Source organism: Rattus norvegicus, chromosome 1 (genome assembly GCF_036323735.1).
Source record: "Rattus norvegicus strain BN/NHsdMcwi chromosome 1, GRCr8, whole genome shotgun sequence".
NCBI classification, from domain to species: Eukaryota; Metazoa; Chordata; class Mammalia; order Rodentia; family Muridae; genus Rattus; species Rattus norvegicus.
The window spans coordinates 67,578,867-67,650,955 of NC_086019.1; the positions used below are offsets into that span (position 1 = coordinate 67,578,867).

The 72,089-nt window shown below is 39.5% G+C and overlaps 2 pseudogenes; both read left to right on the top strand.

The window, feature by feature from the left end:
• Nucleotides 1–3,134: 3,134 nt before the first annotated feature.
• On the top strand, nt 3,135–51,263 carry Fpr2-ps4 (formyl peptide receptor 2, pseudogene 4; annotated as a pseudogene).
• Vom1r-ps4 (vomeronasal 1 receptor pseudogene 4) lies at nt 42,108–42,966 on the top strand (annotated as a pseudogene).
• Nucleotides 51,264–72,089: the final 20,826 nt, after the last annotated feature.

Consider the following 72,089-nt stretch of genomic DNA (forward strand, 5'->3'; position numbering starts at 1 on the left):
TGTGTGTATGTGTGTGTGTGTTTCTGTGTATGTATGTGTGTGCCCACACATGTGTGTGTGCCCTTTACCCCCTCTATCTCTGCACATGTTTCTTCCCCACATTTTCTTCCCTTTTTTATTATTTTAAATTATAACATAGTCATATAATTTACTACTTTACTTTCCTCTGTTCAAACCATTCCATATACTCCTTGATCTTTTTCAAATCCATGGCCTCTTTTTAAAATTTATTGTTGAAATATATATATATATATGCATATATATATATTTGAAATTTATTGTTGAAAATATATATTTCAATTACTTGCTACTGCAAATACAGCATGAATAAACATGTATGAGTGGGTATGTTTACTAGTCTATGGCATCATTTATTTACATGATCACAAGTGGAATACTTATATATAAGTATTTTAAAAAACATAGGTATGTTAAACATGAGTCCCTTTTCTTTCCTCTTGTTTGGATTCAGACTACTTTAATAAAGAGAATGCATTCATGTGGAAGAAGAAGTTCTCCAGACTTGAATTTAGTAAGATATGGAGGTATCAAACATACAAAACACAGCCTCTGCCATGGCTGGCTCCAGAGTCTTTTAATTTGTTTTGCAATACGGGTTACTATTTGGCCTCTTGTGGTTGTCCTGACACCAAGCAAGAAAATAAGTCAGTCTTGATGCTTAGGTCTATGACTTTATGGAGATATATTAGAAATATTTTTTTCAGCTCTTTCAGTCCTTTCTCTGATTCCTTCAACGGGGGTCCCGTTCTCAGTTCAGTGGTTTGCTGCGGGAATTCGCCTATGTTTTTGCTGTATTCTGGCTGTGTCCCTCAGGGCTTGAGACCCCATATGAACAACAATGCCAACCAACTAGAACTTTCAGGGACTAAGCCACTACCCAAAGATTATACATGGACTGACCCTGGGCTCCAACTGCATAGGTGGCAATGAATAGCCTAGTAAGGACACCAGTGGAAGGGGAAGTCCTTGGTCCTGCCAAGGCTGGACCCCCAGTGAACGGGATTCTTGGGGGGAGGGCAGTAATAGTGGGAGGAGGGGGAGGGGGAATACCGATAGAGAAGGGGAGGGGGAAGGGTTAGGGGATGTTGGCCTGGAAACCTGGAAAGGGAATAACATTTGAAATGTAAATAAGAAATACCCAATTTAATAAAGATGGAAAAAAATAAAAAAATAAATAAAACATTAAAATGGAAAAAAAGAATTTTTTTCTTTAGTGTCCCCTGCTGAACTTCTAAATGCAGCAGTACAATAAAATGCGACTGATATGACCAGTAAACCCTTATCACTTCAGAAGGTAACATTTGGGGTTGGCTTATCATTTCAATCACCCAAAGATAAGCATCAGTCTTTTTAAAGACAAACTGCCCTGGGAACTCATCATCTTGACTTACTACTGGGCTCCTCCTATACACCAAGATCTACTGTTTCTTGAATATCTCCATATTCCACCAAAATTATTGTTTCTCAGTAATTGTGTCCCAAGCTAGGTCTGTCCAACAGCTCTAAGTTCCAAAACTTGATGGCAGAGAGTTGGTCTGCTAGGAGCACTCTTCTTCCAAATCCCATAGCCCCCAGGTAAGACCAACTTTCTCTCTATTGACTGTCCAAGGAGAGACACAGGAAGAGTGTACGGGCACTGGAGTCACAGGACAGCCTAGGACAGGACAATTCAATGCTGTATCTCTGCCCAGAGCTGGGGCTGGCCTCATAACTCTTGGACTCAAAACTTTCCCTCAGAGAGTTGTTCTCCCAGGAGCCTTCTCACTCCTAAGATCACAGATTCACAGGCCCAGAGGAGGGACAAGCTCCACTAAGAGACAGCAAGAACAACTAACATCAGAGATAAACAGATGGTGAGAGGGAAATGCAAGAACCTAAGCATCAGAAACCAAGACTACTTGGCATCTTCAGAACCCAGTTCTCCCACCATAGAAAATGCTGGCTATCCCAATGCACAATAAAAGCAAGATTAGGACTTTAAATCACATCTCATGATGATGATAGAGGACTTTAAAAAGGTCATAAATAACTTCCTTAAAGAAACACAAGATCCGCAGCTCCCTGATCCCAAACCCCATGGGAGAGAGAGCTCACTGCCCAGACAGATGGGCACTCCTGAGACTGCAGGGCAACAGAGACGCCAGTACTGCCCACCCTTGACCACATCCCTGGCCCAAGAGGAAACTGTACAGGGCCTCTGGATACAGGAAGATAAGGGCTCTCAACGCTGAGGTCCAGACACGGCTCGAATCTGAAGGCACCGGTCAAATAGCTCCCTGCACCCAAATCCCATGGGAGCGAGAGCTAGACCTTCAGAAGGGCAGACACACCTGGGAAGCCAGAGGAGACTGGTCTCTGCCCACATTTTTTTTAATCTTTATTAACTTGAGTATTTCTTATTTACATTTCGATTGTTATTCCATTTCCTGCTTTCCGGGCCAACATCCCCCTAGCCCCTCCCCCTTCCCTTCTATATGAGTGTTCCCCTGCCGATCCTCCCCCCATTACCGGCCTCCCCACAACAATCACATTCACTGGGGGTTCAGTCTTGGCAGGACCAAGGGCTTCCCCTTCCACTGGTGATCTTACTAGGCTATTCATTGCTACCTATGAGTTTGGAGCCCAGGGTCAGTTCATGTATAGTCTTTGGGTACTGGCTTAGTCCCTGGAAGCTCTGGTTGCTTGGCATTGTTGTTCATATAGGGTCTCAAGCCCCTTCAAGCTCTTCCAGTTCTTTCTCTGATTCCTTCAATGGGGGTCCTGTTCTCAGTTCAGTGGTTTGCTGCTGGCATTTGTGTGGGGAGCGGGTGTAGCGTCAATCTCAAGATGGTGCCTGGGACTGCTGCTGAGAAAGTAAGCCATGCCCCATAGTGAGTGCTGCGCAGCCACACCATGACGATAGATCAGGTCATGTGACATGGACCTAAGAACGGAGGAGGTTACGAAGTCTGGATGGAGGAGGTGGAGTTGAGGGAGGATATAAGGGAGTGTGCTGGGGGCTGGGAGAAGGAAGGGAAGAAAGAGAGATTGCTGCTTGCATGCAGAAAGAAAGGTTCCTGAATAACCTGCTTTGAGAAGAACATCGTGGTGTCGCTCCTTTCTGTGGGACGGAGATGGAGACACAAGTGGTGGCTCATACGGGGAAATTCGTTCAGAACTCATCGCAGTCACGGTGGCTAGCTGGTAAATTCCCAGGCAAGTGGGACAAGTTAAGTTCTTGGATTGAGACAGTAAGGTTCCCGGTTTTGGGGCAAGTTGCACCAAGCGCAAAAACAGTTAGAAGTGTTGTCAGCCACAGTAGATGATTGGGCTATTGTGAGGTGCAGTTTTCAAGGTAACATTGATAATCATTTTCCCAAGGATCCAATATTGCAATTGATTACAGCTCATCCTGTGATTTTTCCTCATATTACTTCTAAACATCCCTTAACGGACGAACCATACAGATGGTTCCAAGACGGGTTGTGGAGCATATGTAGTTGCAGGAGCAGCACCAGTTACTATACAATTTCCCTCTGCATCACCCCAAATTATTGAGTTACAAATTGTGATTAAGGTGTTTGCATTATTTCCAGGCCCTTTTAATTTGATCTCTGGTAGCCAATATGTTGTTAATATGTTACAATGTTTGGAGGTGGTGGGCAAAGTTAATTTAAAATCTACTATTGGAAAATTGGTTCTATCATTACAAGACTTAATTATGCATAGGTCTTCACCTTTTTTTGCACAACATATCCGTGCTCATACCAGGTTGCTTGGACCCCTAGCTGAGAGGAATGATATTGTAGATAAAGCCTCAAGGGCATGCATGGCCTTTTTCATTGCTTCACCTGTTGCATTGGCTCAAGATTTTCATTCATATTTTCATGTTAATTCAAAGACCCTGTCATCCCGCTTTAATATTTCTCGAGCTGAGATAAGGGATATTGTTAAAATGTGCCAAACATGTGCCCCATTATTGCCTCAGACTGGAGTGGGAGTCAATCCATGCGGGTTGTGCCCTTTACACCTATGGCAAATGGATGTTACCCACTTTCCAGAATTTGGAAAGTTAAAATATCTTCATGTTTCCATTGATACAGCTTCTGGAGTTGTTTTTGCCTCCCTACATACAGGAGAGAAGGCACATCACGTGATTGCACATTGCTTTGAAGCTTGGAGTGCCTGGGGGAAGCCTAAAGAATTGAAAACTGATAATGGGCCGGCTTATACTTCTGCCTCTTTTGTGTCCTTTTGTAAAATGATGGGTGTTCGATTGACCCATGGATTACCCTATAACCCTCAGGGTCAGAGCATTATTGAACGAGCCCATTGCACCCTAAAAGAATGTTTAATTAAACAAAAGGGATGAATTGCCTCCACTGGCTCCACCCCTAGGGAAAGATTAGCCATTGCTTTCTTTACCTTGAATTTTTTAAATGAAGATAAGCAGAGTCGGGTTGCAGCCAAGCGTCACGTCAACCCTGATGTTTCTCCTAAGGGCATGGTGATGTGGAAGGATGCTTTAACTGGTTGTTGGAAGGGCCTTGACCCAGTGTTGGTCTGGGCGAGAGGGTCTGTTTGTGTGTTTCCCCAGGATCATCGACAGCAGCTGTGGGCCCCGGAGAGGCTGACCAGAGTGGTCCAAGATGAACGAAAGGAGGATACTATGGATGTTCCTAGTGTTGCCGATGCTTCCTTTGGTGATGGCTGAAGACCTACGCTGAGGACTTTTATCTGTATTTCTCAAACCCCTGCCATTGACACATTCGGCACAAGTGTTTCCCCAGTTTTTCTCTTCTAATGCTTCGTTACTGTTACCCTTTTTGCCATGGGATGGAGAAATAGTGCCTGTCAATGATTCATTGCAGCTTCAGCTGAAATGATAATCAATCAGCTGCATGGTTTGACATGCTTATCAATAGTTTTACCAAAGCTAATGACACATGGATTTGAGGGGTGTCGTCTGCCAGTATTTCCAAAGGCAATGATACCATGCCTTCCCAACCTAGATGGGCTCCCTTTTGCAAGGGTATCCATGAGTCACTTCTGCCATGGACTGGGTGTCAGGCTAGAAAGGCAACATGAGCTGTAAAGAAGTATTTTACCTTTTCTCCTTATATTAGCACAGCCCATAATGGCTCATTTTCAGGGTATAATTGGACCTATCAGAATCCTGCTAAGGCAGTAGCTAGTAATCCTTTCAATGTGTGGTTGTTATGTGGAGTGAATGGTATTTACACAGATATCTCTCCTCTGAGCATGTTAGTGGGAGGGGGTTGGGGTAATGTAAGCTTTCATTGGAATGGATCTGTAGGGTTTGAAACCTCTGTTTCTCAACTTGCTTATGGGCTTAATGTTTCCTTTAAGGCTACGCCTGTCTGTATGTGGCCTCCTTTTGTGTTTATTGTACTGGTTCAGGAGCTTAGACAATCTATCGCCCATGTCAACTCCACACGTGTGGATGTATCTTTAGCTGGAGGACTGGCCAATTGGATCACCACAGCTGCCTCTCGGCTAAAAGAATGGGCAGGACTCGCTGGACTCGCCCTGTGCCTGATTCTTATGAGTGTCCTGGCCTTGTGGTACATTTGCCATATGTGGTTTCATCAACGCAGAACTCAAGCCTTAATGATTCAGGCTTTTGCAGCAGTGGAGACAGGACAGTCTCCTTGGTATGCTAGAGAAGTAGTCCCTGGGCGTGTAACCAACCTAAGGCAGGGATCAAACCCAAACTGTTTGTCTCCCGATGACGGGTAAGGGCCATTGCTGCAAGGGGCAACCTAAGACAGGCATTCTCTCTGCCAAAAGTATAAAGAAGGGGGAGATGTGGAGAGCAGATGTAGCGGCAATCGCAAGATGATGCCTGGGATTGCTGCCGAGTCTTATGACTAGCACCTGAAAGTAAGCCACGCCCCATCATGAGAGCTGCGCAGGCACACCATGATGATAGATCAGGGCATGTGATGTGGACCTATGAACGGAGGTTACACAGTCTGGACGGAGGAGGCGGAGTTAAGGGAGGATATAAGGGAGTGTGCTCAGGGGCTGGGAAAAGGAAGGGAAGAAAAGAGAGATTGCTGCTTGCATGCAGAAAGAAAGGTTCCAGAATAAACTGCTTTGAGAAGAATGTCGTGGTGTTGCTCCTTTCTGTGGGACGGAGACGGAGACGACACATTCACCTATGTATTTGCTGTATTCTGGGTGTGTCTCTCAGGAGAGATCTACATCTGGTTCCTGTCGGCCTTCACTTCTTTGCTTCACCCATCTTATCTAATTGGGTGGCTGTATATGTATGTTAGCCCACATTTCTGACTCTAGAGGAAAATGCCTAGCACCATCTGGGTCCCCCAGTGCACAGGGTCCCGAGGAAAGCCGGGGTAGGCCCTTCTGGTTGCTGCTCTCACAAAAAGCTGAAACATGGCTCTGAGAAATGACTCCAGGCCTGAGACCAGAGATAAGACCAACTTTTCTGCTTCAAGTGACCTGCCTGGTGGACCCAGGACACACACCCTGAGGAGCAACTGAAGACCAGTAGACAGGAACCACTACACTCCTGAAAGCAGAACACTCTGTTCTCAAAACTGGCTGAAAGAGAACAGGAAAACAGGTCTATAGCACTGCTGGCACACAGGCCTATTGGACGGTCTAAGCACTGCCAGAAATAGCAGAATAAACACCAGAGACAACGTGATGGCAAGAGGCAAGCACAGGAACGCAAGCAACAGAAACCAAGATTACATGGCATCATTGGAGCTCAAATCTCCCACCAAAGCAAACACTGACTATCCAAACACACCAGAAAAACAAGATCTAGACTTAAAATCACATGTGATCATGATGATGGAGGACTTCAAGAAAGACATAAAGAACTCCCTTAGAGAAACGCAGGTAAACGCAAATAAACAAGCAGAAATCTATAGAGAGGAAATGCAAAAATCCCTGAAAGAATTACAAGATAACACAATCAAAAAGGGAAGGAATTAAAAATGGAAATAGAAGCAATAAACAGAGAACAAAGGGAGACAATCCTGGAAATAGAAAACCAAAGGAAGAGACAAGGAGCCATAGATACAAGCATCACCAACAGAATGCAAGAGATAGAAGAGAGAAACTCAGGAGTAGAAGATTCCATAGAAATCATCGAAACAACTGTCAAAGATAATGTCAAATGGAAAAAGCTACTGGTCCAAAACATACAGGAAATCCAGGACTCAATGAGAAGATCAAAGCTAAGGATAATAGGTATAGAAGAGACTGAAGATTCCAACTCAAAAAAACCTGTAAATATCTTCAACAAAATCATAAAAGAAAACTTCCCTAACGTAAAGAAAGAGATACGCATAAAGATACAAGAAGTCTACAGAACTCCAAATAGATTGGACCAGAAAAGAAACTCCTCCCATCACATAATAGTCAAAACACCAAATGCACAAAACAAAGAAAGAATATTAAAAGCAGTAGGGGAAAAAGGTCAAGTAACATATAGAAGCAGACATATCAGATTTGCATCAGACTTCTCACCAGAGACTATGAAAGCCAGAAACACCTGGAAAGATGTCATACAGACCCTAAGAGAACACAGATGCCAGCCCAGGTAATGTATGCAGCAAAACTCTCAATTAACATATATGGAGAAACCAAGATATTCCATGACAAAACCAAATTTACACAATATCTTTCTACAAATACAGCCCTACAAAGGCTAATAAATGGTAAAGCCCACCACAAGTAGGCAAGGTTCACCCTAGACAATGCAAGAAATTAATTGTTTTGCAACAGAAAAGAAGACAAGCACAAACATAATCTCACGTCCAAACACGAATATAACAGGAAACAACAATCACTATTCCTTAATACCTCTCAACATCAATGGACTCAATTCCCCTATAAAAAGACACAGATTAACAAACTGGATATGCAATGAGGACCCAACAGTTTGCTGCCTACAGGAAACATACCTCAGAGACAAAGACAGACACTACCTCAGAGTAAAAGGCTGGAAAACAACGTTCCAAGCAAATTGTCAGAAGAAGCAAGCTGGAGTAGACATTCTAATATGGAATAAAATCGATTTTCAACCAAAAGTCATCCAAAAAGATAAGGAGGGACACTTCATATTCACAATGGAAAAATCCACCAAAATTAACTCTCAGTCCTAAATATCTGTGCTCCAAATACAAGAGCACCTGCATACATAAAAGAAACCTTACTAGAGGTCATAGCACACATTGTAGCTCACACAATAATAGTAGGAGATTTCAACACCCTACGCTCATCAATGGACAGATCATGGAAACAGAAATTAAAGAGACATAGACAGACTAAGAGAAGTCATGAACCAAATGTATTTAACAGATATTTATATAACATTCTATCGTAAAACAAAAGGATATACCTTCTTCTCACCACATTGTACTTTCTCCAAAATTGGCCGTATAATCGGACATAGAACAGGCCTCAACAGATACAGAAAGATAGAAATAATCCTCTGTGTCCTATCAGACAACCACGGGCTAAAGCTGGTTTTCAATAACAATAAGGAAAGAATGCCCACATATAAATGGAAGTTGAATAATGCTCTACTCAATGAAAATCTGGTCAAGGAAGAAATAAAGAAAGAAACTAAAGACTTCTTAGAATCTAATGAAAATGAAGGTACAACATACCCAAACTTATGGGACACAATGAAAGCTGGGCTAAGATGAATACTCATAGCTCTGTGTTCCTGCAGAAAGAAACAAGAGAGAGCATATGTCAGCAGCTTGACAGCACACCTAAAAGCTCTAGAAAAAAAGGAAGCAAATACACACAGGAGGAGTAGAAGGCAGGAAATAAACTCAGAGCTGAAATTAACCAAGTAGAAACAAAAAGGACCATAGAATGAACAGAACCAAAAGTTGGTTCTTTGAGATAATCAACAAGATAGATAAACCCTTAACCAGATTAACCAGAGGACACAGAGAGTGTGACCAAATTAACAAAATCAGAAATGAAAAGGGAGACATAACTACCAAATCAGTGGAAATTCAAAAAAATCAACAGATTTTACTATAAAAGCCTATATTCAACAAAACTTGAAAATCTGGAGGAAATGGACAATTTCTTAGACAGATACCAGTAACAGAAGTTAAATTAGGATTAAATAAACCATTTAACAACCCCATAACTCCTAAAGGAATAGAAGCACTCAATAAAAGTCTCCCAACTAAAAAAGAGACCAGGTCTGGCAGGGTTCAGTGCAGAATTCTATCAGACCTCCATAGAAGACGTCATACCAATACTATTCAAGCTATTTCATGAAATTGAAACAGATGGAGTGCTACCGAATTCCTTCTATGAAGCCACAATTACACTTCTACCTAAACCACACAAAGACCCAACTAAGAAAGAGAACTTCAGAACAATTTCCCTTACGCAAAGATACTCAATAAATTCTGCAAACCGAATCCAAGAGCATATCAAAACAATAATCCATTGTGATCATGTAGGCTTCATTCAAGGGATGCAGGGATGGTTTACTAAATGGAAAACCATCAATGTAATCCACTATATAAACAAACTGAAAGATAAAACCCACATGATCATTTCATTAGATGCTGAGAAAGCTTTTGACAAAATTCAACAGCCCTTCATGATAAAAGTTCTGGAAAGAACAGGAGTTGAAGGCCCAAACATAAATGTAGTATAAGCCATAAGCAGCAAACCTATAGTTAATATTAAACTAAGTGGAGAGAAACTTGAAGCAATCCCACTAAAATCAGGGATTAGAAAAGGCTGCCCACTCTCTTCCTACTTATTCAATATAGTTCTTGAGGTCCTAGCCAGAGCAATCAGACAACGAAAGGAGATCAAAAGGATACAGATTGGAAAAGAAGAAGTAAAACATCACTATTTGCAGAAGATATGATTGTATACTTACGTGATCCCAAAAGTTCCACCAGAAAACTACTAAACCTGATAAACACCTTCAGAAAGTGGCTGCGTATAAAATTAACTCAAATAAATCAGTAGCCTTCTTCTACGCAAAAGAGAAACATTCCGAGAAAGAAATTAGGGAAATGACAACCTTCATAATAGTCCCAAATGATATAAAATACCTTGATGTGACTTTAACAAAGCAAATGAAAGATCTGTATGATAAGAACTTCAAGTCTATGAAGAAAGAAATTGAAGAAGATTTCAGAAGATGGAAAGATCCCCAATGCTCATGGATTGGCAGGATTAATATAGTAAAAATGGCCATTTTACCAAAAGTGATCTTCAGATTCAATGCAATATCTGTCAAAATTACAATCCAATTCTTCAGAGAGTTAGACAGAACAATTTACAAATTCATCTGGAATAACAAAAATTCCAGGATAGCTAAAACTATCCTCAACAATAAAAGGACTTCTGGGGGGAATCACTATCCCTGAACTCAAGCAGTATTACAGAGCAATAGTGATAAAAACTGCATGGTATTGGTACAGAGACAGATAGATAGACAAGTGGAATAGAATTGAAGACCCAGAAATGAACCCACACACCTATGGTCACTTGATTTTTGACAAAGGAGCCAAAACCATCCAATGGAAAAAAGATAGCATTTTCAGCAAATGGTGCTTTTTCAACTGGAAGACAGCATGTAGAAGAATGCAGATCAATCCATTCTTATCTCCTGTACAAAGCTTAAGTCCAAGTGGATCAAGGCCCTCCATATCAAACCAGATACACTGAAACTAATAGAAGATAAAGTGGGGAAGAATCTCGAACACACGGCAGTGGAGAAAATTTCCTGAGCAAAACACCAATATCTTATGCTCTACGATCAATAATTAACAAAAAGGAGTCTCATTAAACTACAAATCTTCTGTAAGGCAAATGACACTGTTGTTAAGGCATAATGGCAACCAATAGAGTGGGAAAAGATCTTTACCAATCCTACAACTGATAGAGGACTTATATCCAAAATATACAGAGAAGTGAAGAAGTTAGACTGCAGCGAGACAAATAGCACTATTAAAAAAAGGGACTCAGAGATCAACAAAGAATTCACAGCTGAAGAATGCCAAATGACTGAGAAACACCTAAAGAAGTGCTTAACTTATTTAGTCATAAGGGAAATGCAAATCAAAACAACCTTGAGATTTCACCTCAAACCAGTCAGAATGGCTAAGATCAAAAAGGCAGGTGACAGTAGATGTTGTTGAGGATGCAGAGAAAGAGGAACACTTCACCATTTTGGTGGGATTGCAGACTGGTACAATCATTCTGGAAATCAGTCTGGAAGTTCCTCAGTTAATTGGACACTGAATCACCTTAGGACCCATCTATACCTCTCTTGGGCATATACCCAAAAGATGCCCCAACATATAACACAGACGTATGTTCCACTATGTTATAGCAGCCTTATTTATAATAGCCAGAAACTGGAAAGAACCCAGATGCACTTAAACAGAGGAATGGATACAGAAAATGTGGTACATCTTCACAAGGGAATATTACTCAACTATCAAAAACAATGACTTTATGAAATTCATAGGCAAATGGATGGAACTGGAAAATATCATCCTGAGTGAGGTATCCAATCACAGGAAAACACACATGGTATGCACTCATTGATAATTAGATATTAGCCCAGTTACTCGAATTACCCCAGATGCACAGAACACATGAAACTCAAGAGGGATGACCAAAATGCGAATGTTTACTCCTTTTTTAAAAGGGGAACAAGAATACCCTTGGGAGGGAATAGAGAGGTAAAGTTTAGAACAGAGGCAGAAGGAACACCCATTCAGAGCCTGCCCCACATGTGGCCGATACATGTAAAGCCACCAAATTAGATAAGATGGATGAAGCAAAGAATTGCAGGCCGACAGGAACTGGATGTAGATCTCTCCTGAGAAACACAGCCAGAATACAGCAAATACATAGCTGAATGCCAGCAGCAAACCACTGATCTGGGAATGGGATCCCCGTTGAAGGACTGAGAGAAAGGACTGAAAGATCTTGAAGGGGCTTGAGACTGCATAAGATGAACAATGCCAACCAACTAGAACTTCCAGCAACTAAGCCACTACCCAAAGATTATACATGGACTTACCCTGGGAGCCAACCGCGTAGGTCAGAATGAATAGCCTAGTAAGATCACCAGTGTAAGAGGAAGGCCTTGGTCCTGCCAAGACTGAACCCCCAGTAAACCTGATTGTTTGGGGGAGGGCGGTAATGGGGTGAGGATGGGGAGGTGAACAACCATATAGAAGGGGAACAGGAGGGGTCAGTGGGATGTTGGCCTGGAAAGAGGGAAAGGGAGTAACAGTTGAAATGTAAATAAGAATACCGAAGTTAATAAAGATGGAGAAAAATAGAAAAAAATATAAGAGAACACAGGTAAACAAATAGAAGTCCTTAAAATGGAAATACACAAAATCCCTTAAAATATTACAAGAAAACACAACCAAACAGGTGAAGGAATTGAATAAAGCCATCCAGGATCTAAGAATGGAAATGGAAACACTAAAGAAAAAGCACAAAGAGAGACAACCCTGAGGATAGAAAACCTAGGAAAGAGATCAGGAGTCATATATGCAAACATCCCCAACAGAATACCAGAGATAAAAGACAGAATCTCAGGGGCAGAAGATAGCATAGATATCATTGAAACCATCATCAAAGATAATGTAAAACACAAAAACCGCCTAATCCAAAACATCCAGGAATTCCAGGACACAGTGAGAAGATCAAACCTAAGGATAATAGGTGAAGAAGAGAGCAAAGATCCCCAACTTTAAAGACCAGTAAATATCTTCAACAAAATTACAGAAGAAAATTTCCCTAACCTAAAGAAAGTGATGTTCATAAATATACCAGAAGCCTACAGAACTCCAAATAGATTGGACCAGAAAAGAAATTCCTCTCATCACATAATGGTCAAAACACCAAATGCACAAATCAAAGAAAGAATATTAAAAGGTGTAGGGAAAAATGTCTAGTAACATATAAAAGCAAATATATGAGAATTACACCTGACTTCTCACCAGAGACAATGAAAGCCTGGGCAGATGTCATACAGACCCTAAGTGAACACAAATGCCAGTCCAGGCAGCTCTGTTCAGCAAAATTCTCAATTAACATCGACAGAGAAATTAAGATAGTCCATGACAAAACCAAATTTACATAATATCTTTCCACAAATCCAGCCCTACAAAGGATAATAGGTGGAAATCTCCAACACAAGAGGGAAACTACACCATAGAAAAGGCAAGAAAGTAACCTTCTTGCCACAAACCCCAAACAAGCTAGTCAAAGAAACATAATCCCACCTTTAACAAGAAAAATAAAATGAAACAATCACATTCCTTAATATGTCTTAAAACCAATGGAACCAATTTCCCCCCAAAATGACATACATTAACAGATTAGATACATAAACAGGACCCAGAATTTTCCTGCACACAGGATACATACCTTAATGACAAAGACAGATAGTACCAAAGAGTAAAGATCTGGAAAAAAATTCCAAGCAAATGACTTCAGGAAGCAAACTGGAGTAGCCATTCTAATATCAAATGAAATCAACTTTCAATCAAAAGTTATCAAGTAAGATAAGGAAGGACACTTTATATTCATCATAGGAAAAAAAATCTACCAAGTTGAACCCTCAATTGTGAATATCTATCCTCCAAATGCAAGGACACTCACATTTATAAAGGAAACTTTACTAAAGCTCAAAGAGTACACTGCACGACACGCAATAATAGTAGGAGATTTCAACATACCACTCTCATCAATGAACAGATCAGGGTAACAGAAACTGAATGGTGACACAGTGAAACTAACAGAAATTATTAACCAAATGCACTTAATAGACATCTATACAACATTTCATCCTAAAAAAAAAAAAGAATATACCTTCTTCTCAGCACCTAATGGCACCTTCTTCAAAATTGACCAAATAATTGGTTACAAAACTGGTCTCAATAGATACAAGGAGATTTGCATAATCCCATGCATCCTATCAGATCACCATCGACAAAGACTGGTCTTCAATAACAACAAAACAATCAGAAAACCCACATACACATGGAAGCTGAACAATGCTTTACTCAATGATAACTTGGTCAAGGAAGAACTAAGGAAAAAAATGAAAGACTTTTTAGAATTTAATGAAAATGACAGCATAATATGCCCAAACTTATGGAACACAATGAGAGCAGTGCTAAGATGAAAAGCCATAGCTCTGAGTGCTTCCAAAAAGAAATTGGAAAGGAAATACACTAGCATCTTGACAGTACACCTCAAAGCTCTAGAACAAAAAGGAGCATATTCACTTAAGAAGAGTAGAGGGTAAGAAATAATCAAACTCCGAGCTGAAATCAACCAAGTAGAAACAAAAAGGACTATTCAAAGAATCAACAAAACCAGGAGCTGGTTCTTTGAGAAAAATCAACAAGATACATAAACCCTTTGCCATCCTAACCAGAGTGTAGAGCAGAGAGACTGTATCCAAATCAACAAAATTAGAAATGAATAGCGGATCGCTTCTCGGCCTTTTGGCTAAGATCAAGTGTAGAAATGAATAGGGAGACATAACAACAGAAACTGAGGAAATTAAAAAATTATCAGATCCAATTACAAAAGCCTATACTCAAAAAAAAAAAAAACCGGGAAAATTTAGGCGAAATGGATAATTTTCTAGACAGATCCAGGTACCACAGTTAAATCAGGATCAGATAAACCATCTAAGAAGTCCCATAACCCCCAAAATTCTCCTAACAACAACAACAACAACAACAACAACAACAACAACAACAACAACAGCAAAAGACTAGGACCAGGTGGGTTTAGTGCGGAATTCTTTCTGAGCTTCAAAAAAGACCTAATACCAGTACTCTTTAAACAATTCCACAAAATGGAAATGGAAGGAATACTATCTAACTGGTTTTCTGAAACCATAATTATGTTTATACCTAAACCACACAAAAATCCTATAAAGAAAGAGAACTTCAGATCAATTTCCCTCATGAATATTGATGCAAAAATACTCAATAAAATTCTCACGAACCAAATCAAAGAACACATAAAAATGATCATTCACGATGATCAAGTAGGCTTCATCCCAGAGATGCAAGGATGTTCAACAAGGAAATCAAACAACCCAATCCACTATATAAACAAACTCAAGAAAATAAACCGCATGATCATTTCATTAGATGCTGAGAAAGCATTTGACAAAATTCAACACCTGTTGATGATAACAGTCTTGGAAAGATCAGGAATTCAAGGCCCATACCTAAACTTAGTAAAAGCAATATATAGTAAACCAGTAACCAAAATCAACGTAAATGGAGAGAAACGTGAAGCAATCCCACTAAAATCAGGGACTAGACAAGACTGCCCACTCTCTTCTTATCTATTCAGTACAGTACTTGAAGATTTAGCCAGAGAAATTAGAAAACAAAGAGAGGTCAAAGGGATATAAATTGGAAAGGAAGAAGTCAAAATAACACTATTTGCAGATGATATGATAGTATACTTAAGTTGCCCCCAAAATTCCACCAGAGAACTCCTATAGCTGTTAAACAACTTCAGTAAAGTGGCTGGATCTAAAATTAACTGAAACAAATCATTAGTCTTCTACTTCTGTATCCATTCCTCTGTTGAAGAAGATCTAGTTTCTTTCCAGTTTTTGGCTATTATAAGTAAGGCTGCTATGAACTTAGTGGAGCATATTTGCATGTTATATGTTGGAGCATCTTTTGGGTATATGCCCAGGAGAGGTATGGCTGTGTCCTCAGGTAGTTCTATGTCCAATTTTCTGAGGAACCTCCAGACTGAATTCCAGAGTGCTTGTACCAGCTAACAACAATGGAGGAGTGTTCCTCTTTCTCCACATCCTTGCCTGCATCTGTTGTCACCTGAGCTTTTGATCTTAGCCATTCTGACTGGTGTGAGGTGGAATCTCAGGGTTCTTTTGATTTCCATTTCCATGATGACTAAGATGTTTAACATTTCTTTAGGTACTTCTCAGCCATTCGATATTCTTCAGCTGAGAATTCTTTGTTTAGCACTGTAGCACATTTTTAATTGGGTGATTTGATTCTCTGGAGTCTAACTTCTTTTATTTTTTGTATATATTGGAAATTAGCCCTCTATCAGATGTAGGGTTGGTAAAAATCTTTTCCCAATCTGTTGGTTGAAGCTGTGTCCTATTGACAGTGTTCTTTGCCTTATAGAAGCTTTCAAATTTTATGACTTCCCATTTTTCTATTTGATCTTAGAGCATACGCCACTGGCGTTATGTTCAGGAAAATGTCTCCAGTGCTCATGTATTCGAGGCTCTTCCCCATTTTTTCTATTAGTTTGAGTACATCTGGTTTTATTTGGAGGTCCTTGATCCATTTGGACTTGAGCTTTGTACGGGGCAATAAGAATGGATTGCTTTGCATTCTGCTGCATGCTGACCTCTAGTTGAACCAACACTATTTGTTGAAAATGCGCTATTTTTTCCAGTGGATGGTATTAGCTCCTTTGTCAAAGATCATGTGACTATAGGTGTTTGGGTTCATTTCTGGGTCTTCAATTGTGTTTCATTGATCTACCTGCTTGTCTCTGTACCAATACCATACAGTTTGTATCACTATTGTTCTGTAATACAGTTTGACGTCAGAGATGGTGATTCCCTCAGAAATTCTTTTATTGTTGAGGTTAGTTTTTGCTATCCTGTTTATTTTTGTTATTCCAAATGAATTTGCAAATTGCTCTTTTTAAGTCTGTGAAGAATTGTGTTGAAATTTTATGTGTATTTCATTGAATCTGTAGATTGATATTGGCAAAATGGCCATTTTTACTATATTAATCTTGAAAATCCATGAGCCTGGGAGATCTTTCTATCTTTTTTTTTTTTTTTTTACATTTTTTTTTTATTAACTTGAGTATTTCTTATATACATTTCAAGTGTTATTCCCTTTCCCGGTTTCCGGGCAAATCCCCCTCCCCCCTCCCCTTCCTTATGGGTGTTCCCCTCCCAACCCTCCCCCCATTGCCGCCCTCCCCCCATAGTCTAGTTCACTGGGGGTTCAGTCTTAGCAGGACCCAGGGCTTCCCCTTCCACTGGTGCTCTTACTAGGATATTCATTGCTACCTATGGGGTCAGAGTCCAGGGTCAGTCCATATATAGTCTTTAGGTAGTGGCTTAGTCCCTGGAAGCTCTGGTTGCTTGACATTGTTGTACTTTTGGGGTCTCGAGCCCCTTCAAGCTCTTCCAGTTCTTTCTCTGATTCCTTCAACGGGGGACCTATTCTCAGCTCAGTGGTTTGCTGCTGGCATTCGCCTCTGTATTTGCTGTATTCTGGCTGTGTCTCTCAGGAGCGATCTACATCCGGCTCCTGTCGGTCTGCACTTCTTTGCTTCATCCATCTTGTCCAATTGGGTGGCTGTATATGTATGGGCCACCTGTGGGGCAGGCTCTGAATGGGTGTTCCTTCAGTCTCTGTTTTAATCTTTGCCTCTCCCTTCCCAGCCAAGGGTATTCTTTTTCCTCATTTAAAGAAGGAGTGAAGCATTCACATTTTGATCATCCGTCTTGAGTTTCGTTTGTTCTAGGGATCTAGGGTAATTCAAGCATTTGGGCTAATAGCCACTTATCAATGAGTGCATACCATGTATGTCTTTCTGTGATTGGGTTAGCTCACTCAGGATGATATTTTCCAGTTCCAACCATTTGCCTACGAATTTCATAAACTCGTTGTTTTTGATAGCTGAGTAATATTCCATTGTGTAGATGTACCACATTTTCTGTATCCATTCCTCTGTTGAAGGGCATCTGGGTTCTTTCCATTTTCTGGCTATTATAAATAAGGCTGCGATGAACATAGTGGAGCACGTGTCTCTTTTATATGTTGAGGCATCTTTTGGGTATATGCCCAAGAGAGGTATAGCTGGATCCTCAGGCAGTTCAATGTCCAATTTTCTGAGGAACCTCCAGACTGATTTCCAGAATGGTTTTACCAGTCTGCAATCCCACCAACAATGGAGGAGTGTTCCTCTTTCTCCACATCCTCGCCAGCATCTGCTGTCACCTGAGTTTTTGATCTTAGCCATTCTCACTGGTGTGAGGTGAAATCTCAGGGTTGTTTTGATTTGCATTTCCCTTATGACTAAAGATGTTGAACATTTCTTTAGGTGTTTCTCAGCCATTCGGCATTCCTCAGCTGTGAATTCTTTGTTTAGCTCTGAACCCCATTTTTAATAGGGTTATTTGTTTCCCTGCGGTCTAACTTCTTGAGTTCTTTGTATATTTTGGATATAAGGCCTCTATCTGTTGTAGGATTGGTAAAGATCTTTTCCCAATCTGTTGGTTGCCGTTTTGTCCTAACCACCGTGTCCTTTGCCTTACAGAAGCTTTGCAGTTTTATGAGATCCCATTTGTCGATTCTTGATCTTAGAGCATAAGCCATTGGTGTTTTGTTCAGGAAATTTTTTCCAGTGCCCATGTGTTCCAGATTCTTCCCTAGTTTTTCTTCTATTAGTTTGAGTGTGTCTGGTTTGATGTGGAGGTCCTTGATCCACTTGGACTTAAGCTTTGTACAGGGTGATAAGCATGGATCGATCTGCATTCTTCTACATGTTGCCTTCCAGTTGAACCAGCACCATTTGCTGAAAATGCTATCTTTTTTCCATTGGATGGTTTTGGCTCCTTTGTCAAAAATCAAGTGACCATAGGTGTGTGGGTTCATTTCTGGGTCTTCAATTCTATTCCATTGGTCTATCTGTCTGTCTCTGTACTAATACCATGCGTTTTTATCACTATTGCTCTGTAATACTGCTTGAGTTCAGGGATAGTGATTCCCCCTGAAGTCCTTTTATTGTTGAGGATAGCTTTAGCTATCCTGGGTTTTTTGTTATTCCAGATGAATTTGCAAATTGTTCTATCTAACTCTTTGAAGAATTGGATTGGTATTTTGATGGGGATTGCATTGAATCTGTAGATTGCTTTTGGTAAAATGGCCATTTTTACTATATTAATCCTGCCAATCCATGAGCATGGGAGATCTTTCCATCTTCTGAGGTCTTCTTCAATTTCTTTCCTCAGTGTCTTGAAGTTCTTATTGTACAGATCTTTTACTTGCTTGGTTAAAGTCACACCGAGGTACTTTATATTATTTGGGTCTATTATGAAGGGTGTCGTTTCCCTAATTTCTTTCTCGGCTTGTTTCTCTTTTGTATAGAGGAAGGCAACTGATTTATTTGAGTTAATTTTATACCCAGCCACTTTGCTGAAGTTGTTTATCAGCTTTAGTAGTTCTCTGGTGGAACTTTTGGGATCACTTAAATATACTATCATGTCATCTGCAAATAGTGATATTTTGACTTCTTCTTTTCCGATCTGTATCCCCTTGATCTCCTTTTGTTGTCTGATTGCTCTGGCTAGAACTTCAAGAACTATATTGAATAAGTAGGGAGAGAGTGGGCAGCCTTGTCTAGTCCCTGATTTTAGTAGGATTGCTTCGAGTTTCTCTCCATTTAGTTTAATGTTAGCAACTGGTTTGCTGTATATGGCTTTTACTATGTTTAGGTATGCGCCTTGAATTCCTATTCTTTCCAGGACTTTTATCATGAAGGGGTGTTGAATTTTGTCAAATGCTTTCTCAGCATCTAATGAAATGATCATGTGGTTTTGTTCTTTCAGTTTGTTTATATGATGGATCACGTTGATGGTTTTCCGTATATTAAACCATCCCTGCATGCCTGGGATGAAGCCTACTTGATCATGGTGGATGATTGTTTTGATGTGCTCTTGAATTCGGTTTGCCAGAATTTTATTGAGTATTTTTGCGTCGATATTCATAAGGGAAATCGGTCTGAAGTTCTCTTTCTTTGTTGTGTCTTTGTGTGGTTTAGGTATAAGAGTAATTGTGGCTTCGTAGAAGTTTCTCGGTAGTGCTCCATCTGTTTCAATTTTGTGGAATAGTTTGGATAATATTGGTATGAGGTCTTCTATGAAGGTTTGATAGAATTCTGCACTAAACCCGTCTGGACCTGGGCTCTTTTTGGTTGGAAGACCTTTAATGACTGCTTCTATTTCCTTAGGAGTTATGGGGTTGTTTAACTGGTTTATCTGTTCCTGATTTAACTTCGATACCTGGTATCTGTCTAGGAAATTGTCCATTTCCTGAAGATTTTCAAATTTTGTTGAATATAGGTTTTTATAGTAAGATCTGATGATTTTTTGAATTTCCTCTGAATCTGTAGTTATGTCTCCCTTTTCATTTCTAATTTTGTTAATTTGGACGCACTCTCTGTGTCCTCTCGTTAGTCTGGCTAAGGGTTTATCTATCTTGTTGATTTTCTCAAAGAACCAACTTTTGGTTCTGTTGATTCTTTCTATGGTCCTTTTTGTTTCTACTTGGTTGATTTCAGCTCTGAGTTTGATTATTTCCTGCCTTCTACTCCTCCTGGGTGTATTTGCTTCTTTTTGTTCTAGAGCTTTTAGGTGTGCTGTCAAGCTGCTGACATATGCTCTTTCCTGTTTCTTTCTGCAGGCACTCAGCGCTATGAGTTTTCCTCTTAGCACAGCTTTCATTGTGTCCCATAAGTTTGGGTATGTTGTATCTTCATTTTCATTAAATTCTAAAAAGTTTTTAATTTCTTTCTTTATTTCTTCCTTGACCAGGTTATCATTGAGTAGAGCATTGTTCAATTTCCACGTATATGTGGGCATTCTTCCCTTATTGTTATTGAAGACCAGTTTTAGGCCGTGGTGGTCCAATAGCATGCATGGGATTATCTCTATCTTTCTGTACCTGTTGAGGCCCGTTTTTTGACCAATTATATGGTCAATTTTGGAGAAAGTACCATGAGGAGCTGAGAAGAAGGTATATCCTTTTGCTTTAGGATAGAATGTTCTATAAATATCTGTTAAGTCCATTTGGCTCATGACTTCTCTTAGTCTGTCGACATCACTGTTTAATTTCTGTTTCCATGATCTGTCCATTGATGAGAGTGGGGTGTTGAAGTCTCCCACTATTATTGTGTGAGGTGCAATGTGTGTTTTGAGGTTTAGTAAGGTTTCTTTTACGTATGTAGGTGCCCTTGTATTTGGGGCATAGATATTTAGGATTGAGAGTTCATCATGGTGGATTTTTCCTTTGATGAATATGAAGTGTCCTTCCTTATCTTTTTTGATGACTTTTAGTTGGAAATTGATTTTATTTGATATTAGAATGGCTACTCCAGCTTGCTTCTTCTGACCATTTGCTTGGAAAGTTGTTTTCCAGCCTTTCACTCTGAGGTAGTGTCTTTCTTTGTCTCTGAGGTGTGTTTCCTGTAGGCAGCAGAATGCAGGGTCCTCATTGCGTATCCAGTTTGTTAATCTATGTCTTTTTATTGGGGAGTTGAGGCCATTGATATTGAGAGATATTAAGGAATAGTGATTATTGCTTCCCTTTATATTCATATTTGGATGTGAGGTTATGTTTGTGTGCTTTCATTCTCTTTGTTTTGTTGCCAAGACGATTAGTTTCTTGCTTCTTCTAGGGTATAGCTTGCCTCCTTATGTTGGGCTTTACCATTTATTATCCTTTGTAGTGCTGGATTTGTAGAAAGATATTGTGTAAATTTGGTTTTGTCATGGAATATCTTGGTTTCTCCATCAATGTTAATTGAGAGTTTTGCTGGATACAGTAACCTGGGCTGGCATTTGTGTTCTCTTAGGGTCTGTATGACATCAGTCCAGGATCTTCTGGCCTTCATAGTTTCTGGAGAGAAGTCTGGTGTGATTCTGATAGGTCTCCCTTTATATGTTACTTGACCTTTTTCCCTTACTGCTTTTAATATTCTTTCTTTATTTTGTGCGTTTGGTGTTTTGACAATTATGTGACAGGAGGTGTTTCTTTTCTGGTCCAATCTATTTGGAGTTCTGTAGGCTTCTTGTATGCCTATGGGTATCTCTTTTTTTAGGTTAGGGAAGTTTTCTTCTATGATTTTGTTGAAGATATTTACTGGTCCTTTGAGCTGGGAGTCTTCACTCTCTTCTATACCTATTATCCTTAGGCTTGATCTTCTCATTGAGTCCTGGATTTCCTGTATGTTTTGGACCAGTAGCTTTTTCCGCTTTACATTATCTTTGACAGTTGAGTCAATGATTTCTATGGAATCTTCTGCTCCTGAGATTCTCTCTTCCATCTCTTGAATTCTGTTGGTGAGGCTTGTATCTACAGCTCCTTGTCTCTTCTTTTGGTTTTCTATATCCAGGGTTGTTTCCATGTGTTCTTTCTTGATTGCTTCTATTTCCATTTTTAATTCCTTCAACTGTTTGATTGTGTTTTCCTGGAATTCTTTCAGGGATTTTTGCGATTCCTCTCTGTAGGCTTTTACTTGTTTATTAATGTTTTCCTGTGCTTCCCTAAGTGTGTTCATGTCTTTCTTGAAGTCCTCCAGCATCATGATCAAATATGATTTTGTAACTAGATCTTGCTTTTCTGGTGTGTTTGGATATTCCATGTTTGTTTTGGTGGGAGAATTGGGCTCCGATGATGGCATGTAGTCTTGGTTTCTGTTACTTGGGTTCCTGCGCTTGCCTCTCGCCATCAGATTATCTCTAGTGTTACTTTGTTCTGCTATTTCTGACAGTGGCTAGACTGTCCTATAAGCCTGTGTGACAGGAGTGCTGTAGACCTGTTTTCCTCTCTTTCAGTCAGTTATGGGGACAGAGTGTTCTGCTTTCTGGCGTGTAGTTTTTCCTCTCTACAGGTCTTCAGTTGTTCCCGTGGGCCTGTGTCTTGAGTTCACCAGGCAGCTTTCTTGCAGCAGAAAATTTGGTCTTATCTATGGTCCCGAGGCTCAGGTTCGCTCGTGGGGTGCTGCCCACGGGCTCTCTGCAGCGGCAGCAACCAGGAAGACCTGTGCCGCCCCTTCCGGGAACTTCAGTGCACCAGGGTTCCAGATGGTCTTTGGCTTTTTCCTCTGGCGTCCGAGATGTGTGTGCAGGGAGCAGTCACTTCTGGTTTCCCAGGCTTGTCTGCCTCTCTGAAGGTTTAGCTCTCCCTCCCACGGGATTTGGGTGCAGAGAACTGTTTATCCGGTCTGTTTCTTTCAGGTTCCGGCGGTGTCTCAGGCACAGGGGTCCTGCCGCTCCTGGGCCCTTCCCCACGGGAGCCCAGAGGCCTTATACAGTTTCCTCTTGGGCCAGGGATGTGGGCAGGGGTGAGCAGAGTTGGTGGTCTCTTCCGCCCTGCGCCTCAGGAGTGCCCACCTGACCAGGCGGTTGGGTCTCTCTCTCACCGGGTCTGGGAGCAGAGAGCTGCTGCGGGCCGGGATCCGCGGGTGTGGGACTTCCGGTAAACACAGAACGTGCCCGGTCCTAGAGAAATTCTGCTTTCCTGTGTCCCAAGCTCACCAGGCAGCTTTCTTGCAGCAGAAAATTTGGTCTTACCTGTGGTCCCGAGGCTCAGGTTCGCTCGTGGGGTGCTCCCCACGGGCTCTCTGCAGCAGCAGCAACCAGGAAGACCTGTGCCGCCCCTTCCGGGAGCTTCAGTGCACCAGGGTTCCAGATGGTCTTTGGCTTTTTCCTCTGGCGTCCGAGATGTGTGTGCAGGGAGCAGTCACTTCTGGTTTCCCAGGCTTGTCTGCCTCTCTGAAGGTTTAGCTCTCCCTCCCACGGGATTTGGGTGCAGAGAACTGTTTATCCGGTCTGTTTCTTTCAGGTTCCGGCGGTGTCTCAGGGACAGGGGTCCTGCCGCTCCTGGGCCCTCCCCCCATGGGAGCCCAGAGGCCTTATACAGTTTCCTCTTGTGCCAGGGATGTGGGCAGGGGTGAGCAGAGTTGGTGGTCTCTTCCGCTCTGCAGCCTCAGGAGTGCCGACCTGACCAGGCGGTTGGGTCTCTCTCTCACCGGGTCTGGGAGCAGAGAGCTGCTGCGGGCCGGGATCCGCGGCAGATCTTTCTATCTTCTGAGATCTTCTTCAACTTCTTTCTTCAGAGACTTGAAATTCTTATTAAACAGATTTTTCACTTGCTTGGTTAAAGTCACCCCAAGTTATGTTATATTATTTGTGACTGTTGTAAAGGGTGTTGCTTTCCTAATTTCTTTCTCAGCCTCTTTATCCTTTGAGTAGAGGAACGCTACTCATTTGTTTGAGTTAATTTTATCTTTTTAATTTTTATTTATATATATAATATATCATGTATAACTGTCAATACATTCTATAGCATACCTTCACTTTTTCATTCTTTTCTGAATAACAAGGATTAAAAATGATCAGTTACTGTAATACTCATAAATTATGTAGGTGTGGCATGGTGGGATATTAAGTAATACAAACTTCTTTATACACCTCTTTCAGAACATCTTTTCAGAGCATGTTTTATTCATTTTAGTTGATGCTTTCAAATGATTATGGCTTTCTTTACTCCTAGCGCTTCTCACAGGGAAATTCTATAGGTATGTACATATTATTATTTTAGAGCCTTTTGGTAATTTATGACTATTTGGTAACCATTATACCCTCTTCCTTATGAATGAATACATATAAGATATAGAGAGTGTGCCCTAGAGTTTCGGTACTAATGTGTTTCTTTCACCTATTACTCAGAATAACTCCTTATACGGCTTGGAGAATATACAAAATTAGACACATTGACTAAAGTATGTTCGGGATAGAGAGGGATAATTTCAATCAAAGGACTTGGTTCATTTGACTGAAAGCTAGTTGATTTTGTTCTTTTGTTTGCTTTTAAGACTATCTGTCTCATATCCTCCTGATAACCCTGTGAACTAACTAATTTGTCCAAACTCCTCCTGGAAATGATTCTTAGTTCCATCACCATTTGTAGCTCCCTCTGTCCAATAAACCGAAAGATAGCCTGTAAGGAATCTCTCTCTCTCTCCCCCCCTCTCTCCCTCCCTCCCCCCCTCTTTGCAGACATAGAGAATGAAAAAAGGGCCCTGAAACCTATATGTGTGCAAACCACTAGATTCAAACTAATTAAAGATAAACCATTTAGAGTTTGGCTTCTGTCTCCCATGTGATAACATAGTTTCTGTTGCCTTTTTTTTTTTTTTTTTTTGTACATACTGACCTGGTACCGAGAACTGGGTGTAGATCTGTGGGGTTTAAGAAAAAACACACAGAATCTGATCATTCATGTTAAGAAAAGAGAATGCCAAATCTTTTACTTGATTCACCTAATAAATACCCCAAGTTCACTGAGTGGAAAATTCCAGGATGCACAGTGGGAAAAGCAGCTTATGCCCTCAGGATCAAAGACCAAACAAATGCCCCAAGTTCACTCGGGAGAATTCCAGTAAGCACTTTGGGACACCTGGTTAACACCCATAGGAACAAAGAAAGAGGTACAAAAGACAGGAAACGATTATCAGCCAGGAGTACCCATGCCTGTTGCTTCAGGGCTAGGGCATAGCTTTGTTAAGAACAAAAGGCTTCTTTTTTTCCTCCATCTTTACTAAATTGGGTATTTCTTATTTACATTTCAATTTCCTGGTTTCCATTTCCCGGTTTCCAGGCCAACAGCCCCCTAACCCCTTACCCTCCCCATCTATAGGGGTGTTCCCCTCCCTATCCTCCCCACATTACCACCCTCCACCAACAATCACATTCACTGGGGGTTCAGTCATGGTAGAACCAAGGGCTTCCCTTTCCACTGGTGTTCTTACTAGGCTATTCATTGCTACCTATGCAGTTGGAACCCAGGGTCAGTCCATGTGTAGTCTTTGGGTAGTGCTTAGTCTCTGGAAGCTCTGGTTGGTTGGTACTGTTGTTCATATGGGGTCTCAAGCACCTTCAAGCTCTTTCAGTCCTTTTTCTGAATCGTTCAACGGGGGTCCCATTCTCAGTTCCATGGTTTGCTGCAGACATTCACCTATGTATTTGCCGAATTCTTGTTGTGTCTCTCAGGAGACATCTACATCTGGTTCCTGTCAGCCTGTACTTCTTTGCTTATTCCGACTGGTGTGAAGTAGACTCTCAGGGTTGTTTTGATTTGCATTTCACTTATGACTAAAGATGTAGAACATTTCTTTAGGTGCTTCTCAGCCATTCGGCATTCCTCAGCTGTGAATTCCTTGTTTATCTCTGAACTCCATTTAATAATAGGGCTATTTGTCTCCATGTAGTCTAACTTCGTGAGTTCTGTGTATATTTTGGATATAAACCCTCTATCAGTTGTAGGATTGGTAAAGATCTTTTCCCAATCTGTTGGTTGTCATTTTGTCCTAGCAACAGTGTCCTTTGCTTTACAGAAGCTTTTTAGTTTTGTGAGATCCCATTTGTCGATTCTTGATCTTAGAGCATAAGCCATTGGTGTTTTGCTCAGGAAATTTGCTCCACTGTCCATGTGTTCAAGATTATTCCCCACTTTTTATTCTATTAGTTTGAGGGTATCTGGTTTGATGTGGAGGTCCTTGATCCATTTGGATTTAAGCTTTGTACAGGGTGATAAGAATGGATCAATCTGCATTCTTCTACATGTTGACCTCCAGTTGAACCAGCACCATTTGCTGAAAATGTTATCTTTTTTCCATTGGATGGTTTTGGCTCCTTTGTCAAAAATCAAGTGACCATAGGTGTGTGGGTTCATTTCTGGGTCTTCAATTCTATTCCACTGGTCTATCTGCCTCTCTTGTACCAATAGCATACAGTTTTTATCACGATTGTTTTGTAATACTGCTTGAGTACAGGGATACTGATTCCTTTTATTGTTGACGATATCTTTAGCTATCCTGGGATTTTTGTTATTCCAGATGAACTTGCAAATTGTTCTTCATAACTCTATGAAGAATTGGATTGGAATTTTGATGGGGGTTGCATTAAATCTGTACATCGTTTTTTACTACATTAATCCTGTGAATCTATGAGCACAGGAGATCTTTCCATTTTCTGAGTTCTTCAATTTCTTTCTTCAGACGCTTGAAGTACTTATCATACAGATCTTTAACTTGCTTGGTTAAAGTCACACCAAGGTATTTTATATTATTAGGGACTATTATGAAGGGTGTTGTTTCCCTAATTTCTTTCTCGGCTTGTTTCTCTTTTGTGTAGAGGAAGGCTATTGATTTATTTGAGTTAATTTTATACCCAGCCACTTTGCTGAAGGTGTTTATCAGATTTAGTAGTTCTCTGGTGGAACTTTTGGGATCAATTAAATATACTATCATATCATCTGCAAATGGTGATATTTTGACTTCTTTTTTTTTTCAATCTGTATCCCTTTGATCTCCTTTTGATGTCTGATTACTCTGGCTAGGACTTCAAGAACTATATTGAATAAGTAGGGAGAGAGTGGGCAGCCTTGTCTAGTCCTTGATTTAAGTGGAATTGCTTCAAGTTTCTCTCCATTTAGTTTAATGTTAGCTACTGGTTTGCTGTATATGATTTTTACTATTTTTAAGTATGGGTGCTGAATTCCTGTTCTTTCCAGGACTTTTATCATGAAGGGCTGTTGAATTTTGTCAAATGCTTTCTAAGCATCTAATGAAATGATCATGTGGTTTTTATCTTTCAGTTTGTTTATATAGGGGATTACTTTTATGGTTTTCTATATATCAAACTATCCCTGCATACCTGGGATGAAACCTTCTTGATGTTGAAAGGTAAAAGTTTTAAAGTAGCCCCCCCCCCACCAGACACAAAGTTTAGAGCAGAAGAAAAAAAATGGTTAGGACCTGGGATTGTATGTTCCAGGAAGCTTCTCCTAGGACCATAGAATGGGTAATTACATTGACAGGTTTGACAACTCTCTCCCAGCAACTAGCTGACCATAAAGTTAGATTAAAATCTTAGAGAACAATCTTGAGAAACAGGAAGCTCCTCCTTGTGATTTTTCACTGGTATTCTCGACATTTTCCAATGATGCCCTCCCTATGCACTGGGGTTGTGGTTTCTTCCTTTAAATTCCCCTTCTCTTAGCTACTTGTGGTTGAACTCCACTGTCCCTGCATGGGATATGAGTCTCGACCCCAGTGCACTGGTTCCTATCAATAAACCTCATGTGATTACAGCAAGGACGGTCTTGTGTGAGTTCTTGGGAGGGTCTCGTCATCCTGAGACTTGAGTGAGGGTCTGCCCGCTCCGGGGGTCTTTCATTTGGAGGCTTGTTCAGGATTGGCGACCACCCTCATCTCCAAAGACCCACTTGGAGGTGAGATAACATCTGTGACTTTGTCTGCGTCCTTGTGTTTTGTGCCGGCTAAACTTTGGGTCTGTATTTGGTACTCTGGGTCTGTATTTGCTCTTGAATTCTGGAGTTTTAGTTTTGCAGTCACTCCCATCTCAGTCTGAGAAGGGAGGCTCATGTCTCAGGAGAGACACGAGTGTGAGCAGTAGATGTGCCAGGGCCTCACTGATATTGCTGCCCTCGGAGACATCCCAGGAGGTCTGGGGGAACCCCAGGGATGCCTGGGAGATTCTCATCTGGGTGCCAGTGAGTATTTGGTGATTCTCCTGGATTGGAGAAGAGACCTGTCCTCCCAGCCATCTGTATTTCTAGAGTGGTCTTTGTCTGTGTGTCTTAGGTCTTTGTTTTGTGTTACTTGTGACTTTGATGATGGGATGCCTCTGAGTTTGACTTTAGACCACTGGACTGCTAGAGCACACAATTTGTACCATGGCAGAGTTTTTGCTCCTTGGAATGGCCAGCATTTGATGTTGGCTGGCCTCCAGAGGGCACCTTTGACTTAACCATTTTTTTTAAATACATGTTTTTTTTTATCTTTATTAACTTGAGTATTTCATTTCGATTGTTATTCCCCTTCCCGGTTTCTGGGCCAATATCCCCCTAACCCCTCCCCCTTCCCTTCTATATGGCCTTCCCCTCCCCATCCTCCCCCCATTACCACCATCCCCCCAATAATCACATTCACTGGGGGATCGGTCTTGGCAGGACCAAGGGCTTCCCCTTCCTCTGGTGTTCTTACTAGGCTATTCATTGCTACCTATGAGGTTGGAGCCCAGAATCAGTCCATGTATAGTCTTAGGGTAGTGGCTTAGTCCCTGGAAGCTCTGGTTTGTTTGTGTTGTTGTTCATATGGGGTCTCGAGCTCCTTCAAGCTCTTCCAGTATTTTCTCTGATTCCTTCAACGGAGGTCCTGTTCTCAGTTCAGTGGTTTGCTGCTGGCATTCGCCTATGTATTTGCTGTATTCTGGGTGTGTCTCTCAGGAGAGATCTACTTCTGGTTCCTGTCGGCCTGCACTTCTTTGCTTCATCCATCTTATCTAGTTTGGTGGCTGTATATGTATGGGCCACATGTGGGGCAGGCTCTGAATGGGTGTTCCTTCTGCCTCTGTTCTAAACTTTGCCTCCCTATTCCCTGCCAATGGTATTCTTGTTCCCCTTTTAAAGAATTAACCATTATTTTTGATCTGCTCTCCTTCATCTGTCTTTGGTGTCCCCTTGGGAAGGAGGAGTGAAGTGGAATCCACTCTACTTCATGTGTCTGTGGTTGTGAAGGAAGAGTGATGTGGAATCTGCTCTCCTTCATCTGGTGTTGGTGAGCTCACGGAAGCTCCCTTCTAAATTAGTTCAGTTTTGTAGTGATCTTGCGGCGGCCTCTTGTTTTTTGTTTTTGTGCGCACTTCTGTTTTTTTGGTTTTTTTCTGTTTTTTTTCTGTTAATCTTTTGATTGCATTTCTTTGTGACTGGATGCTTTTGTCCTTTTTGGCGGACCTCTGTTTTCTGGACTCTCTTCTTGTTTTCTCACCATCCTACTTCAGATGCTTGTTAGTAGCTGTTACAGGAAATACAGAATCCTACTAGAGGCCAGAAAAAAAGTTCCAGACATGGATAGAAGGCCCTCACTTCTGCCTGTTGACTTCAATACACCTGAAGGTAGGGAGTGCCAGGTCTACCGTCAGATGCCAATGGTGGGTCTCTGAGGGGCTGAAAAAACGCCCCACCAATTTGGCTAAAGTAAGGAAAAGATATGAAGAAAAAGTTGCAGAAACTTGAAGGGTTAAGCTAAGTCGCTGAGAGAGCCGGTGTACGTTACAGAGAAAATAAGGTTGATGTGTGGTTCAGGATCTGTGCACAAAAGTGGACAGCACCTAGAAACTGTAGAAGAAGATAGAGACAGAGAGACTGAAAAAAAAGGAAAGAAGACAAAAATAACAGAAAGCTAGAGAAGAAAAGAGACAGAAAGAAGAGAAAGCTAGACAGCTAAAGAGAGATAAAAGGCAGGGGAGGAACTTACACTGGCCACAGTAGTTAGAGAGACTAGGAAGACAGTGCCTGGCAACAGAAGAGAATTCCTGGCTACAGATCAGAGTGCCCATTGTAAGAAAAAGGACACTGGATCAGGGACTGCCCCAAGATAGAGGGGAATCCCAATCAGTGTTTTGTGGATACAGGGACCCAACGCTCTGTGCTCCTACGCCACAGTGGGCCAGTGTCCATCAAAAGACCTTGGGTACAGGGGGCTACCGGCAACAAGCAATACTTATGGACTACTCGAAGAACAGTGGACCTTGGCGTGAGCTGGGTAACCCACTAGTTCATGGTCATCCCTGACTGCACCTATCCCTTGCTCATGAGAAATTTGCTCTACAAAATGGCCTGCATGGGCTGAAATGGCTGGGTGAGGCCATGTGCATGTATATCTGCAGACTGTGTATGTAGAGCTTAAGACCTGTCTCAGTGCACCAGTACTTAATGCTGGGAGATGTGCGACTTAGTGCTGTTCTGCCTGGAACACACCGCTCCTGCCAGCCAATTATCACCCAATCCAGAACTTAAACTGTGGTAGAGTAGCTGATGTTTTGCCTTTGAATGGAATGTCCCAGAGGATAGGACCACTGGTCAGCTGCCATGGATTAGATTCTCCACCGGTTGGGGATAATCTGGTCACGTTGCTGCCCAATTCTGACCTGGAGCCACCACAGCACGAGTGTCAAGTACTGGCAGAAGCCCATGGGTGGAGGGAAGACCTCTGCGACTGACTGATCGACCCCTGCTGAAAGCCGAGGCTACCTTGTCTACAGACGGGAACAGTTCTCTTCATGAAGGTCAGAGATAAGTGGCTGCTGCCATGATGGACAACACAATGTCATCTGGGATGGCTGAACCTCAACCCCCAAAGCACGTCAGCACTACAGATGCCTTTGCCATCTCTTGGATGCCCTGATGAAGCCAGAAACTGTGAGTATTATTCATTGCCCAGGACATTAGGAGGGAAGAGATTCAGTGACATGGGGCAATAACAAAGCAGATCAAGTGGCTCTAGAAATGGCTATGCAGGATCCTATCCTGGTTGCAGGTCTGCAAGAGACAGCCACTGGGAACTGGGATCATACTAAGGGATGGCCTCACTTAGAATGTACAACAGAAGAGAAGGCCCAAATTGCTTAAAAAAAAAAGACAATGGCACATTTGAGGGAAAACTATATTCCCCAGAGAACAAACAAAAGACTCACTTTGCCAAATACAGAAATGGACTCATTTAGGAGATAAGAAGTTTGTCCAAGTAGTTAAGGTATATGTAATAGACTTCAAGATTTTAGCCAAGAGAGGCAGTAAAAAAGTATAAAGCATGTCAGTAAGTTAATGCTTAGCAAGCAAACAGGACAAAGAGATCTAGAGAGTTTAGTGGAAAGTTGAAGTGAACTTCACTGAGATAAAACCAGGAAAATATGGTCATAAATATCTCCTAGTGCTTGTAGATACCTTTTCAGGAATAGATAGAAGCTTTCTCCACCAAGCGAAAGACGACCTCTGTAGTCAAGACGATACCGGAAGAAATCTTTCTCCGGTCTGGAGCGCCCAAGGTAATTGGGTCAGACAAAGCCTTAGTTTTGTTGCCAAGGTAAGCCGGGGTGTGGCCAAGTATTTAGAGGTCAATTGGAAATTACATTGTATCTACAGACCTCAAAAGTTCAGGACAGGTACAGTAAATAAATAAAACTCTAAAAGAGAGGAAATGCAAAAATCCCTGAAAGAATTACAAGAAAACACAATCAAATAGGTGAAGGAATTAAAAATGGAAATAGAAGCAATAAAGAAAGAACAAAGGGAGACAATCCTGGATATAGAAAACCAAAGGAAGAGACAAGGAGCCATAGATAAAAGCATCACCAACAGAATACAAGAGATAGAAGAGAGAATCTCATGAGCAGAATATTCCATAGAAATCATCAACACAGCTGTCAAAGATAATGTCAAATGGAAAAAGCTACTGGTCCAAAACATACAGGAAATCCAGGACTCAATGAGAAGATCAAAGCTAAGGATTATAGGTATAGAAGAGAGTGAAGACTCCCAGCTCAAAAGACCAGTAAATATCTTCAACAAAATCATAGAAGAAAACTTGCCTAACCTCAGGAAAGAGATGCTCATAAACATACAAGAAGTCTACAGAACTCCACATAGATTGGACCAGAAAAGAAACTCCTCCCGTCACATAATAGTCAAAACACCAAATGTACAAAAACAAAGAAAGAATATGAAAAGCAGTACGGTAAAAAGGTCAAGTAATATATAAAGGCAGACTTATCAGAATTACACCAGACTTCTTACTAGAGACTATGAAAGCCAGAGGATCCTGGACAGATGTCACACAGACCCTAAGAGAACACAAATGCTAACCCAGATTACTGTATCCAGCAAAGCTCTCAATTAACATAGATGGAGAAATCAAGATATTCCATTACAAAACCAAATTTACAAAATATCTTTCTACAAATCCAACCTTACAATGGTAAAGCTGAAAACAAGGAAGCAAGCTACACCCTAGAAAAGCAAGACACTAATCTTTTTGCAAGAAAACAAAGAGAAGAGAAGCACACAAACATAATCTCACCTTCAAGTAAGAAGATAACAGGAAGAAACAATCACTATTCCTTAATATCTCTCAACATCAGTGGACTCAATTCCCTAATAAAAAGACACAGATTAACAAACTGGATATGCAATGAGGACCCAACATTTTCCTGCCTACAGGAAATACACCTCAGAGACAAAAACAGACACTACCTCAGAGTGAAAGGCTGGAAAAACAACTTTCCAAGCCAATGGTCTGAAGAAGCAAGGTTGGGTAGTAATTCTACTATTGAATAAAATCGATTTTCAACCAAAAGTCATCAAAAAAGATAAGGAAGGACACTTCATATTCATCAAAGGAAAAATCCACCAAGATGAACTCTCAATCCTAAATATCTATGCTCCAAATACAAGGGCACCTACATACATAAAAGTAACCTTACTAAAGCTCAAAACACACATTGCACCTCACACAATAATATTAGGAGTGTTATACACTCCAATCTCATCAGTGGACAGATCATGGAAACAGAAATTAAACAGAGACATAGACAGACTAAAAGAAATCAAATGGACTTAACAGATATTTATAGAAAATTCTATCCTAAAACAAAAGGATGTACCTTCTTCTCACCACCTAATGGTACTTTCTCCAAATTTGACCATATAATGTGTCATAAAACAGGCCTCAAGAGATACAGAAAATAGAAATAATCCCATGCGTCCTATCAGACCACCATGGGCTAAAGCTGTTCTTCAATAATAGTAAGGAAATAATGCCCACATATACATGGAAGTTGAATAATGCTCTACTCAATGATAACCTGGTCAAGGAAGAAATAAAGAAAGAAATTAAAGACTTCTTAGAATTTAATGAAAATGAAGGTACAACATACCCAAAATTATGGGACACAAGGAAAGCTGTGCTAAGAGGAAAACTCATAGTTCTGAGTGCCTGCGGAAAGAAACAGGAGAGAGCATATATCAACAGCTTGACAGCACGCCTAAAAGCTCTAGAACAAAAAGAAGCAAATACACCCAGGAGGAGTAGAAGGCATAATCAAACTCAGAGCTGAAATCAACCAAGTAGAAACAAAAAGAACTATACAAAGAATCAACAAAATCAAAAGCTGGTTCTTTGAGAAAATCAACAAGATAGATAAACCCTTAGCTAGACTAATGAGAGGACAGAGAAAGTGTGTACAAATTAACAAAATCAGAAATGAAAAGTGAGACATAACAATAGAGCCAGAGAAAATAAAAAAAAATCATCACATCCTATTACAAAAGCCTTTATTCATCAAAACCTGAAAATCTGGACGAAATGGACATTTTTCCTAGGCAGATACCAGGCACTGAAGTTAAATCAGGAGCAAATAAACTCTTTAGACAAGGCCATAACTCCTAAGGAAATAGAAGCAGTCATTAAAATCTCCCAACCAAAAAGAGCCCAGGTCCAGAGGGGTTCAGTGTAGAATTCTATCAGACTTTCATAGAAGACCTCATACCAATACTATCCAAACTATTCCACAAAATTGAAACAGATGGAGGGCTGCTGAATTCCTTGTATGAAACCACAATTACTCTTATACTTAAACCACACAAAGACCCTACGAAGAAAGAGAACTTCAGACCAATTATCCTTATGAATATCAACGCAAAGATACTCAATAAATTTTTTGCAAACCGAATCCAAGAGCACATGAAAACAATCATCCATCATGATCAAATAGGCTTCATCCCAGATATGCAGGGATGGGTTTAATATATGGAAAACCATCAATGTAATCCCCTGTATAAACAAACTGAAAGATAAACACCACATGATCATTTCATTAGATGCTGAGAAAGCATTTGACAAAATTCAACACCCCTTCATGATAAAACTCCTGGAAAAAATAGGTCTTCAAGCCTATAACTAAACATAGTATAAGCCATATACAGCAAAACAGTAGCTAACATTAAACTAAATGGAGAGAAACTTGAAACAATCCCATTAAAATCAGGGACTAGACAAGGCTGCCCATTCTCTCTCTACTTATTCAATATAGTTCTCCAAGTCCTAGCCAGAGGAATCAGACAACAAAAGGAGATCAAAAGGATACAGATTGGAAAGGAAGAAGTCAAAATATCACTATTTGGACATGATATGATTGTATACTTAAGTGATCCCAAAAGTTCCACCAGAGAACTACTAAACCTGATAAACACCTTCAGCAAAGTGCCTAGGTATAAAATTATCTCAAATAAACCAGTAGCCTTCCTCTACAGAAAAGGGAAACAAGCCGAGAAAGAAATTAGGGAAATGACACCTTTCATAATAGTCCCAAATAATATAAAATACCTTGGTGTGACTTTAACCAAGCAAATAAGAGATGTGTATGGTATGAACTTCAAGCATCTGAAGAAAGAAATTGAAGAAGACCTCAGAAGATGGAAAGATCTCCCATGCTCATGGATTGGCAGGATTAATATAGTAAAAATGGCCATTTTACTAAAAAGAATCTACAGATTCAATGAAATCCCCATCAAAGTACCAATCCAATTCTTCAGAGAGTTAGACAGAACAAATTACAAATTCATCTGGAAGAACAAAAAACCCAGGATAGCTAAAATTTCCCTCAACAAGAAAAGGACTTCTGGGCGAATAACTATCCCTGAACTCAAGCAGTATTACAGAGCAGTAGTGATGAAAACTGCATGGTATTGGTACAGAGACAGACAGATAGACCAGTGGAATAGAATTGAAGACCCAGAAATGAACCCACACACCTATGGTCACCTGATTTTTGACAAAGGAGCCAAAACCATCCAATGGAAAAAAGAGAGCATTTTCAGCAAATGTTGCTAGTTCAACTGGAGGTCAGCATGTAGAAGAATGCAGATTGATCCATGTTTATCATCCTGTACAAAGCTTAAGTCCAAGTGGATCAAGGACCTTCACATTAAACCAGATACACTCAAACTAATAGAAGAAAAAGTGGGAAAGCATCTCGAACTCATGGTCACTAGAGAAAATTTCCTGAACAAAACACCAAGGGCTTACTCTCTAAGATCAAGAATCGACAAATGGCATCTCATAAAACTGCAAAGCTTCTGTAAGGCAAAGGACACCGTGGTTAGGACAAAACGACAACCAACAGATTGGGAAAAGATCTTAACCAATCCTCCAACTGATAGAGGGTTTATATCGAAAATATACAAAGAATTCAAGAAGTTAGACTGCAGGGAGACAAATAACCCTATTAAAAAATGGGTTTCAGAGCGAAACAAAGAATTCACAGCTGAGGAATGCCGAATGGCTGAGGAACACCTAAAGAAATGTTCAACATCTTTAGTCATAAGGTAAGTGCAAATCAAAATAACCCTGAGATCTCACCTCACACCATTGAGAATTGCTAAGATCAAAAACTCAGTTGACAGCAGATGCTGGCAAGGATGTCGAGAAAGAGGAACACTCCTCCATTGTTGGTGGGATTTCTGATTGGCACAACCATTCTGGAAATCAGTCTGGAGGTTCCACAAAGAATTGGACATTGTACTACCTGAGGACAATACCTTTCTTGGGCATATATCCAAATGATGCCCCAACATATAACAAAGAAACATGCTCCACTATGTTCATAACAGCCTTATTTATAATAGACAGAAGCTGGAAAGAACCTTGATGCACTTCAACAGAGGAATGGATACAGAAAATGTGATACATCTACACAATGGAATATTACTCAGCTATCAAAAACAACGATTTTATGAAATTCATAGGCAAATGGATGGATCTGGAAAATATCATCCTGAGTGAGGTAACCCAATCACAGAAAAACACACATGGTATGCACTCATTGACAAGTGGCTATTAGCCCAAATGCTTGAATTACCGTAGATGCACAGAACACATGAAACTGAAGAAAGATGACCAAAATGTGAATTCTTCACTCCTTCTTTAGAAGGGGAACAAGAATACCCTTGGCAGGGAATAGGGAGGCAAAGTTTAGAACAGAGGCAGAAGGAACACCCATTCAGAACTTGCCCCACATGTGGCACATACATATTCAGCCACCTAATTAGATAAGATGGATGAAGCAAAGAAGTGCAGACCGACAGGAGCCGGATGTAGATCTCTCCTGAGAGACACACCCAGAATACAGCAAATACCTAGGTGTATACCAGCAGCAAACCTCTGAACTGAGAGTTGGACCCCTGTTGAAGGAATCAGGGAAAGGACTGGAAGAGCTTTAAGGGGCTTGAGACACCATATGAACAACAATGCCAACCAACTAGAGCTTCCAGGGACTAAGCCACTACCCAAAGACTATACATGGAGTGATCCTAGGCTCCAACTGCATGGGTAGGAATGAATAGCCTAGTAAGGGCTTCAATGGAAGGGTCCTGCTATTCTGAATCCCCACTGAATGGGATTTTTGATTGGAGGCCAGTAATGGGGGGAGGATCGGGAGGGGAACACCCATGTAGAAGTGGTGGCAGAGGGGTTAGGAGGATGTTGCCTGGAAACTGGGAAAGGGAATAACAATCAAAATGTAAATAAGAAATACCCAAGTTAATAAAGATGGAGAAAAAAAGGAAGAAGTTCAAAGTGCAGATGCTTCAGTCCTTCTTAGAAGGGGGAACAAAAATAGTCACAGGAGGAATTAGGGAGACAGAGTTTGTAGCGGTAGACTGAAAGGGCATTCAGAGACTGATCCACATGGGGATGTGTCCCATATACAATCACCAAACCCAGATGATATTGTGGATGGCAAGAAGTGCATGCTGACCAGAGCCTGATATAGCTGTTTGCTCAAAGGCTCTGACAGAATCTTACAAATACTGAGGAGTATACTTGCAGCCAACTATTGAACTGAGAACAGGGTCTCCAGTGGAGGGTTAGAAAAAGGAATAAAGGGGCTGGAGAGATGGCTCAGCCGTTAAAGGCTAGGCTCACAACCAAAAATATAAGAAAAAGGAATAAAGTAGCTGAAGGGGTTTGCAACCTTATGAGAAGAACAAAATATAAACAACCAGATTTCACAGATCTCCCAGGGACTAAACTACCATCCCAAGGGAATTCTTTGGTCATGGCTTCCAACCTGAATTTCAGAACACTGAGAGATACATATACTTATTCTTGTGGAAGGATTCTTATGTGGGATTTGAGGTTGTGAATTCAGGTCCTCATGCTTCTATTGCAACAGCACTTCCTACTGATCCTTTGCCTCAGTCAAAATTGTTCTGGTTCTGAATTAAAACTATTCAAATAAGAAACTAAGTGAGAAGAGTGAAATGGATTCAGAAGTAGAATAGGAAGTCCTTTTGTCCTCCTTGATGTCTTGGATCCATGATGTTCCAAAATTTCAAATTTTAGAAGGCAAGTGGAATAGGCTTTCCAAAGATTGCCAGATATTGTGAGGTTAGCATATGTCAAAGCCTTGCTAGTATTCATACATCTCTTTTCATAGTAGCCTTTAGATCCTTATTTTGAAACAAAAGCACACATCTGTCATGTCTATGATGGTGAGGAAACCATGCCAATGGTATAACTGACCCACTTATTAACTCTTTTCTGTATTTGAAAAGAAGCATTTTCTAGGACCCAGGGAAGTTTACATATCTAACAATCCCCGGGACCTGCTGACTTGTTCTGGAACTAGATTTACAGCTTGTTCACAGGTGCATCATGGTCCCTTTGCACAAGGTGCCAGTGCTCAGCAGGTGACAAGGTAATTGCAGCTCCAGATGGAGAGTTGAATTCAGGGATCCTCAGGATCTATAACTGCTTTGGCTGGAGATTACCTGAGTTTACAGAGGGCCACAATCCTGACCCTGTTTCAGCAGCAGAGCTCCACCCTGGTGAGTGATTCCTTTTAATTCAATTTCCAGTCAGGTATGAGGATGACTATGAGGGAGATCATGAAAGGGGTTGGATAGAACAGCAGATATCTCAAAAACTTCAGGATAGCTTCACCTCTGTAATTTACTGATTCTCTGTTGATAGAAAGATGAAAGTGTGAAATACAGCAGGCAAGATGATCCAGAGAAATCAGGATATCTTGCCAGCACACTTATCCTGGGCATGAGGCTTTCAGTATTCTAGATTCACTATTCTCTTAATATAGCAGCTGGAGAATAGATTCACAAGATAGTTTAGGGTGCATGTTAAGAGTGTAGAATTATGGGGCTGGGGATTTAGCTCAGTGGTAGAGCGCTTGCCTGGGAAGCGCAAGGCCCTGGGTTCGGTCCCCAGCTCCGGAAAAAAAAAAAGAACCAGAAAAAAAAAGAGTGTAGAATTATGGTACCTGCTCTACACAGACACAAAGAAAAACACATAAACACACACAGAGGCACATACACATATATATCTAGGTTTACTTTCACCTAGTACTTGTGAGTAAACATGGGGTAACAGAATCTACTCACACTCATCTCCGTACAGAAACATACAAATTTTAAGTAACATTGAATAAAGCCCCAGCTTCTGGAGCCAAGACAAAAGTTTTGAAAATTTTGAATTGGGTTCTATGAACAGTTGGATGAAGAGGCTCTCAATAATGTATCTGTCATATATTCTAAACACATAAAACAAAAGGTACGAAATCATCTAACCCTCGCATGTAAACAGTGACATTGCTATCACATAGCTAGTTTCTTCCAAAATGTAATGTTGAATTTCCATAGCTGACTCCAGCACACTTCAGAGAACATGTAGTCCACTTCAGATTCCACCTCGTAACCAACCTGATCCTATTTTGTAGATTCTGTCTTAGAAATCCACACATTTTTTTACTGTAAAAGCCACAGAGAAGCAAAAAGAATAGTAACTTAAACCGTACTCTTGCATATGAAAAGGGGGACTTAACTTGTTAGAGGAAAGGTAAACAGGAGAAAGCAACAGGTGTCAGGTGATATCACATCATACCTTGTAAACTAGTAGCTGTAGATTCTAAAAACTTTTCACTTCAACTTGGATTTGCATATTCTCTTTGTCATATAGCTGTGTTGAAATGTTAGTAATCACACACAATTTACTTGAGTTTAAAGTAGATAATTTTAGTGTGCTGCAAATATTCATACACACATATTTTACAGTTGAGATTATGAGTATATCCAGAGTATCTTCCAATATTCTTACTGCTCTGTAATATAGTTTCTTACCATCACCCAGTCACAGGGAAACTAGTGAGTGCTTTTTTGTTGCTATCGAGTTCACATCCACAATCAAAATAAATATAAAAATAGAAAATATGATATGCTTATTATTTGTCCTGAACATTCGGTCTGAAACATCTTGAGAGTTCTGAACTCATGCAAAACCCAACATGACAGAAATAAAATTTCAATCATTTATTGCTTTACTGACATAGCTCTAAGCTATTTTTACTGGGCAAATAGGTCACAAATGTGTTAGGGATTGTGAGATGATGTATGTTTGTTTTGCATTTAAGTTGGTATCAGGCAATCTAGACTGACCTCAATCTAACAGTGTACAGTCCAATCACTCTGAACTTTGATTATCCTATATCTTTCTCCTAAGTATTGAGGTTACAAACATGTTTCACCACAGCTAATTCATGCAGAGCTGTGAATTCAACCAAGGCATTCACATATGCCATGTAAAATTTTAAGCATTCTACCATCTGAGCCACATTCAGAGATCCAGAAAATCTACTTTCTATGTATAGTATTTTGATGAGACTCACATTTATATTTAACTTCTGCCTTTCTGTTCTATCTGTTCTCTGTTTTTTCCCTGCTTTCTAAGTAACAACTCACTTAACACTTAATGGTTACAACGTTCTGTTTGCTAGTTTTGTCCTACTTATCTCTTACTTAGATTGCTTTGTTTTCTACAGAAAAAAATATGGAAAACTAGCTGAGAGAGATTAAACCCATCTAATAGCATGGATGACAGAAACCTTTCCTCTATGTCAAACCAAGTGAAACAGACACATTACAACCTGGAGTGCTAAGTTAAATGCCCTTTCAATTACCACATAAATAAATAAACAAATAAATTGAGTCATGCCATAAATTAAAGAAAGAAATATTAAAGAAATGGTGAGTTCCATGATATGGGTGTTAAGCACAGAACCAGTGTCCTCTACAAGAAAAGCAAACTCTTAAACACGGAACCATGCAGCCTCTGCTTGTTTATCTGTTCTTACCTCTTTCCTCTGGGTCCAGTCATCCCCAAAGTGTCTAACTATGTAAACTTGGCTGGCCTGTAACTAGCCATGTAGACCAGGGTGACCTTGAATTCTCAAAAAACCACTGGATCTTCTTCCCAAGTGCTTGCAGAAAAGGTGTGCTACCATGCTCAAAATATCTTGTTTTCTTAATTTATTTTTGCAGCATAATATCTTGACCCGTGAGCTGTGAACTAAAGCTTAATTTTAACTGTCAAAAATTATAAGAGACTAATTTAAATGTAAATACTTCATTTCATTTGGTTTTACAACATCTGTTTTATGACGATATGACCAAAATTTTAAAGATTTAAATAAGCGAAAGTTTGCTTCAGAAAAGGGGGATAATCGCAAAGAGAAGAAAAGAACAGATTAATTCCTTTTGCTGTATATCTATAGTAATTTCACTATGCATGAAATTTATGGAATTACTAATAATTTGAAAAAATATTAAGTCAGTTATAATTTGTTCATATTATTGTATCATCTCTATGTATGGATCACTAAACATTTATTTCTTTAATTTATGACTCCATGACTCCATTTATTTGTTTGTTTGTTTATTTATTTATTTATTTATTTAATTATTTATTTATATTGTTTTGTTTGAGACAGGGTTTTCCCTTGAAATGCTGGTTACTGGCCTGAAATGAACTCTACAAAATTCGGAACAACCTCAAAGAAATCTGTCAGTGCCTGCTTCTAGAGTACTGGGATCAGACACTTGTGCTGCCAGTTCAAGTATTTTAAATTTCTTTATTTGCATAGTTTGTGCTGCCTACACAAGGCTCTGAAGCCTTAAAAAGTGACCCAGGTATATTAATTTGAGTAAGTCTGTTCTGTCATACAATGATACCTGCAAACCTTCCTTAATGTGAATCATACTTTTCTTTGAGGATGATGTTCTGGATATGCAATGAAGAATATGGAAAACAGAATTTTGAGTCACCTCATTTGATTGAATGAGCATATGTGCACACATTGTCTCATCTGCATATATGTCAATTTTGAGCTCATTGGTGTAGAATACTCTTTAATACAGTCACTGTCTTTAGAAAGGGAAGTTCATGAAGGAACTGAATTTTCTATCAGAACCAAGACAATTTTGAAAAATCTAAACTAAGGTATACATCCATAATTTTCCAGCCATTCTACAACCATTTTCTTTGTTCCTGGGATAATGGGTTTTGGAGATTTTATTCTTAGATTATTACTTTTCTTAGTACAGACTGGGGTTAGGGTGTTGGGGAATGCCTTTGTTCTTGTAGTCTATGAGTTCATGTACTTTATTATCCAAGCACCATGGCTCATCCACCTCATACTTACCAACATAGCTGTAGGAAATGCCTTGATTCTTCTACTCAAGGTGATTTCCTATATTATATATCTCTGTGGAATAACACACATTCTGGGAAGCCATGGGTATAATGTTGCCTTATATATGCACAGAGTGGGTCAACATCTTTCTCTACATGCCACTTGCCTCTTGAGTAATTTTCAGGCAATAGTCATCAGTCTGAGAGTGTCTAGATGGATGGGGATCAAAAGCCAAGCTTGGAAGATCAGTCTCTCCTGCTTTTTATATTGGATATCCAGCTTGCTGATGAACATCTTAGGGCCAATACATATTGAAGACTTTCACCATATGCAGAATTCTACCAAGATGCAGGATTATGGGCTCTGCTCTTCTCAAGTGTCAAGTACATCTGACGGCAGATGAAAAATTATGAAGACTCAAATTTTATATTGATAGAACTCATGGTGAATGCCAGTATCTAAATAGTTCTTCTTTTCTAAAGACACCATCAGAGGGTGAGGCATTCCCACATATTCAGTATCTTCTAGAATCCTCTGAGACTATAGCCATTCAGTCTCTTCTGCTCCTCACAGGCAGTTTCATTTTGTTTTATTTTTAGAAAATCTACTCTTTCACTTAGCATTGCAATTTTTGAGTCTCACTACTTGATGCAAAATGTCAATACATTTCTGACAACATGTTATTGCACTCTCAGTCCTTTGGTCTGAGAGTCTGTCTTTGAGTCTGTCTAAATCTGATGTTCCAAAATAGCTACATACCAATTTTCTGTTCATGGTTTGAAGTAAAGACTTCTGATATCACTACTGAACCCATTCTCAGTGGTCATCACCTGATATGTGTATGTCTAAAACGTGTAAGATATACCACATATGTACAGCATAGCAATTACAAAATGATTTGTGTGATATTTATTGAGTGTTATGGGGGGTTTCAGTCTCATGTTGAAGGCCTATATATATCTATATATATCTATTTGCATATAAATTTGTCCTCTTTATTAGCATTATTCATCTGTTTTCCTGTTTGATTTTTTTACCTTTGGAGAAGTTACAGAACCATAGAGGTCAGGTTGGGCACAAAACATTTTTGGAAACTATAAATTATTATTCGCCTGTAGAAGAACGTAAATACACAGCCCAGGCTGCCCTCAAACTCTCACTAAACCTTTCTTATCATTCTAAGAGGAGACAATATATAGCATAACCATGTATGGTTCATCATGCCAGACCTATTGGAGAGGCAATACTTCAGTGGATCAAAATCAGGCATTTGCTCATTTTAGAGCTCTCACATGAAAGTATAACTCCAGTGCTATATTGTTTCCATTTTTAAGTATGGGGGTTTGATTATATAGATGATATAGACCTTTAACATACCATGTAGTTAAAAATGACAATGAACTCATCCTCCTTCTTCTCAGTCACTGAAACACCTGCATATTAGAGTTTGAATTTATAGGCCTCAACATTTACAGGCAGCTGTATTCAGTAGGACTTTTGTGTGTTCTTGTGAATTCATGTGGATTGGTATGTATTTGATTACATATGTAATGTGGATTGCAGGGATCAGAATGCAGAGCACATGTGAGTTTACAACCATTGAGACAGTATATAAAAGACCTGCACAGGCTCAAGGCAGACAAAATCCCAGCACAGGACAGAAGATGTGGGTACAAAGATCCAGCTCTATCTGAATAGTTCTTGTCAGTTGGTGACTGTTGTGAGGGAAAAAAATAATTTTGCTTTAATGCTGTACCACCTGGTCATGGCAGTTCACATGCAGAAGTGTAGTTGGTTAGCATACACAATACTGAAAGACAGAGAGAGAGAGAGAGAGAGAGAGACAGAGAGAGAGAGAGAGAGAGGAGAGAGGGAGAGAGAGAGAGAGAGAGAGAGAGAGAGAGAGAGAGAGAGAGAGAGAGGAGAGAGGGAGAGACAAAGAAAGACATAGAGACAGAGACAGGGACAGACAGAGAGACAGAGATAGGGACAGAGACACAGAGAGAGACAGAGACAGAGACAGTGGGAAAGAGCTCCCAAAGTATCAAATTATTCACTATAGTGTTTATATATGCCACGTTCTCCAGTTTCTATTCTGGAGATTTCCTTTTGCACATATTCTGTTCACTAGACATGTAGCATGTACTAAACAATGATAGTAATTTTACAATGTTTATTGTGCACATAAAGAAGCCGACATTGAACATTCAAATTAACTGCTAGATTTAGGGATAAAATGAAATTACAACAAATGTCTCTTTCTCATCTGCTCTACCATCCAATTTCTGCTTGTGAGAAATTTCACAAAGGAGCTAGTATAAATTGAGTAGATAAAGTATACAAATACATATGAAATTTCAAAGTCATAATGTTAATAAATTAATGTGGTGTATCTCATTAATAATCTTGTTTCCACTACATGACAAGAATGATAATTTGGCTATATAAAGCTAGACAAATATTTAACAAAATAAGATATTAAAGTTATTTGACATTTTGTTACAGGATTCCACTATATAATGTAGTCCTGGTTTGTCTAGATATATATCTATCTGTATAGTCGAAGCCAGTCTTGTAACAGATCTTCTACATGTGCTTCCCAAGTACAAGGAAGTAACTTGCCAGATTTCTTTTCTCCTCTTCCTCCTCCTCCATATCTTCTTTCCCCCTACACTTTTGATTGTTCTTTTTTGTTTGTTTTATGTTTTTAATTCTGAAAATGTCACATGTAGAAAGAGGTGGCTTCAATATTACCAAGGACACTACTGAAATTTTGACATTCTTTCCTCTACTTTCCTAGCTCTGAGATTATAGTCCTGTAACAAATACCATGCGTGATTTATGCAGTGTTGAGTATCAAATATAGGTTATAGCTTGTGTAAGTAAATTGCTCTTTAAACAGAATTATTTTTATAGTCCTGTGATTAGTTATTTCTTTAAATTATCTACTCTAGTGAATAATAAAATTGACAAATATGTTTCATGTTACAATTAAACTTTCTATTCTCCCCAATTCCACAAAAAACAGAGGTAGGCTGAGGCCTGTTTCTTCTCAAGAATTTCTGAAGTAACTACTGTGTTTACTGATTGAATGAGAGTCTAGAGCTGGCAAGATAATCATATAATAGCAGAAGTCTGAGATAGGGCTCTACAGTAGGTTATAGGGAGAAAGAATATGATTTCACAAGAAAAGCAATGAAGTTGGCCAGAGTTTATAGATCCCATTTAACTTGCTAAACACTGAAACACATTCTCTCAATCTTCAGATTCTAGTTAATATCAAATTGACTAGTTTTCAACAACATTGTGATGGCAGAAGAAACTCAGGATTTGAGAGTGGAAAGCAGGAAGGACTAGTGATTTGGAGGAAGCATAGGGGAGTCCTGGACAGACAATGTGAAATAGTGTGGGCCTGTGTTCTCAGAGTCTTAATATTTTACTTCTCTTATCTTTTCATGAGACTTAGAAGAAAAAAGTATTCTTGAATTTTACTTAAAACTTTTGAGTCTCTGCTTCAACCTGGTCATATACAGCCTCGATTTTTTTCCATGCAACCCATCCATCTTCCTAATGGTCAGGTTATCAGGTGCCACCACACTTCTTTGGGCTATGCTGAGCAATCTCTGCAATATTGAGACACGCCCTGTAGCTAGTAAGTGAGCTACAACTATAGACTTCTGCAGCTTATGTCAGTCTTTCTGTCTCCTGTCTCCTGAGTAAAATCAGGCAAAATTCTGCCACCTCCAGGATGAAGCTTTAACTTGTGCTTTTGAAATCTCTAGACCCTCTTATGGATAGCTATAAGTATATTCTCCTCGAATAAGTGGTCTGATTCTACCAGTTTCAGGAAAATATGCCTCCAAAAGGAGAAATAGGAGACAGAACTGAAACCAGGAAACAGAAAATGAAAGATCATATTATTTACAATGGTGTCAAAACTAAACCATTACCACCTGTCTTAAAAAGTGTGGGGAGCAGGAAGGAGTATTTCTAGTAACTAAAGATCCTAAACACTTTTCTTGTTCTGTGGTAAGAGCCAAAGATACAACTCTATAGATATCAGTGATAATGAGATCTGGTTGTAAGGCAGGGTGGGACTATTTGGAAGCAGAGTGTAGGTGGTATCCTTCTGCAAATAAAGAAAAACTCCAGCTATTTATATTCACAAGGAAGACTGTGTGTGGATAGATGAAGATGATAACCACATATATGTCAGTTAAAAAGTCCTCAGAGAAGATAACATCTTCATCTTGGGCTTTCAATACACAGAACTGACACAATAATCCCTATGACATAAGATAACAGTGCATTGTGTTTTCTTATGCCAAGCTTAGAAAACAAATCTACTTAGCTTTACTTCAGTGATTTCTACCTTTTTGAGGACCATAAATTAGATAAAATATCAGAGAGTCTTGAAGATTATGCAATGAGTATGTGGTTCAGCTAGTGTTCTTTCACATTTTAACTAAGCATGTATAACACAAATATTCCTTAGTCACACAGAGAAAACCAATAAGAGACAAAATTAATGATCATATAGAAGTCTGCATTGCTAAACCAATGAGTTGGGTGGGGTTACGTTCAGGAGGATGAATGATACGTCTCCTTTACTAATAGAGATTAGTCAAAGTCAGTTCATCACTAAAAACGCAACCCAACCTGTGTGATAATTAATGATAGCTGCATCTTTGCATGACTTATACAAGGGCAATTTGGCAGATCAGATAGATTCCTCTAGGACTTATGTATCATGTTTCCTAGTTTTTTTTTTTTTTTTTACAAACCTTGCAGGGATCCTCGGCATGTTTTCACATTCACGGCCACTTGAGACTTATGTGCTACTTATTATAAGACCCATAATGTTCCCTTTTCTTTCCAGGAGGTAATATTTTTAAATTAATTATGCCTTTATGTGTTTGTATGCATATGGCCCATATAAACTCATGCACTGAAACAAAAAAGTAATTAAGTAATAAATTTAAAACATAAGTACCTGTGGATGCTGTACCACCCACACTTGGTATTAAGCATATTTCAGGATTACTTAATGTAGGATATTGGATACAGATATGCATCAAATGAAATGGATGCATTAGTTTTAGATCTAGTACCTTTAGAACCTGTAACTTGCACAGTCAAGCACTCCATTAACAACAGAACAATCTATTTCTCATTCATTCATTAATTAATTAATTAATTCATTCATTCTACATACTGATCACAGCTCCCCTGTCTCCGCTTCTTCAGTACCACCCTCACATATCCCTCTCCCTCTACTCCTTCCTGATCTCCTCAGAAAAGGGAAGCCTCCCTGGTGTACCACCCAACCCTGGGACATCATTTTGCAGCTGGACTAAGCACATCTTCTGCTAACACCTAACCTGGCTGTAGAGCTAGGGGAAGAAGACGGAATGACAGGCAGAATTAGAGATAGATACCTGCTCCAATTGTTAGGGGACTTACATATAGTTCAAGCTGCATATCCAGTACAAATGTATATTGGAGCTAGGTCCGGTTCTTGCATGTTCTTTGGTTAATGGTTCAGTCTCTGTGTGCCCCCATGGGCCCAGGAAAGTTGACTCTGTAGGTTTTCTTTTGATGTCCCTAACACTTCAGGGTCACTCAATCATATACCAGCTCTTCCACAGATGCCTACCTCTGTTTCAATCTGCTGGTGGATGGAGCCTCTCTGGTGAGACTTATGCTAGGCCCCTGTCTGCAAGTATAGCAATATATTGTCAAAAGTATCAGGGGTTTGCTCTTTCTTGTGGGATTAGTCTCTTGTTGGACAAGTTGTTGATTGGCCTTTACCTTAATGTCTGCTACATTTTTATCCCTGCTCATCTTGTAGGCAGGACAAATTTTGAGTCAAAAGTTATGTAGGTTGGTTGATGTTCACCTCCCTTCATCCGAAGTCTACTGGAGATTTCCGCTTAAGTTTCCATTATCTCCAGCTGCTAGGAGTTTCTGCCAAGATTACCGGCATAGCCTCCTAGAAGTCTCTCCATTTCCTAGTCTTAGAAGAGTTCAAGAGCTGCTCTCCAATGATTTCCATTTTTCTCTCCCAGCACTCTCTAGCTTTTCCTAGAAAAAACTGGATTGCTTGACACAGATTAATTATACTGCTATTGTAGGTGGGGCATTTAAGGTGTGGTATTAATCTGTCACATTTGGTGTGGTAAAGTACTCAGATATAAAAACAAGTTGATTTAAAACAAAATTCAAATAGCCTCCTCTAGGTTTTACAATTACTCAAAAACACCAATTTACTCATATAAAAATTGGAAGTAATAAAATCTTTTGGAGTAAAATAACCAGCAATATCATATATAGTTCTTACAAAATGAATGCAGTTTAAGGAGAGGCCCCTGATTTCTCCCAAAACTCATTAGGTCTCACACTCCATCCTGCATAATACTAAGTATGCAGACATGGTGACACTTAGTTTACTAATCATTTAGAGTTTCATCTCAAGAAAGAACCTTGGAAGAGATTAGCTTGAAGGTAGAGATGGGATTCCCTGATTTCTTGCCCTTGCAAAACTACAGGGAAGCACACATTATCAAAAATTTCAAACAGTTGTAGTAACTGCTCACAATTTCTGTGAAGTCTAGATTCAAACCAATGCCTTACATTAAGAGAAATATTATCTATAAAATATGCGGAAGCTGATAGAAGATGTATGAACCTAGGTCAGAAAGGTGAATATCATTATAAGTGCTTTTGTCATGGGCAGAATTAGATTTAAATCTGATATGAGCTTAGCAAGAAGTTGGATATTAGCTTATTTGTCACTTTGTCTTGGTAGTTGTTTCTTGAATTCCCCTTTGTTTTAACCTCCTTTGAAGCCACAGTTGAACTCTTCACATAATTATCTAAAATGCTAAAAAAAAATCTTGTTGCTACACAGACACACTAGTGTAAGGTCTGAATTTTGGCTTCATTATAATCTTATTTTTACTCCTACCCTGTGAAATCATCAGGAACTATGATGGTAAGACATACTGTACAAAGGAAGTCTCAGGCTCTGGGCCAAGCTCCCTTGAGAAAAGGCTTGCCTTACAGAAATAAAAACCTGAAAAATAGAGATAGAGCAGCTCTTGTAGAAACATTTTGGGGAGGCAGATATAAAGAAATATCTGCTGTGCCTTGTCCCATCAGATAGCTTACTCAGTTAAGTTCCAAGTCAGTTACAGAAGTCTGTCCTAAAATCCAAAATGTTTGGCACCTGAATAATGCCAGTTGAGGTTTTACACTGACATTTAAAACATTGTGCCCAAACATGAATATATATTTACATCCACAGACACTGACACACATGCAGGTACACATAAAGGAAGTATGGTATATTATGATTTGGGTTAAGTAAAACAAACTTTAGCTTGTGAATGGAGCAGATTCCTCATAATCTTTATAAAAATTCTCTTTGAAACTCACAATATAGTATCAGAATTATTGGATCAATCAAAATTTTAAGGAATTTATGGTCTTCACTAAGCACTTTCTTCTTTTAACAGAGTTTACCTAGAAGGAAAAACAGTCCAACAGACAAAGACAAATCCCACAGCAATGATAACAATATTACATCTAGATTTAAAAAGACGTCATCTATAATCATTTGTAAACATACTCCAATACCCCTATGTACTCCTTAATGGTTTGTTTGCAAATAAACCCATTTAAAGTGTTTGCATCTTTCCACTGAATTGTCTTCTTTGAGAAAGAAAATAACTGATACCTTGGCCAGGGAAGAATCTAATCAGTCTACTGCTCTGTTCCCCATGGTAAACTCATGTCTGCCCACATTCTGCTTCCTGTCCTCCCATAGCTCAACATCAGTGGTGAGACATGGGTGCTTATGATACTTTTTATAATTAGTTTGAGAAGAGCTCTTTCTCTTTCATAATCTATAGACATAAGCTTTCCATAATAAACATTCAGTAAAGGACCAGGTTTACTCTATTACCTTTATAATGTAGAAGTTGATGCAGGATCTGAGAGACAGTGCTATAAATTACACCCACATCTGAGAAACTCTCCTTGTTGAACTGTTTCAGGTGCTGACAAGATGGAATGGATCAGAAGTGTTGTTCTATGAATCTACCAGCTCCACAGTTCTATGGATCATCCTAGTCATAGTCCTCTCCATAACCTTTATCCTTGGTGTGCTAGGTAATGGGCTTGTGATTTGGGTGGCTGGGTTCAGGATGACCCACACTGTGAAAAGCATCTCTTATATGAACTTGGCTCTGAGTGACTTCTCTTTCATGGCTACACTACCACTCCACATCATCTCAATGATCATGAGAGGAAAATGGCTTTTTGGTTGGTTCCTCTGCAAATTTGCTCACAGCATTGTACACATAAATCTTTTTGTAAGTGTGTTCTTGATCACTCTTATTGCTACAGATCGGTGTATTTGTGTCCTGCATCCAGTATGGTCTCAGAATCACTGAACTGTGAGTCTGGCCAGGAAAGTGGTTGTTGGAGCTTGGATATTTGCTCTGCTCCTTACCTTGCCACATTTTCTCTTCTTGACTACAGTAAGAGATGCAAGAGGGAACATGTATTGTACATGTAATTTTGAATCCTGGGTTGCAAACCATGAAGAGCAATTAAAAGTGTTCTTTACTGTGAACACAGCTGCAGGAATTGTCAGTTTTATTATTGGTTTCAGCCTGCTAATGTCCTTAATTGCCATCTGCTATGGACTCATGGCTGCCAAGATCTGTAGAAGCAGCTTTGTGAATTACACCCGTCCTTTACGTGGCCTCACCTCTGTAGCAGCTTCCTTTTTTTTGTCTGTTGGTTCCCTTTTCAATTGATTATGCTTTTAGGCAACATCTGGAAAAAGGAAACACCAGAAAGCATTCACATACTGGTGAATCCAGCAAGCACCTTGGCCACCTTCAACAGCTGCCTCAATCCAATACTCTATGTTTTCCAGGGTCAAGAATTCAGAGAGAGATTGGTCCATTCCTTGTCTGCCAGTCTAGAGAGGGCTCTGAGGGAAGACTAGGCCCTGAGGGAAGACTCATCTCTGTACAACTGTTGCAGTGTCATCTTTTGTTATCAATAGTAATGCTAAGTGAAGGCCTTCAACACCTGGTTGTCCTGGAGATGAGAGTGTCCACACATAAGACACTAAGTGACCATACCCCCAAGTTATTTCTGTTGGTAAATAAAGATACCAACAGGCAATAGCTGGGTATAAGTGTCAAAGGTGGGGTTTAGAATTCCTAGACTTGGAGCTGGAAGAGAGCCAGGAGGGGAAGAAGAGTTCAGCAGGAGGAAAAAAAAAGCCACCATGGGTTAGGAGTCAAGGGAATGTGGCCTTGTTGTCTGGCCAATTGGAGTTAAGAGCAGCCTAGATAAAAAAGTAGTACCTCAGGGCTATCAATAGAAAAGTAGTATCTGTACAGAATTTTTCTTGCTTAAGGCTTATTTTAAATATAAACATTGTGTGTTTTTCTTCCAGGAGCATAAATAACAAAGGCAGGGTAGAAGCATCAGGCTAGGATTGAAGAAATTTCTACAAGCTATGACTAAGGAAATGGCAGTTTATTTAGAGGTCATCATCATGCTCTCTATGCTACCCTAGTCTCACTTTCCTTCTCAGGATACCCTGAATGCCATTTTTTTGTACTATAAATCTAGTAAAAATCTCCTTTGTCCTCTAGTTTGGCAGAAAGAAACATAAATGAAAATTAATATCACTGTTCTTTTGAGAGTTTTTCAGCTTAGCCTGTAGTGTGGACCAAAATTATGGTGAGAAAACAATGTAAGAGACAAAATATAGATACTTGAAAAGATTATACAATATAGTATATATTAATAATAAAATTTCATATTTATTAAGAAATTAATCTTTGGTGGCCATGTGGTACAGGCCTCTAATCCTAGTACTTAAGACATCTGTAAAATATTATTATACCAAGGTCAGCTTATATAGAGAATTTCAGAATTTAAGTCAACTTGGGCCATATGACACCAAAACTAATATTAACAAAGTGCTCTGCCACAAAGAAGAAAAATATTATATCATTGCTAGAAAATGGGTAAAAATGCTTATTAAGATAGTGTGAACAATGCCATTATCAGAAGGAAATAAATTGCATGTTTTTATCTAACTTGTCAATCACTAGATTTTATATTGATTCGGAAAATTTTGTATTTTTCTATGAGTATATATGTGTATACCTGGGTATGAAATGTGAAAGTACATTTAAACTGTCTAAGTGAGCAAAGAGGCTTGAGGGGAACAGGAAAAATGCAAGAATTGAGAGAGTATGTGTAACGAGTAATTTTGATTGTCAACTAGACACCATCTAAAATTATCTAGAAGAAAAGTCTTTAGATGACAATTTCTAGATTTACTTGGTTCTTTGGGGGCTTTTATATGGGATTGTCTCATTGACATCAATTGAGGTTGAAAAACTTCCATATTGCGTGTCCCACCAATCCTCAGGCATGGGCTGAATCATGAATTATGTAAGATTCCATCTCTTTTTTCTCTTAAGTTACTTTCATCAGAGTATTTTTGTTATAGGAGCAGGAAATGAATTTTGAATATAAACTCTAATGTCCTTGTTTGACAAATCTGTTACTATGGTGGTAAATACAACTTTTATGTATTTATATTTTTAAATTACTTTTCTGTTTTTTACACTCCAGCCATTATCTCCCTTCTGGTGTGCCCTCCACCAGTTCCTCATCCCATTCCTCCTCCCTCTGTCTCCAAGAGGATATCCCCAAGCCACACCAGGCCTCTTTACTCCCTGAGGCCTCAAGTCTCTTGATGGTTAGATGCATTTCCACTCACCGAGGCCAGAACAGGGAGTCCTCTGCTGTATATGTGTCAGGGGCTTCTTAGCAGCTTGTGTATGCTGCCTGGTTGGTAACTCAGTGTCTGAGAGATCTCATGTCCAGATTTGTTGAGACTGCTGGTATTCATGTGGTGTCGCCCTCCTCAACTTCTAGCCTTTTCTTAATTCAACTACAGGGGTCCCTGACACTGGTCCATTGGTTACATGTAAGCATCTGCATCTGTCTCAGTCTGCTGCTTCTTGGGCCTCATAGAGAACAACCGTGCTAGACTCCTGTCTGTAAGCACACCATGGCATCAGTAATAGTGTCAGGCCTTGGAACCTCCCCTGGGGATGGATCCCAAATTGGGCCAGGCACTGGGCCTCTTTTTCCTCAGTCTCTTCTTTATTTTTGTCTCTTCAGTTCTTTTAGATAGTAAGAATTCTGAGTTTTCCACTGTGGGATGACAACCCTATCCCTCCATTTGATACCCTGTCTTTCTTCTGGATTCCATACCCCCACTGTTGGGGATTTCATATAAAGTTTCTCCTTTTGAATGCTGAGAGTCTCTCAACTCTCAGGTCCCTGGTACATTCTAGTGCCCCCACATCTCCCACCCCCAGAGGTTGCATATTTCCATTCAACCATCCCTTTCCCCTCTCACACCCACATCCCTCCCTCTTTCTGTGTCAATGTGATTGCTTTCTTCTCCCTCCCAAGTGGGACTGAAGCACCCACACTTGGGTCCTTCAGTTTATTAACGTTCTTGAGTTCTGTGAAATCTATCTTCTGTAATCTGCACCTTTTGGGCTAATATCCACTTATTAGTGAGCATCTGCCTTGCATGTCCTTTTGGGTAAGAGCTTACTCAGAATGATAATTTCTACTTGCATCCATTTACCTGCAAAACTCATGATGTCCTCCTTAATATCTGAGTAGTATTCCATTGTGAAAATGAACCATATTTTCTGAATCCATTCTTCACTTGAGGGAAATCTGGGTTGTTTCCTGTTTCTGGATATTACAAATAAGGCTGCTATGAAGTAGAGCATATGTCTTTGTGGTATGGTCGAGCATCTTTCAGTATATGCCACAAAGTGGGTCTTCAGGAAAGTCTATTTTCACTTTTTCTGAGGAACATCCAGATTGATATGCAGAGTGGTTGTACCAGTTTTCAATCCCACCAGCAATGGAGAAGTGTTCCCCTTTCTCCACATCCTTGCCATCATGTGCTGTTATGTAAGTTTATGATCTTAACTATTCTGATGGGTGTAAGGTGGAATCTCAGGTTTTTGATTTGCATTTCTCTGATGACTAAGGATTTGAAGATTTCTTTAAGTGCTTCTGGTTGATTTAAAATTCCTCTGTTGTGAATTCTGCTTAGCCCTGTACCCCATGCTTTAATTGGGTTGTTTGTTTCTCTGAGATTAAACTTCTTGGGTTCTTTATATATTTTGGATATTAGCCCTCTTTTTAAAATTAATCATTCCATTCATTTACATCTCAAATGATATCCTACATCTTTATTACCCCCACGAACCCCTTATCTTACATATGCCCTCCCCTTTGCACATATAATGGTGCCCCCCGCCACTCACCCTTTGCCACCCCACTCCAGCATCCCCCTATGCTGGGCTATCAAACTTCCACATGAACAAAGGCCTCCCCTTCCATTGTTGGCAGGCAAGACCATCCTCTGTTGCATATGTATCTGGAATGATGAACCCCTCCAGGTACAATCCTTGGATGGTAGTCCAGTCTCTGGGAGAACTGTGTGGTCAGCCCAGCTTATGCTGCTCTTCCAACGGTGTTGCAATCCTCCTCTGCTCCTCCAGTCCTTCCTTCATCTCTGCCACCAGGTTCCCTGAGCTCAGTCTAATGGTTGGCTCTAAGCATCCACATCTGCATTGGTCAGTTGCTGGCTGGACCTCCCGAAGAACCACTACTCTTGTTTCCTGTCAGTGAGCACCTCCTGACCACAGCATCAACGTCAGATTTCGTGTCTGCAGATGTGATGCATCCCTATGTAGGGCAGTCCCCAGATTACCCTTGCTTCCATTTTCATCCCTGATCTTCCTTTGGACAGGGACATTTCTGGGTTAAAAACTTTGAGATGGGTGGGTAGCCCTGATTCCTCAACCAGGGTCTATGCTTATCTACTGGAAATGGTCTCTATAAGTTCTATCTTCCCCTCTTCTGCACATTTTGACTAAAGAGCATGCCAGTTGGTTCCTGGGAGTCTCACATTTCCTGGGTGTCTGGGATACTCCAGTGGCTATCCCCAGTTTCTCATCCTTCTTGTTAAATATTTTTGTTCAATTTCCTGACTCCCTGTACCTCTCTCACTTTACCTCCAGTTCCTCTTACTGACTCCCTTATTGCTTCCTTTTCCTCTTTCCCTACCAGTCCCCCTGTCCCTCTACCTGCCATGATCATCCTGTTCCCCTCTCAATGCAGGACTGAATCATCCACCCCCTGGTCTTCCTTCCTTTTACATTCCATATGGTATGTGGGTGGTATAATGGGCATTGTGAGCTTTTGGGCTAATATTCACTTATCAATGAGTACATATCATGTGTGTTGTTTTGTGTCTGGGTTATCTCACTCAGGATGATATATTCTAGTTCCATCCATTTGCCTACAAATTTTATGAAGTCATTGTTTTTAAAAGCTGAGTAGTACTCCATTATGTAAATGTACCACAATTTCTGTATCCATTCTTTTGGTTTGTTGAGGGACAACTGGGTTGTTTCCAGCTTCTGGGTATTATAAATAATGCTGCTAGGAACATAGTGTCTTGTTATATGTTGGACTACTTTTTTTGGTATATGCCCAGTAGTAGTGTAGATGAGTACTCAGGTAGAACTATTTCAAATTATCTCAGGAACCACCATACTGATTACCAAAGTGCAGCTTGCAGTTCCACCAGTAATGGAGAAGTGTTCCTCTTTCTCCACTTTCTTGCCAAAATCTGCTGTCACCTGCATTTTTTTCTTAGCCATTCTGATTGGTGTGAGGTGGAATCTCAGAGCCATTTTGATTTGCATTTTCCTTATGACTAAGGATGTTTAACCTTTCTTTAAATGCTTCTCAGCCATTTGATATTCCTTGGTTGAGAATTCTCTATTTAGCTCTGTACTTTACTTTTTAATAGGTTATTTGATTCTCTGAGTGAACCTCCCTGAATTTTTTTTTATATTTTGGATATTAGCAACCTATAAGATGTAAGGTTGGTCAATATCTTTTTCCAATATGTGTGTTGCATTTTTGTCCTACTGACAGTGTCCTTTTACTTACACAAGCTTTTTATGGGGTCCCATTTGTCAATTACTGATCTTAAAGCATAAGCCATTGGTGTTCTGTTCTGGAAAATTTCCTCTGTGTCCAAGTATTCGAGGCTCTTCCTCATGTTCTTTTCTATTAGATTCAGCTTATCTGGATTTATGTGGAGGTCCTTGATCCACTTGGACTTGAGTTTGGCAAAAGGAGATAAGCATGGATCAATTAGAATTCTTCTGCATGTAGACTGTGAGTTGAACCTGCACCACTTGTTCAAAATGCTGTCTTTTTTTCCACATTATGGTTTTAGCTTCTTCATCAAATATCGAGTGACCATGTGTGTGTGTGTGTGTGTGTGTGTGTGTGTGTGTGTGTGTGTGTGTGTGTGTGTGTGTGTTTCATTTCTGGGGTTTCAATTCTATTCCACTGATCCACTTGCCTGTCACTTTACCAATACCATGCAGTTTTTTTTATCACTATTGTTCTATAGTATAGCTTGAGGTCAGGGATGGTAATTCCACCAGAAGTTCTTTTATTATTGAGAATATTTTTCACTATCCTAGGTTTTTTGTTATTCCAAATGAATTTGAGAATTTCTCTTTCTAACTCTATGAAGAGTTGAGTTGCAATTTTGATGGGGATTGCATTTAATCTGTAGATAGTTTTTTGTAAGATGGCCATTTTTACTATATTAATCTTGCAAATCCATGAGCATGGGAGATCTTTCCATCTTGAGAGGTCTTCGATTTCTTTCTTCAGGGATTTCAAGTTCTTTTCATACAGATTTTTCACTTGCTGGGTTAGAGTCAACTTATTTATATTATTTGTGACAATTGTGAAAGGTATACCCCTAATTTCTTTCTCAGTGCTTTGATCTTTTGAGTAGAGGAGGGCTACTACTGATTAATTAGAGTTAATTTTCTATCAAGCCACCTTGCTGAAGTTATTTATCAGCTGTAGGAGCTCTCTGGTAGAATTTTTGGGGTCGCTTATGTATACTGTCATATCATCTGCAAATAGTGATATTTTGGTATCTTCCTTCCCAATTCGTATCAATTTGAACTCTTGTTGTTTTCAAATTATTCTGGCTATAACTTCAACTACTATATTGATTATGTAGGTAGAGATTGGGCAGTCTTGTCCCTGATATTAATGGGACTGCTTTGGAGGTCTCTCCGTTTAATTTGATGTTGGCTATTGGCTTGCTGTATATTGCTTTTATTGTATTTAGGTATGGACCTTGAATTCCTATTCTCTCTAATATTTTTAGCATGAAGGGATTTTGTATTTTGTCAAAGGCTTTTTCATCATCTAATGAGATGATCATGTGGTTTTTTTCTTTGAGTTTGTTTATATTGTGGATTACATTGATGAATTTCCAGACATTGGACCATTCCTGCTTTCCTGGAATGAATCCTATATGATCATGGTGGATGACCAGTTTGATGGTTTGTTTGTTTTTTTTTTTTTTTTTTTTTTTTGATTCAGCTTGTGAGAATTTTATTGAGTGTTTTTGCCTCCATATTTATAAAGGAAATTTGTCCGTAGCTATCTTTCTTTGTTGGGTCTTTTGGTGGCTTATGTATCAGTGTAACTGTAGCGTCATGGAAAGAATTGGGTAGTTTTCCTTCTGTTTCTATTTTATGTATTAGTTTGAGAAGTATTGATATTAGGTTGTCTTTGAAGATCTTAGAAAATTCTTCAGTAAAACCACCTGGCCCTGGGCTTTTTTTGTTTGGGAGACTTCTAATGAATGCCTCTGTTTCCTTGGAGGTTAAGGCACTGTTTAGATGGTTTATCTGATCCTGCTTTAGCTTTGGTATCTTGTGCCTGTCTAGAAAATCAACCATTTTGTTCAGTTTTTCCAGTTTTTCTGCGTATAGACTTTTGTGGTAGAATCAGATTATTTTTTAAATTTCCTCCTGTTCTATTGTTACATCTCTTTTCACTCCTGACTTTTTAAATTTGTATACTGTCTCTGTGCTGTTTGGTTAATCTGGCTAAGGGTTTATATATCATGTTGATTTTCTCAATGAACCATTTCCTAGCTTTGTTTATTCTGTGTATAGTTCTCTTTGTTTCTACGTGGGTGATTTCAGCTCTGAGTTTGATTATTTCCTTCTGTCTACTCTGCTTTGGTATATTTGCTTATTTTTGTCTAATAAGCTGTTCAGTTGCTAATGTATGATTTCTCCAATTTCTTTATGAAGCCACGTGTTTTTCTATTAGCACTGCTTTCATTGTGTCTCATAAATTTGGATGTGTTGTGTCGTCATTTTCATTACTCTAAAATGTCTTTAATTTTGTTATTTCTTCCTTGACCAAGTTATCATTAAGTGATAGGTGTTCAGCTCCATGTGTATGTGCACTTTCTGTTGTTTCTGTTGCCACTGAAGACCAGCCTTACTCTGTGGAAGTCCAGTAGAATATGTGGGAGTAAATTAATGTTGTTGAATCTGTTGATATTTGTTTTGTGTCCGATTATATAGCCAATTTTTGAGAAGGTACTATGAGGTTCTGCAAAGAAATTATATTCTTTTGTTTTAGGGTAAAATGTTCTGTACATATCAGTTAAATCTATTCATTCATAACTTGTTTTACTTTCACTGTGTCTCTGTTTCTGTGATCTGTCTACTGTTCAGAAGTCTGTATTCAAATCTCCTACTAATTTTTTTGGGGGGTTTCAATGAGTGCCTGGAGCTTTGGCAATGTCATTTTTATATATGTTGGTAACCTTTCATTTGGGGCATAGATATTCAGAATTGAGAGTTCATCTTGTTGGATTTTCCTTTAATGAGTATGCACTATCCTTCCCCATCTTTTTTGATAACTTTGGTTAAAAGTCTATTTTGTTGGATATTAGAATAGCTGTCCCAGCTTGTTTCTTGAGACAATTTGCTTGGAAAGTTGTTTTGCAATCTTTCATTCTTTGGTAGTATCTGTCTTTGTAACTGCGGTGTATTTATGCAGAAAATTTCTGGATCCTGTTCAGGTGTCCTGTCTTTTAATCTATCATTTTTATTGAGGAATTGAGTCCATAGATGTTGAGATATATTATGGACCAATGAGTGTTGCTTCCTGTTATTTTTGTTGACACAGGTGGAATTATGTTTTTATGTTTCTCTTCTTTTGGGTTTGTTGTAAAAAAGAGTAATTTCTTGTTTTTCCTTGGCTGTAGTTTCTCTTCTTACATTGCACTTTTTCTTCTATTATCCTCTGTAGGACTGAACTAATGGAAAGATATTGTTTAAATTTGGTTTTGTCTTAGAATACCTTGGTTTCTCCATTTATGGTAATCTCATGTTTTTCTGGGTATAATAGCTTGAGCTACAATTTTGTTCTTTTACTGCCTGTATGTCATCTGCCTAGGATGTTTCCAGTGAGTAATTTGGTGTAATTCTGATAGGTCTTTATTTATATGTTACTTGACATTTTCCCTTATTGCTTTTTATATACTTTCTTTGTGCTGTGCACTTGGTGTTTTTATTATTATTTGAAGGGAAGAATTTCTTTTCTGGTCCCATCTGATTTGTGTTCTGTACGCTTCTTGTATATTTATGGGCATCACTTTCTTTAGGTCAGGGAAATTTTCTTCTATAATTTTGTTGAGGATTTTGCTGGGCCTTTGAGTTGGGAATCTTCACTCTGTTTCTCTTTTATACCTGTTATTCTTAGGTTTTGTCTTTTCATTTTGTCCTGGATTTGTCGAATGTTTTGAGATTGGAACTTTTTGCGGTTCTTTTTTTTTTTTTTTTTTTTTTTTTGGACTGTTGTGTTGATGTCTTCTATCATTTAAATTCTCTCTTCTATCTCTTGTATTGTGTTGGAGATGCTTTGCATCTGTGATTCTTATTTTCTTTCCTAGGTTTTCTATCTCCAGGGCTGTCTCCCTTTGTGTTTTCTTTAATGTTTTTATTTCCGTTTTTACATCCTGGATGGTTTGGTTCAAATCCTTCACCTGTTTGAGTTCTCCTGAATTTAAGAGATCTATGTGTTTCCTCTTGAAGTGTGTCTATTTGTTTACTTTTTTTGCCTCTTTAAAAATATACTTTTTTTGCCTCTTTCTTAAAGTCCTCTATCATTTTCTTGAAATGAGAATTTAGATATGCATCTTGCTTTATAAGTATGTTGAGTTATCCATGACTTGCTGTGGTTGAAGAACTTGATTCTGATTTTGTCAAGTTAAGTTGTTTTCTGTTGCTTGTGGTCTTATGCTTGCCTCTCTTAATCTGGTTATCTGGCCTCTCTCTTTCTCACTGGAGCTTGTCTGTCCTTTGATCCTGTGATCTTGTGATCCTGTATGTGTCAGAACCTGTGGCAGGTTGAGCTGCAACTGGGGTGTGGCTGAACTGTTGGAGATCCAGAGCAGAGGCTGTGTTCCAGGCACAGGTGTGAAGCAGAAGGCATACAAGTCTCTGGCTGGGTAGGGTATCTGTGTCCTTTGGATGCTGAAATCCCAGTTAAGCTGGATATTGGAGGGCGGTTTATGGTCTCACCTGTGATCATGGATGTTTCAGAATACCTAGAGTGTTGAGCTGCAAATGGGTTGTGGGCTGTGCGTGTTTGGATCCAGAGCTGAGGCTCTGCTCCAGACACAGGTCACTAGCCCTCTATAGGACGTAGGATTAGTGAAGACACCCTGCCCCCCATCTTTAGGTTGCTGATTTGTCCTATTGATTTTTGTCCTAAACCTTACAGGAGCTTTTTAGTTTCATGAGGTCGCATTTGTCAATTGTTGATCATAGAGCCTGAGCCATTGGTTTTCTTTTCAGGAAATTTTCTCCTGTGCTGATGTGTTCAAAGCTCTTTCCCACTTTCTCTTTTGTTAGATTCAGCATATCTGGTTTTATATGGAAGCTTTTGATCCACTTGGACTTGAGCTTTGTACGAGGTGATAAAAGTGGATCGATATGCCATATTATATATGCAGACTGCTAGTTTGACCAGCACCATAAGTTGAAAATTCTTTGTTTGCTTCTACTGTATGTTTTTGACTTCTGTATCAAAGGTCAAGTGATTGTAGGTGTGTGGGTTTATTTCTGAGTCTTCAATTCTAATCCCTTGATCTACTTACCTGTTTCTGTACCAATATCATGAGAATTTTATCACTACTGCTTTGGGATATAGCTTGAGGTCAGGGATGGAGATTCCTCCCAGAAGTTCTTTTATTGTTGAGAAATGTTTTCACTATCCCAGTTTGTTTGTTTGTTTGTTTTTTGTTGTTATTACAGATGAATTTGAGAATTGCTCTTTCTATCATTGTGATGAATATAGTTGGAATTTTGATGGATATTGCATTGAATTTGAGGATTGCTTTTGGTATGAGGGCCATTTTTACTATGTTAATCCTGCAGACATTTGAGTTATTCTTTGAAATAAACGTTTCCTCACGTTTCTTCAGAGTCATGAAGTTCTTGTCATACAGACAAAAACTTGCTTCTTTAGAGTTACACCAAGATATTTTATATTATTTGTGACTATTTTGAAGGATGTTATTTCCCTAATTTTGTTCACAGCCCATTTATCATTTGTGTAGAGGAAGGTTACAGATTCATTTGAGTTAGTTTTATATCCAGCCACTCTGCTGAAGTTGTTTATCAGGTATAGGAGTTCTCTACCAGAATTTTTGGGCATGTTATTTATACTATCATATCATCCCAAAATAGTGATATCTTGATTTCTTCTTTTCCAATTTCTTTCTCCTTTACATCCTTTTGTTGTCTAATTTCTCTAGCTAGAACCTGAATACTGTATTGAATAAATAGGGAGAGAGTATGCAGCCTTGACTTCAGCCCTGAGTTTCATTATTTCCCAACATGGCCAAAGTGTGAGGTGACCATATGTTTAAAACTTATTATTCACACATCAATTCTCAATACAGCTTCAACATTCCCATTATGAGTAGAGTTTTTATTAGTGTCAGGGTAAGTTCTGTTATGAAAATGATAGCTATTTTGTCAGGCTATGGGAATTCTAGAATCACTTATCACTTTTCTTTCTTTGAGGGGCAGCTTATTATAAGGCACTCAGGGAAATTTTCATGTATTCTAATTAACTCAGCACTTAATAATCCCCAGGATCCTGTAACTTTTCCAAGAACCAAGTTACAACTTTTTCAGAGCCACATCATTGTTCCTTTACACAATGTGTCAGAGCTCAGCAGGTGATAAGGTAATTGTAACTCAGGTGCCAATGTAAATTGAGGCATCTTCTGGACATATAACTGCACTGACTGCAAATGCACTACGTTTACTGAAGGCCACAGTCTCCTGACATTGTTACAGTAGCAGAGCTCAGCTCTCGTAAGTGTTTTCTTTTGGTTAAATTAAAATTTGGTATGAGTGTGATTATCAGGGGAGGGCAGAAGAGAATTTGAAAGGACAAAGCTATTTTCACATGCCTCAGGACAACTTTACCTGTGACATTCACTACTTTTCTGTTAATAGAAAAAATGCAGGAATATGAAATTTAGCAGCGAGTAGGTCTAGGTACATCAAAATATTTTGGCTGATTATGTAGGCTGGGTTTGAGAGCTTCTAAATTCTAGCTACTCTTTCCTTTTAATACAGGAACTGTTCAGTTTCCAGAGAATGGACAACAGAGTCACAAATTTGATTTTAGGGTGCATGTTGAGACTGTAGAACTATGGAATCTGCTCGGTATACTCATACACAGACACATAGAAAAACACACATACATATATGATTGCATGCAGGTCTCTGGATTTACTTGCACATTGCAGGTGTAAGTGTACATAGGGTAACAAAAGAGATCTCAAGTCATTTCAGTACTGAAAGACACAATTTATAACCCAGACAGAATACAACTTCAGCTTCTGGTTTCAAGAAAATGTTTTTTTTTTTTTTTTAATTTTCTACTTGCTTCCTATAAACTCAAGGCAAAGAAGCTCTTAATATTATGTCTGTCATGGACTCTAAATCCTTGAGACAAAAATTATAAAATCATCTAACCCTAGCAAATAAATAGGGGCCTTGCCAACTTACAGCTTGTCTCTTGCAAATGGTCATGTGCCATTTTCTTTCCTGTTTCTAGAGTCAGTACTTTGATGCTAAGATAACACATAGTCCACTGCAGCTTTTATACAACTGCTTAACTATCCTGAAGTCCTTTCTGTTTCAGGAGCTCCTGTCTTAGTGATATACATATTCACCTCTGTAAGAGACATAGAGATGTGAACAAAGGAGAAATATAAAGTATACTATTCTGTACAAAAAGAGATGGCTTACACCAGGAATTATAAGCACAAGAAAATCACAGCTGACAGGTCATATCATATGAGACCTCGTGTGCTAATTGCTGTAGCTGTGTTCATCCCAGATTGTGACAACTTGCTTTACCTACTTTTATTCCCATACATAATCCCTTAACATTGTGGCTGTATTAAAGTATAAGCAAGCAGTCATTACTTATTTAAATTTAAAGTACATAATTTTATATCTTGAAAATATTCACAAATTCATGTTATCATAGAAAAGATATGATCATTAATCAGATATTCATACATTCTGTTAATTTTCTTACTTTTATTTAATACTCCTAGATTCTCTGCCCCAGTCAGCCACTAGAAAGCTAGTAAGCTCCTTATTATATAATTATTATATAAGCTACAATATATATATAATTATGTGATATTTTACATATATCACATAACACAGTCATATATACAATAAAATAAATATAACAATTGAAATTATGATATTTATTATTTAATCTGAAGATTCAATGTGAACCAGTATGAGAGTTCTGAAATCAGATTCAGAACCATAGAAGAATTAAAACTTTTAGTCAACTTCTGTTTCACTGAAATGACTCTAAGTCATTTTATTTGAAAAATACGTCAGAAATATAGATGAAAGAAATTGGGAAGTGTTGTTTATTGTGTTTTTTTTTATTATTATTAACTTGAGTATTTCTTATATACATTTCGAGTGTTATTCCCTTTCCCAGTTTCCGGGCAAACATCCCCCTCCCCCCTCCCCTTTCTTATCGGTGTTCCCCTCCCCTCCCTCCCCATATTGTCCCCCTCCCCCCAACAGTCTAGTTCACTGGGGGTTCAGTCTTAGCAAGACCCAGGGCTTCCCCTTCCACTGGTGCTCTTACTAGGATATTCATTGCTACCTATGATGTCAGAGTCCAGGGTCAGTCCATGTATAGTCTTTAGTTAGTGGCTTAGTCCCTGGAAGCTCTGGTTGCTTGGCATTGTTGTACATATGGGGTCTCGAGCCCCTTCAAGCTCTTCCAGTTCTTTCTCTGATTCCTTCAATAGGGGTCCTATTCTCAGTTCAGTGGTTTGCTGCTGGTATTCGCCTCTGTATTTGCTGTATTCTGGCTGTGTCTCTCAGGAGCGATCTACATCCGGCTCCTGTCGGTCTGCACTTCCTTGCTTCATCCATCTTGTCTAATAGGATGGCTGTATATGCATGGGCCACATGTGGGGCAGACTCTGAATGGGTGTTCCTTCAGTCTCTGTTTTAATCTTTGCCTCTCTCTCCCCTGCCAAGGGTATTCTTGTTCCCCTTTTAAAGAAGGAGTGAACCATTCACATTTTGATCATCTGTCTTGAGTTTCATTTGTTCTAGGCATTTAGGGTAATTCAAGCATTTGGGCTAATAGCCACTTATCAGTGAGTGCATACCATGTATGTCTTTCTGTGTTTGGGTTAGCTCACTCAGGATGATATTTTCCAGTTCCAGCCATTTGCCTACGAATTTCATAAAGTCGTTGTTTTTGATAGCTGAGTAATATTCCATTGTGTAGATGTACCACATTTTCTGTATCCATTCCTCTGTTGAAGGGCATCTGGGTTCTTTCCATTTTCTGGCTATTATAAATAAGGCTGCAATGAACATAGTGGAGCACGTGTCTTTTTTATATGCTGGGGCATCTTTTGGGTATATGCCCAAGAGAGGTATAGCTGGATCCTCAGGCAGTTCAATGTCCAATTTTCTGAGGATCCTCCAGACTGATTTCCAGAATGGTTGTACCAGTCTGCAATCCAACCAACAATGGAGGAGTGTTCCTCTTTCTCCATATCCTCGCCAGCATCTGTTGTCCCCTGAGTTTTTGATCTTAGCCATTCTCACTGGTGTGAGGTGAAATCTCAGGGTTGTTTTGATTAGCATTTCCCTTATGACTAAAGATGTTGAACATTTCTTAAGGTGTTTCTCCGCCATTCGGCATTCCTCAGCTGTGAATTCTTTGTTTAGCTCTGAGCCCCATTTTTTAATAGGGTTATTTGTTTCCCTGTGGTCTAACTTCTTGAGTTCTTTGTATATTTTGGATATAAGGCCTCTATCTGTTGTAGGATTGGTAAAGATCTTTTCCCAATCTGTTGGTTGCCGTTTTGTCCTAACCACAGTGTCCTTTGCCTTACAGAAGCTTTGCAGTTTTATGAGATCCCATTTGTCAATTCTTGATCTTAGAGCGTAAGCCATCGGTGTTTTGTTCAGGAAATTTTTTCCAGTGCCCATGTGTTCCAGATGCTTCCCTAGTTTTTCTTCTATTAGTTTGAGTGTGTCTGGTTTGATGTGGAGGTCCTTGATCCACTTGGACTTAAGCTTTGTACAGGGTGATAAGCATGGATCGATCTGCATTCTTCTACATGTTGCCCTCCAGTTGAACCAGCACCATTTGCTGAAAATGCTATCTTTTTTCCATTGGATGGTTTTGGCTCCTTTGTCAAAAATCAAGTGACCATATGTGTGTGGGTTCATTTCTGGGTCTTCAATTCTATTCCATTGGTCTATCTGTCTGTCTCTGTACCAATACCATGCAGTTTTTATCACTATTGCTCTGTAATACTGCTTGAGTTCAGGGATAGTGATTCCCCCTGAAGTCCTTTCATTGTTGACGATAGCTTTAGCTATCCTGGGTTTTTTGTTATTCCAGATGAATTTGCAAATTGTTCTGTCTAACTCTTTGAAGAATTGGGTTGGTATTTTGATGGGGATTGCATTGAATCTGTAGATTGCTTTTGGTAAAATTGCCATTTTTACTATATTAATCCTGCCAATCCATGAGCATGGGAGATCTTTCCATCTTCTGAGGTCTTCTTCAATTTCCTTCTTCAGCGTCTTGAAGTTCTTATTGTACAGATCTTTTACTTGCTTTGTTAAAGTCACTCCGAGGTACTTTATATTATTTGGGTCTATTATGAAGGGTGTCGTTTCCCTAATTTCTTTCTCGGCTTGTTTCTCTTTTGTATAGAGGAAGGCAACTGATTTATTTGAGTTAATTTTATATCCAGCCACTTTGCTGAAGTTGTTTATCAGCTTTAGTAGTTCTCTGGTGGAACTTTTGGGATCACTTAAATATACTATCATATCATCTGCAAATAGTGATATTTTGACTTCTTCTTTTCCGATCTGTATCCCTTTGATCTCCTTTTGTTGTCTGATTGCTCTGGCTAGAACTTCTAGAACTATATTGAATAAGTAGGGAGAGAGTGGGCAGCCTTGTCTAGTCCCTGATTTTAGTGGGATTGCTTCAAGTTTCTCTCCATTTAGTTTAATGCTAGCAACTGGTTTGCTGTATATGGCTTTTACCATGTTCAGGTATGGGCCTTGAATTCCTATTCTTTCCAGGACTTTTATCATGAAGGGGTGTTGAATTTTGTCAAATGCTTTCTCAGCATCTAATGAAATGATCATGTGGTTTTGTTCTTTCAGTTTGTTTATATAATGGATCACGTTGATGGTTTTCCGTATATTAAACAATCCCTGCATGCCTGGGATGAAGCCTACTTGATCATGGTGGATGATTGTTTTGATGTGCTCTTGGATTCGGTTTGCCAGAATTTTGTTGAGTATTTTTGCGTCGATATTCATAAGGGAAATTGGTCTGAAGTTCTCTTTCTTTGTTGTGTCTTTGTGTGGTTTAAGTATAAGAGTAATTGTGGCTTCGTAGAAGGTATTCGGTAGTGATGCATCTGTTTCAATTTTGTGGAATAGTTTGGATAATATTGGTATGAGGTCTTCTATGAAGGTTTGATAGAATTCTGCACTAAACCCGTCTGGACCTGGGCTCTTTTTGGTTGGGAGACCTTTAATGACTGCTTCTATTTCCTTAGGAGTTATGGGGTTGTTTAACTGGTTTATCTGTTCCTGATTTAACTTCGGTACCTGGTATCTGTCAAGGAAATTGTCCAGTTCCTGAAGATTTTCAAGTTTTGTTGAATATAGGTTTTTGTAGTAAGATCTGATGATTTTTTGAATTTCCTCTGAATCTGTTGTTATTTCTCCCTTTTCATTTCTGATTTTGTTAATTTGGACGCACTCTCTGTGTCCTCTCGTTAGTCTGGCTAAGGGTTTATCTATCTTGTTGATTTTCTCAAAGAACCAACTTTTGGTTCTGTTGATTCTTTCTATGGTCCTTTTTGTTTCTACTTGGTTGATTTCAGCTCTGAATTTGATTATTTCCTGCCTTCTACTCCTCCTGGGTGTATTTGCTTCTTTTTGTTCTAGAGCTTTTAGGTGTGCTGTCAAGCTGCTGACATATGCTCTTTCCTGTTTCTTTCTGCAGGCACTCAGCGCTATGAGTTTTCCTCTTAGCACAGCTTTCATTGTGTCCCATAAGTTTGGGTATGCTGTACCTTCATTTTCATTAAATTCTAAAAAGTTTTTAATTTCTTTCTTTATTTCTTCCTTGACCAGGTTATCACTGAGTAGAGCATTGTTCAATTTCCAAGTATATGTGGACATTCTTCCTTGATTGTTATTGAAGACCAGTTTTAGGCCGTGGTGGTCCGATAGCACGCATGGGATTATTTCTATCTTTCTGTACCTGTTGAGGCCCATTTTTTGACCAATTATATGGTCAATTTTGGAGAAAGTACCATGAGGAGCTGAGAAGAAGGTATATCCTTTTGCTTTAGGATAGAATGTTCTATAAATATCCGTTAGGTCCATTTGGCTCATGCCTTCTCTTAGTCTGTCTACATCTCTGTTTAATTTCTGTTTCCATGATCTGTCCATTGATGAGAGTGGGGTGTTGAAATCTCCCACTATTATGTGTGAGGTCCAATGTGTGTTTTGAGCTTTAGTAAGGTTTCTTTTACATATGTAGGTGCCCTTGTATTTGGGGCATAGATATTTAGGATTGAGAGTTCATCTTGGTGGATTTTTCCTTTGATGAATATGTAGTGTCCTTCCTTATCTTTTTTGATGACTTTTAGTTGGAAATTGATTTTATTTGATATTAGAATGGCTACTCCAGCTTGCTTCTTCTGACCATTTGCTTGGAAAGTTGTTTTCCAGCCTTTCACTCTGAGGTAGTGTCTGTCTTTGTCTCTGAGGTGTGTTTCTTGTAGGCAGCAGAATGCAGGGTCCTCGTTGCGTATCCAGTTTGTTAATCTATGTCTTTTTATTGGGGAGTTGAGGCCATTGATGTTGAGAGATATTAAGGAATAGTGGTTATTGCTTCCCGTTATATTCATATTTGGATGTGAGGTTATGTTTGTGTGCTTTCATTCTCTTTGTTTTGTTGCCAAGACGATTAGTTTCTTGCTTCTTCTAGGGTATAGCTTGCCTCCTTATGTTGGGCTTTACCATTTATTATCCTTTGTAGTGCTGGATTTGTAGAAAGATATTGTGTAAATTTGGTTTTGTCATGGAATATCTTGGTTTCTCCATCTATGTTAATTGAGAGTTTTGCAGGATACAGTAACCTGGGCTGGCATTTGTGTTCTCTTAGGGTCTGTATGACATCAGTCCAGGATCTTCTGGCCTTCATAGTTTCTGGCGAGAATTCTGGTGTGATTCTGATAGGTCTCCCTTTATATGTTACTTGACCTTTTTCCCTTCCTGCTTTTAATATTCTTTCTTTATTTTGTGCTTTTTGTGTTTTGACAATTATGTGACGGGAGGTGTTTCTTTTCTGGTCCAATCTATTTGGAGTTCTGTAGGCTTCTTGTATGTCTATGGGTATCTCTTTTTTTAGGTTAGGGAAGTTTACTTCTATGATTTTGTTGAAGATATTTACTGGTCCTTTGAGCTGGGAGTCTTCACTCTCTTCTATACCTATTATCCTTAGGTTTGATCTTCTCATTGAGTCCTGGATTTCCTGTATGTTTTGGACCAGTAGCTTTTTCCGCTTTACATTATCTTTGACAGTTGAGTCAATGATTTCTATGGAATCTTCTGTTCCTGAGATTCTCTCTTCCATCTCTTGTATTCTGTTGGTGAGGCTTGTATCTACAGCTCCTTGTCTCTTCTTTTGGTTTTCTATATCCAGGGTTGTTTCCATGTGTTCTTTCTTGATTGCTTCTATTTCCATTTTTAATTCCTTCAACTGTTTGATTGTGTTTTCCTGGAATTCTTTCAGGGATTTTTGCGATTCCTCTCTGTAGGCTTCTACTTGTTTATTAATGTTTTCCTGTGTTTCCCTAAGTGTGTTCATGTCTTTCTTGAAGTCCTCCAGCATCATGGTCAAATATGATTTTGAAACTAGATCTTGCTTTTCTGGTGTGTTTGGATATTCCATGTTTGTTTTGGTGGGAGAATTGGGCTCCGATGATGGCATGTAGTCTTGGTTTCTGTTGCTTGGGTTCCTGCGCTTGCCTCTCGCCATCAGATTATCTCTAGTGTTACTTTGTTCTGCTATTTCTGACAGTGGCTAGACTGACCTATAAGCCTGTGTGTCAGGAGTGCTGTAGACCTGTTTTCCTCTCTTTCAGTCAGTTATGGGGACAGAGTGTTCTGCTTTCGGGCGTGTAGTTTTTCCTCTCTACAGGTCTTCAGCTGTTCCTGTGGGCCTGTGTCTTGAGTTCACCAGGCAGCTTTCTTGCAGCAGACAAGTTGGTCTTAGCTGTGGTCCCGAGGCTCAAGTTTGCTCTCGGGGTGCTGCCCAAGGGCTCTCTGCGGCGGCAGCAACCAGGAAGACCTGTGCCGCCCCTTCCGGGAGCTCCAGTGCACCAGGGTTCCAGATGGCCTTTGGTGTTTTCCTCTGGCGTCCGAGATGTATGTACAGAAAGCTGTCTCTTCTGGTTTCCCAGGCTTGTCTGCCTCTCTGAAGGTTCAGCTCTCCCTCCCACGGGATTTGGGTGCAGAGAACTGTTTATCTTGTCTGTTTCCCTCAGGTTCAGGTGGTGTCTCAGGCAGGGGTCCTGCCGCTCCTGGGCCCTCCCCCACGGGACCCCAGAGGCCTTATACAGTTTCCTCTTGGGCCAGGGATGTGGTCAGGGGTGAGCTGAGTTGGTGGTCTCTTCCGCTCTGCCGCCTCAGGAGTGCCCACCTGATCAGGCGGTGAGGTGTCTTTCCCACAGGGTCTGGGAGCAGAGAGCTGCTGCGGGCCCGGGATCCGCGGGCGTGGGACCTCAGGCAAACACAGGACGTGCCCGGTCCTAGATGAACTCTGCCTCTGTGTGTCCCGATCTCACCAGGCAGCTCTCTTGCAGCAGACAAGTTGGTCTTACCTGTGGTCCCGAGGCTCAAGTTTGCTCGCGGGGTGCTGCTCAAGGGCTCTCTGTGGCGGCAGCAACCAGGAAGACCTGTCGTTTATTGTGTTTTTAAGCTGATATCTAATAGACTACGATGACCTCAGTTTTACTATATACCCTAGGATGACCCTGACCTTTTGATCATCCTATATCTATCTACTAAGTGTTGAGTTTATAGAACTAGGTGTGGACCCAGTTTAGGCAGTGGTGGTTATTCAACCTAGATAGTCTAAGAAGTCTACCACATTGACCACATCCCAAGACATAAAAAGTATACTTTCTAGATAGAATATTTTGACAAGTTCTGTAATTATACCTGAATTTTGTCCTCTTATTCTAATTTGTCTCTCTATTCTTTTTTTTTTTTCTGGCTCTCTATGTACCTATAGCATTCACCGGTCTCAAAAATTTTTTCTTACTTGTTTTGTCCCATTTATCTTTTGTTATTGGTTTTTGTTTTCCATAGAGAAAATTACAGAAAGGCAGTTGAGGGACATTAAACCTAGATGACAAAATGGGGTGCAGAAACCTGTCTTCAATTTCAAACAAAGTGAAACAAACCTAATAGGACCTGAAATGCTACTGTCAATTACCACATTTTGCAGTACTTTGAGGGATTCAGTTTATATTTCCAAGTGACATTGCTGTTAATTGTCATATAAGAATGAAAATTGGAATGTTTTGTACAGTTGTTTGCTGAGGAAGTGCTTGTTTTCCTGTATTTACAACTTTGGGAGCTGTGCTCAGCACAGGAGCAAAGCTAGATAAAATTTCTGCTTGTGGGAAACTGTTTGTTTTGGGGAACTCAATAATACTATCTTGAGGGTTGTCTGATGAGTAGAATAAATGTTTGAAAACAGACTTCAGAGAGGTGTTTGTTCTAGCTTCTGCCATGACATGGAACAAAGTGTAGTTGGGCAAAAGAACAGTTAATAGCCCCGAAGAGATGATCCTCTGTCACTGAAAATCACTCCCTATTTGTCAAAAATACACATAAAAGAAAGAAAATAATGTACAGAAAAAGTGTGAGACAATCAAGATATGAAATTTTGTAGTGTCAGTCACTATTTAAAAAAATAAAGTTGATCTTCCTGCCTCTAATTATACTTTCTAATAAGTATTTTGATACATCCAATTCATGCCCATGTACTTGTTTGTCGTGCCTAATCACCAGGAATTTTAAAGTTATTGTAGTTTGTACAAGTGTTTCCTACACAAGGCTTTGAAGCCTTATGAAGTAACCAAGTTATATTAATTTTAAGAGTGGCAGCCTGTTCTGTCATATAGTGATACTTTTAAAATATT